Raw genomic sequence first — 55,706 nt, forward strand, 5'->3', positions numbered from 1 at the left:
TAGAGATGCTCTAGTCTTTTGCCCTACTGAATTTTGAACATTAATTGGGCTCTTCATTTTCTGTCTTGTAATACAATCATTAATTTTGGCAAATTAGTCCCATGATCAGTTCCTGATCTTCGTTTAAAATGCTCTTTTTTTCCTTAATATTGTCCTCTCTTTAAATTAGGAATGTGTTTCTCCTGGGTTTTGGCAATGGTTGCCTTTAAACACCACTGACAGCAGCCAGTTGTGTTGTGCAGGTGTGGTGAAAATGCTTTTGCCACTACTATTCCAGAAGTTCTAGGCTATTAGTTTATCTAGAATTTTAATTTAACATGCTTAAATTCTCAAGAGAGACAGTTTCTTCAGCAATCTAGTATCCAGACTACTTAGACTTCTTGGGTAAAAGTCAGCCTTTGGAATTATACCCAAGGGATATGGCTGATGGAAAATGACTGCTGTAATAGAGAAACAGAATTCTGAGAAACAGAATGAAGTAAGTGATTGTTATTTGCAACCAGAAAATGTTGTTCAGGAGAATTTCCATGCTAATTCAGACCTGAAAACATAATGAGCTATCATTTCTGTATAGGTCCAGTGGCAAAAGTCTTCCCTCTTAACAATGCCACTTGGAAATGTAGATATAACCAAGGACTTATGCAATCTCAAAACTACATATTCTTGGAGAAAAGTTAGAAACTTAATAGCTCAAGAACTGGTAAAGGACAAAGTTCTACAAATGATTTCCACCATCTTTCTTGTCACTGTATAATTTGTCATTTTATTCAAACAGGTCTTTAGCCTATTTTTCTCTTTTTCAGTTTTTATTCCTGAGTAGGTACAAATTCCATTACCTATTTAAAGGAAAAAACACCTTTTTAAAATACATTACAGAAAATCTCCATACAGTTCTCTTGGGACTGCTCAAGGTACAGCACCTTTAGAGTGAACTCTAGCTATTGTTTGCAAATTAACAACTGAAAACTTACAGACAATATTGCTTAGAGAGACTACAGAAACAGGATTTTGAAACAACCTGGTAGAACCTGAACTGTGATAGAAAGTTTAATGCTATCACCTCAGGCAACATAGAGTCACATGCACTGAAGAATGAGTGGATGAGGAACACATATCAAGTCTAGAAAAGCTGCAGCAAAGCAAGGAATTCCTATAGCATGTGATAGAAGAATCTCTCTCTTATCTCATTTGCAATTTTAGGGAATTAAATATGATATTATTAATTTAAATTAATTAAATGGTTTTTTCTTGTCTCTTTTTTTATTTTATTTTTATTGAGTTTATACTCTACTGAATGAAATGCTGTTTCAACAACAAAGTGAAAGTTTTATTTAAAAACTTGGGGGTTTTTTAGGATAACTGATGCTTATTCCAAGTTGTGATCTAGATCCCCAAATCTAATTTTGAGGTCTTAGCAGCTTGTCACCCCAATTCCCACTTCCTACTCTAGTAAATTTCTTGTCTGCTATGAGCCTTTATTCCATGGAAGAAGTCAAACGTGTCAAACCCACAGGAAGCCTGTCTGCTGATGGGTACACAGAGAATTACAATAGGAAAACCTCATGATCTGTGTCTTGCTAGAAAGACGCTAACTTTTGGTAGGTTACACATGCTGCTCCTTCCCCACTCTAGGCAAAACTGAGTCTGGTCTCTGGAGGAAAATTACTTTCCTTGATAAGCAGAATGAAATAAATTATTACTTTCACTATCAAATTGGAATGAGTAGTGTCCAAACAGGTAACAGCTGTACCTCCACAGGAAAAAAAATCCTTTCTTAATCTGTGGCAAACTAGTTTAATAAGTGTATCCTTTGCTGTAGCTGTAGGTGAGATGTCCCTGCCATTTCAGCGTTACCAATGTTACAGAGTTACTTCAGCAATGTAAGGCCTTCAAACAGATAATGACGACCGGTCTCAAGTAATTTCCAGACATGGTTGATGTCAGCCTTTTTTCTTCTGGCAACCACTCCCTAAGCTACCCGGTCCTCCCTGCTGTGTTTAGCAGCATGTCTTGGACTATACAGTATTTCCCTACTTTCAGCATAAATCAGACCTCTCTGTAAGGAGACTTGCAGTCAACACTGCTCTCCTTGAATGGTTCATGCCTGATTTCAAGTGAAGTTGGATTAGTACACGTGTAGTAAAAAAGCTCAGCAGCTGATGGACTCTACAAGCTGGAATGAAACACCAAGTCTAAGGGGTTTAATTGTCATCACTGAGATCTGCTTAGAGAGCTTAGGACACTGTAACATGTTCACAAACCCATTATCTGTGTAATAAGGTGGTGCTAGCTGCAGGGATCAAGCAGCTGTGTGCTGATGTGGTGCATTTCTGGGCCACACAGTTCAAAACTCTGGGGTATGGAGTGTTCCACAGCAAAAAGGGCTTCAAATGTCTTAAAGCTTTAACTGGCCTTCTGGTAAAGAAGATGATTAACTGAGTGTTCAATAACTAAGATCTTGCAGTATTTAGTTTTGGAAACATTGATGAGTCAAATCAGGCAATGTTTATAAGGGTTATAAAATGAGTAATTCTGAATGTTTCATGAAGCAGTGACTTCAGAAAAGTGATTCCTTTTGCTTGTCTCTGACAGAGAAAGGTCACAGACCTTTGTGAAACTTTCTGGTTTGTGTTCTTACAGAAACTGCACACTAATAAGCACTTTGATATTTTCTGTTCCAGTTTGAGTAAAACTGCTTGGAAAAATCAAGGACTAGGTGGGGAGGGCAATGTTGGGGTTTTTTCAATAAGTTATTCTATTTTGGTAAATGTTATACATTCAGTACTTTTCCTCTTGCTGAATTCCTTGGTGAAAGTAATTTGTAAATATCATGATGTACTGAATAGTTCTTCCAAATAAACAAACGTAACATTTAGCTAATTACCATGGACAGAAAACTGTAAAAATTGAAGTTTTGCAATACCTTTGTTTTTTATTGCTTTAGCACTAGTTGTGTATACACTGTTGGTGAGAGAAAGACTGTTTTATTACCCTAATACAGTACCTCTTACACTAAAAGACTAATAAACTTTTAGTCATCAAAATTAATACTATTTCCTATCATACTTCCATATATTTTCAGTTTAAATCTAAAAAAATACATTTATTGGTGTCCATTTTTGGAACTAAATCAGCTTCTAATGCAAGAACATTCATATTCTTGATCTTTCTCAAATACTAAGCTATAGAATAAGTTGGTTTGTATAATTGTCTATCTCACCACCTGTCCCTTTCCAAAATGTCTTTTATTTCAATGCCCTACATAGTTTCTTACTTTGTGGAGGTTTTGCAGTACAGAGTTCCATTTGAACTTTTCATGCAGCTGCAATTCTTTTGTTTTACATCTTCCAGGAAAAAAAAAAAGTTTAAGTAGTGTGCATACACTGACAATAATTCTCACAAGAAAGAAAACTAGCACTAAGTAAAGATTAATTGTTTCATTCTCTCTCCCTGTGGGTGCTGTGCATGTGTATGACTGTCACATTCTAGAACAGAAGAAAGAAATTAATCGGTGTTTAAATTGCAGATATTCCCTGTGTAATAACCTGATTTACTCAATCTAAAAAAGCAAGAATTTTTCAAATACGTCCAACCAATTTGATGATTTAAACAAACCTCATAAATCCAGATAGGTTGGTTTTCTGTGTCATCTTGCTTTGTGTTCTGCCATGTGTTAAAAAAAAAAAAAAAAAAAAAAGATTATTTTTGTTGCATATTTCTGTAATTGGAATGTAATTATATCATAAATTAATTAATTTATTAGAAAAATTAGGCCAGGAAGAAGGGGGGGGTTGCCTGTTCTAAATATATGTTCGCTGATGACATTATTTCCATCCTCAGTAAGCACTGACGATTCAAGTAGGTAAGAAGTGCTTTTAAGGATTCCTTCACAGGAAATAGTGAAAAATGATATTTAATTAATCCAGTTAAAATGCCATAAAAATGCAATGGTCATGTATTGCTTTCTATTGAACTGGGCAAATTTGTACAGTGAAATTGTTTTCTTGCTATTTTGGCAGGAAAAAGCGAAGCAGTTATTGTAATTTTGAAGAATCTGTAATCACAGAATAGTTATTTTCTTCTTGAACAAAATGTCACTTTACAGAAAGGCATATCTTGGTAACTGTTTTACTGACTGTGTCATTGTCTCACTTAGCCTCACTTGACTAACTAGCATGTTTAAGGATGAAAATAACTAGATGCAGGCATCAAGATCTCATTTTCTTTGGATTGGCATTAGATTTGTTTGTAGGCATAGGGAGGAACCAATTATTTAAATCTTTTCAGGCCATCATTTTTATTTTGTAATTTTTACTTAACTGCTCCATTTTGTATAGCAAAAAAAAAAAGGCAGATTTTATTGTAACCAAACAGGACATGTAACATGAACTACTTTGCATTCCAACCAGTGAATCTAAATTCCTTTCCTATAACCCTCCTAAAGATGCCAGGTATTGCCCAGATGAGCAAACTCCCTGCTGCACCAAAAGCAGTTACGAAGCTCATAAAAAGGAATGGGAAGACCTAAATGTTGGAAAAGGGGAATTGACAGCAGAAGTAACAGTGGGAGAAAGATGGTGGAAAAACACCAGGATGCATCTTACAGTGACAAGGGGGAGCTAATGGAGGAAGGTGCCAACAAGAACAAGACCCAAATGTCTACTACAGCCCATTGAATATCAAGAGTCTGAATCATAACCAGAAGTTCTTAGACCCCACCTTAATCAAGACCAGAAGCTGCAGCCCTAAGAATCTGGACACATGGAAGCATAGCAAGAAAAGGAGAGATTTTGGACATGCCGAACCCATTTCGGTAGCTTTGCTTCTGGCCCATGTTTACTTTGGCTTTTAAATCTAATATACACAAGATCAGAGAGAGGTACCCAGGCATCAGGACAAGGCACGACACAATTTTAGGTGTTTCTTCTGTAGTGGTCTTTACCTCGTGTGATAGGAAAGAAGAGTGAGACCTGGCAAAAAAATATTCCCTTTGTAGTGACACTATTTGGAAGTGACCTGAATCCATCTTAGTTGATGAGTTGCTACCTGCAAGTTATTGATTTATTTTAATTTTTCTGTGTCTGTCAGCCAAATGTCACTCAGGATGTTAATTCAAAATATTCCCCATAGGACTGAACTGGGAGCCCTGAAAAAATCATCCACCATGCTCTGCTTACTGCTCCCTGCCTTCCTTCAGAGATACAGTCTGTGACCCATCCTTAAAACCAGGAGATCTGCCATGGGGAAATGAATATTGGATTTTTTCCCCCCTGAGCATATAACTTTCTCAGCTTATAGTTTCAATGCCCCATATGAATTTAAAAAGTGTCTTGGGATTTGAGCAATTTTAACACTGCTTCAGTATTTCTTTCTAAAGCTAATATATTTATTTGAGGATTAGCCCTCTAAATATTTCTACGTATGGATAACTAAGAATATGTTTGCCTGGTGTTGTCAGCTTCAGTAGTTCATTACAGCATGAATCTATATCAAATCCAGACATTTGGTCCAATATCTGTCACGAAGTGCATGTCATTAAAATGTTATTTTGCAAGAGAAAATATAACTAGAATCTGTTTATGTATGACATGTTGTTCAGGGAGAAAGGGAAAGAGAATTAATATTTACCTCACTTTGAACAGTTATAGTATCAAGATTCTTATCCAGGTGAAGAGTACTGTAGGAGAAACAAGACTTTATAAAAGCAGTGTTGGTTGAAAAAGTGCAAGTAAAAAGGAGGCAGGAGATCAGTGTGCCATGTGGTGCTGGGGAGTGTGGAGGGTGCTGTCCTGGACACTGTGAACTGGGAAGGCACCATCTGGCAGGAACAGTACACGGGGCTTGCAAGAACGACTGCAAGTAACGTGGAAAAACACCCGTGATCTGCGTGACTTGGCCTGTGATGGGAGGGTCACACTGCAAGCAAAACAAGCAACAAAAGGAGTAGAAAAGCATATGCTGAGGGACTCTGAACTGATCCAGGATCCAGACGCAACAGTCAGGTAATGGAGCTGAGGGGTGGGATGGATCAGGTAACTGCTGGGAGAGTGGTTACTTGATCCCAAGAGGGAAGGAGAGCCTGTCCTGCTCTGCCACCCATGCAAAGCTAATAAAGCTGTGGATAGAAGTAACAACCTTAGTCACGGTAATTTTCTTCACGAGGTGGATCCCAGTTGCCCCAGGTTTTAAGATTCAGGTATTGCCTCAGACGGGTATTTGGACTGCGCGAGTTTGCTTCCCGATTCCCAGTTAACTCCTGAAGTTAGGTGCCGACTGTGCAATAAGCTGGGCGCTGCACCCGTGCCTGGCACCGCTCTTTCGTCGCACGGGGACAAAGCCTGTGGGCTCAGCGCTGTGGCTCCCGCTGCTGCGGGAGAGCAAACCCTCCGCTCCGGGACGGCGGAGCGGCTGCAGGACTGGCCGCGGGAGCGCCGGGCTTTTCCGTGCGACCGGGAGCTGGCACGTGCGCGGGAGCGCAGGGCGCGGGGCAGGAGCTGCCGCTGCCCGTGCGCTGCAGCCCCCGCCCGGCCGGCGGCCCCGCAGGGACCGGCCCGGGGCTCCGCACGCTCCCCCCGCCCGTCTGCAGCGCCTCCCGAGAGGAGCAATTCCTCCGCTACCGCTCTTTTCTGCAGCTCCCAAGGCAACTCGAGGGCTGCTCACATGCTCCCGCACCTCCCCTCCAGCGGCGCCGGTGCCCCCGCGGCTCCGCACGCAGTGCCGCCAGCGGGTCCCTCCCCGCCGCTGGCAGCGCCTCAGCCGCTCGCCCAAGCACACTCGCAGCGCCCGGGCGCGCGGGGAAGCTCCATGCCCACTGCCCAAGTCCCTCCGGGATCCGCACCGAGGGGACGGAGCGGCCGCTCTCCCGCCGGGACAGCCCCGGTCTGGCCTCAGCCCCCCCGGGAGGGGGCGCCGCCAACCCACCCGCGGCCGCGCGGGTCGCGCCCCGCTCCCGCCGCCTGTTGTTGTCGGGGCTGCCCGCGGCCGCCGGGGGGCGGGGCCGGGGCGCGGCGACCAATCAGGTGGCGCCGCCGCCGCCGCGTCGGTGGCATTCGCGGCCGGAGCGGGCCGGGAGGGCGCACGCAGCGCGAGCGCCGCGCCGGTCCCTGGGCGGGCGGAGCGGGCGCGCGTCGCGAGGCGGTTCCCGGCTCCGGGGAGTCGCGGCCGGGACATGGCGGCGGCCGCTCGGCGGCCGCGGCGGCGTCCCTGGGCCCTGCTGTGCCTGGCTGTGGCCGCGCTGCTCTGCCCTGCGGCGGGCGGTGAGTGCGCGCGGGGCCGGGGTGGGGCGGGAGCAGAGGGAGGCGGCGGGCGCGGCGGTAGCGCCCGGGGTGGGGGTGTGGGGGTGGCTGAGGAGAGCGGCGGGGGGTGGCGGGTCCCCGCCGGTTCCTTTCAACAACATGGCGGAGGGGCCGGCTGGGGCGGAGTCACCTCCCCCCCCCCATCCCCGGTGTCCGAGCCCGGCGGGGACCGCTCGGCCCTTTGTTGGCCGAGCGCGGCGGCAGCTCCGCGGGAGGGGCGGTGGGGAGGGCTCCCTTTGGCCCCCGCCGCTACTTCCTCGCCCCCGCCAAGCAGCGCTTCGGGCGGTGTCTGCCCGGGGTAACTTTGTGTCCCGATGTCTTCCCGGGCGGGTGCGTGTCGCCGTGGCTCGCGAAGGCAACTTAGTTACCGCTACCGGAGCTCCCCAGTCTATCCGTCCGCCCCTCCCTGCGGAGCCCCTGAGAGCCCCCCGGCTCCCGGGCGGGGTGCGCCGGCAGCGGGAGGAGCGGCAGCCCCCGGGCCGCGGCAGGGCGCTCGCAGCGGTGCCGCCGGGAGGAGCGGCCGGTACAGAGACGTGTTGAATGTCCCACGTCGCGGAGGTGACATGGGGCTGGCCCCGCTCCGCTGCACGTCACAGCACCGTGTGCTGCTGTCGCGGTGGTGGGGGGACAGGTGAACTTTGGGTCCTACACCCCCTCGCCTCTGTGCTGGATGGGGACCGAGCCGCGTGGAAATGAAATCTTTGGGTGCATATTTATACAGTGAAACGGTTTTGTTCCTCCAGCCTTCTGTACCTGTGCTTTTTTGCCAGAGAGGTTTGGTATTAGAGCTGTACTGTTGCAGAGCTAGTGCATGAAACAAGAGTGCTTAACAGCATTCATAAATGCAAGATCTGGATAGTTTTCTTTTTTCCTTTTTGGGTTTGGTGTTTTTTTTGGTTTTTTTTAATGCGCATGTTGTTCTGTGGTTAGCAGTTTGGGACATATGGCCTAATGCGGTATACAGGTGTTGCCCTACCCGAATTGATGTGGGCTTCAGTTTCATCTGTACTAAGTTAGATGTTGAAATCTGCATTTTATAATCAGTTCACTTCTTAAATTCTTCTGTAGCTGGATTGCATATTGCTTTGGATTTTAAAGAGGAAGTGGAGAAGCACAACTTCTTCAGTTACAGCTTTGAGACATCCCTCAGTCTGGATCTATACCATGCTGTTCATAATTCAATCTCAAATGGTACTCATGCTGAAAAAGAAAAGTTACTTAAAGCATTTTAAAATATTTAAGTTTAAAAAATTAAAGTTACTTAAAGCATAACTTGCTATACTAAAATGTGGTGTTAATCACCCATTCTCTTATTGAAGATGATAGAAGTTCTCTGATGTGGAAACAGTGAAATAAGCTTAAGTTACCCATGGGTTGTTCTTGTGTTCTTGAAAAGGTGCAGCAGACTTTAATAATTTAAAGCTTTCTTATGTAACACAATCAATTTAGATGTTAAAGGAAGTTTTAGCTCAATTTGAACTTTTTCCCTTTTAATGCCTCTCATCAATCAACAGTTTCCCTGTTTTCATGACTTAATCTGAGGCATGAAATTAAGGTCTAAAAGCTTTGTGTAAAAACAAGGCAACAGACTTCCATACAAAACCTTATGGATGGAAGTGGTGGTGTGCTACCTTTTGATTTTAAAAAAAGAGAAATCCTCTCTGTTCAACGGAATGAGAAATCCAGGGTTCCAGATCCATAACTCTTCCAGAGGCCCTGGTATGGGTAAGGCAGTTAATTTGCCTGAACTTTGTGGTCTAAGTTGATGAAGTAGTTTGAGGTGTGATTTGGCTACTGGTACTTAGTGTTCTTGTTGGGGGTTGACAGAAGTTGGGCATTTTCTGATTGCCTCTGCTGGGGCTGTTCTGCAATGTGCTGATGTTACTGTGTGGATGAGTCGTCTTGTGATATGGTTTATATGGAGATCAGGCATGTAATGAATCCCAGCAGCTAGCTGAACAGTCGAACAGCCCTAATTTGTAAGACAGAGTCTGAAAATAAGCTTTCTGTTTTTCACTGTGTAGGCCATAGTCTTTAGTGTTCCGAAGTTCTGGGGAGTCACCACTTGGAAACTCTTGTATTCAGACGGTTGCTTCTTACTGGAAATAAAGATAGCAATCTGATTAATATGGTGGAATTAATTTAAAAGTACAAGTAAAGATCTTCCTGTTTTCATAATGCTAGTAAAATTATTATCTGGGCTTTTAATTTTAGCTTTCTTCTGTTAGTTTCGGTTTTTTAAAGCATACACTTCTACGAAAGATAGCAGAAACAAATTGTTACTGTAACAGCTCTAAGAGGCATGAACGTATCTCTGGGTAGTGTTTTGGATAGAGCGCAAGAAAACGGAAAGTTCCATTTGGCACCTACACTGCAGAGAATATAACATCACTTTTTTGAAGCTGGGATTTTACACAAGGTTTTATCATTACTTGCAAGTTGAGGGTAGGGCCTTAATAAAGTAGTTTGCCTCTTTTCTTGAGTGCATTACTTTGGTTGACAAGACCTGCTGTTTGCACTGGAAGTTTTGCTTAAGATGGATGAAATGTACGTGAAAGTTTTCCTGAAAACTTGATACCCAGTGCTGTTTCTTTACAACAGTGAAGCTTAATTAGAGCCTTTGTGAGAAGAATGTGTTAGTGAAGGTCATGAACTATTGTGGTTTTAAAAACTGTACCTATGTCCCAGATATTTTAAGACCTAAACCTTTTTGTATCTTGAGCTAAAAGAGTTCAGAGATGAGTCAAGTGTATTGTTTGAAGGGATTGTCTGAATTACAGACTCAGAAGCTGACATTTGCTCTGTTATGTATTATGCTTTTTTTCCTTTGGCAAATTTTATTGGACAAGGAAAAAAACTACCAGTGAACATTACAGGCCTCTCGCTCATCTCCCCAAAAATCTGTTATTGTCTCTTGCACATCACAGCCTTCCTCCTTTATCCCTTGAACCTTTGCATCTTGTGGAACCAAGAGTTGTGCTTGTTCTTCTGATGAAGTTCTACTTTCTGGTGAAATTTTTGTTTCAAAAATTGTATTTTCCATGGAGGAAGGGTTATAATATCACAAGAAAAATATCTTTTTCAGCAAAGTGTTGCTTTTTGGAGGCTGAGACTATTTGTCTTTTTAAAATTTGTAAAGCAAAGACATATCATTAAATAAAGTATTAATAATACGAAATTGTTAATTGTTTGTAGTAAGATGTGAGTTTGAGGTTTTTTAGAGCATGTCAAAAGTTTTAACTTCTGTACTGCTCCTTGGAAGACAATGTCTCACCTTACAATTTCCAACTAAAAATTCTTTGGCCGAAGGTGGTGTTCTGCACTAAACTGTCTGGTTGAAGTAATGATGCAAGATGTTAACAAATGTTACATAGTGATTCATAGCATTTTATGTAACTAAAAAACAGTCTTTCTGCAATTTTCTTTCTTCAGAAAGACAGCAGATGCAAAAAAAAATTGTTTCAGTAGGTAACAGTCTGGTTTTGATACAGACTTGTAAAAATTAAGTGGCTAGAGTGTACTTAATTCTCTGTTCATATTTTGTATATAGTATTAATATCTGGGCTCCTGGGAACCAGCTAATTTTAAGTCTTGTCAAGCTGCATAGTTTCAGGGCCTCATTTATGCTTCCAGATTGCTTTACCCTCACTGGGGGCTTTCCAGACTGCAGCACTCATGCAAGAGAGACTTGGTAAAGGGAAAGCAAAACTGTCAAACTCAAGAGTCTGAGCAATTACACTAGTAATGATATTCAACACAGAAGGTAATCTTGTGATATGAGATATGAGAAATATGCTGTTGATAACTTGTATGACATGATAATGGCATCGTGCACACACCCCCACTTTCACAACAGCATTGTCTCACTGTTTCTGTTAGGGTAGTCAGTCTCAAAAAGCAGGAATGACTATGTAGAATGGTAACGGCGCAGTGACAAAATGCAATACACAAGGAACTAGATTGCTATGTTGACCTAATTTCTGCTCTTGGCTATGTCCCTGGTTGTCTGTATGACTTCCAGTGCATTTGTTTAGCTGTTTGTACTGTTGTTTCCCCAGCCTTGTATCACTTAAGCGTGAACTTTCATAGTCGGTAGTGGAGCTTCATGCTAGTGGTTCCATCCAAAAACTGTTGTAATAATTTAAAAAACAAGCAAATGAAAAACAAACAAAAAAAAACAGTTCTCTGCCATGGACAGACTTGATTGAAAAACTTCTTTTCTCTTGAATAGTTTCGAAAGTACTTTTTGTGGTAGTAGATTTAAATGGTGTTTACCAAATGCATTGAGATGTATTTTACCTGAAAGATTACTGGCTCTGGAAGATCAGCTTACACCAGAGTTGTTAATTTCTCATCCCTTTCTGTTATCAACCCATTCTAGAAATGTATGTATTCATTAAAGTGAACTTGGAGATCTGGTTTCTGTCTGAGTTTTTTTAAATTACTGTAACACTTCTTTGAGAAGAACAGAGACTAGTTGGACAAAAAGCAAAAATTTCTGTCTCCAAGAGGACAACAGTATGGGGTTGCTGAATTAGTTTACCTGTTAATAAAACATGGAAATTCTACTGTTACCTGCTCAAGTTGGAAGGCATGAAGAACTGTTAAGTGGCCAGAGTAGGAAGGGGGGCTAAAGCATTTTTAACGAGTTGGTTTTTTTATTTTGAGTGCGTCCCCACTAGAGAGCAGCAAAAACCTGCATTCCTAGAAGCTTTGCTATTCAGCTGATTACGCATTGTTTTCCCGTCTTATCAGAGGGGGAGAGTAGCTTCAGAAGGAAGTAGTGATTTATTTGTGCCGAGGAAATCATTCTGTTGTGTGTGACAGTAAACTGTGCCTTGGAAGGAGACGAGAAGATAGTGCAATTTGATAAAATTTACACTTTTGTTCTGGTTTGATGCCGCTAAGTGGAAATTCTGTAGCAAAAGAGAGGTGGGAGCAATGTGAATGAGGAAGATGGGGCACAAAATGCTTTATTTAGTCATGGTTGGAACAGTGTGTTTCTACAGCTTCACAAGACCAGGAAGATGAATAAGTGTAACAAGGTCAACCCAAACGTAATTTTTCACTTCAAATAACTTGGCCTCTGCACAGTACCTCAATGTAAATATATCTCACTGAATATCTGTCTCTTGCTGTAGGCATTCAGATTCATGTGCAGTTGTGATGAGCCACAATTACTGTTTAAATAGAAAAAAAAAGTCATGGATGAAACAAGGGAAATAAAGGTGTACTCATTTAAAAAGTTGAAAGAAAGTGTGTGTAAATATTTTAGGAATTTTAAAAATGGTTTTAATAGATTAAGAAATAATTTGTTCAGGTGTAAATTACCAAAGGCACAGCAACAGGAAAATAAATGTTAAATGTTCTTGTAGTTAAACACTGGATAATAAGACTTTCCTTACTTCACTGATGAGGCAGGGAGAGACGTGAGGGGGAAATTGCATCTTCAAAAGGTGCGGTGTTAGGATTTACATTCCTGAATGCCAGTTCTCATTTCATCTACCTTCTAATCGTTTTTTTCAATAATCTTCATAGTAAAAAAATAATTTTGTAATCCTATTAGTAGGGTTTTTTCCTCCCTTTTTCTGACTTCTCTGTGTGCTGGTGAATCTCTCTGAAACAGGGTTATCTTTCTATAATGGATCCTAAGAATTTTATCAAATCTTTTCAGTAACAGTAGAAGATTGGCAATGATTTGGTTTGATTCAAAATCTTGGGGGAAGGGGTGTTTTAAGAGAATGTTTCTCAGAAGTCAAACTTTGAGATGACATACGTATATGTATTGAGATCGGATTGCTGTTTATTTAAATCCATGATAGAGAGGGGTGTATAATCCAAGGCAATTCATGTGGTTATATTAAACTCGTGAATTTAAGTGAAATGTCAGATTTCAGATTTTGAGAACCTTTTGTTTGCCACCTGTTAATCCTCCTCCTTTTGGTGTGAGTTTTGTATGTAGCTTTGAAAGAGACTTTTTTATGGCTCAGGACATTTTTTGGTCTTTGATCATAAATGTTTAAGATTTTAAATTTGTCAAAGTTTCTGTGCTTTAATGTTTCTGTGTGCACATACACAAGTTCTAGGCCAGCTTTTGCTCTTCACAGTTGAACAAGTGGACTTAGGGTGTATTGATACTTTCATTGTTGCCACTGCACCATTTTCTGCATGTCTTTGGTGTTGTAAATGCAGGAAGGAGTGGAGAAAGAAATTAGAAGTAGTAGTCTTCCTTCTCCAAGAACTTCTGCAATGTAAAGAATGAAACCTGATCATCTTAGGGGTGATTAGCCTGTCATTCTTGTTTCCCTCCCCATGCCTTCTCCTTTACTACTGCAATTGATAGCTTTAGTAAATCACCACCTTGAGTAATGTAAGACAGTGTTTTCCTGTGGCTTCATAAGTAACAAGTCTAAACCACATTCTGCTTCTGCAAAAGGGTCATGCAGGGTTTGGTTTTTAGTGAAGATTAAGCTGTTATTTTCCCTTTTGGCACAAAATGGAAACCATCAAGTAATGCATAACATAATAATCTTGGGTAACCAACACCATCCTTGTTTGTCACTTACTAAAGCTATACCTGTGGTTATTGTCAAAAAAAAAAACGGCAGTATTTGTATTTGGTTTGAAAATAGCAGACTTGCATGCTCTAGGTGATACAATGTTGTTTTAAAAGTCTAGATCTTTCGTAGAAGGAGCTGTAGTGGTGGTGCTTTACCTGGAGGAACGCCTAGGATTTTAGCCTTTGACTTTTAATACATTATTGTGTAAGGAGAGATGACTTAAGCTCTAAATTTGACTTTCTTCTGCTCATCTCCCAATTTTTTTGTCCCACTAAAAAGCCTTGTAGTGTAGTTTTTTTAGTGTTGCAGTTCTGTGTTTGTATAACCAAAAAGGCCTCCTAGCATTCTGAATTTGTATTTCTTTAGTCATTCGAATTGTTTCAATTCAGAACATGTACCAATACTGACATTAATGTTTTTTTCTCAATATAGAATTGGAGTGTTACTGCCAGCTATGTACAAAAGACAACTTTACGTGTGTGACAGATGGAGTATGTTTTGCCTCAGTAACACGAACTGCAGACAAAATAATGCGCAATAGTATGTGTATAGCAGAAATTGATCTGATTCCTCGAGACAGGCCGTTTGTTTGTTCCCCCTCCACCAGAGATGGAGTCCATACTGTGTCTCATTGCTGTAACACACCTCTCTGCAATAAAGTAGAACTTCCAATTCCAACACCAGGTGAGGGGGGTTGGGATTTTTGCTTTTTTTGTTTGATTGATTGATTTTGTTGGTTTTTTGTTTTTTGGGGTTTTTTTATTTCAAACAAAATTCTGTAAGAGTGGAAGTTGTAGGTAAATTTGAAGGCCTAAAGTACACCTTAGATTCTGCAAAGACAATTTCATTATATTAGAACAAGAGTTGTAATCTTCTGGATAGGGATGTTAGGGACAGTTTTGAAGACTTAAATGAAAAGTGTAAGTAAGTACGTTGCTTTTGTCCTTTGTAGTAGTTACGTTGATTCTTGAAAAAGTTACTGTGCAAAAGTTTTAACAAATACATTGAAACAATTTGAATATCACTGTAGGATACTGGAAGTTTAATAGTGTAAAAGGAAATGAATGGGTTTACCATTTTCTTTTATTTTAACTCTCAGGCCCTACTCCAGGAAAACCAGCTTCTAACCTAGGACCTGTGGAACTGGCTGCTGTTATTGCTGGACCTGTCTGCTTTGTCTGCATTTCACTGATGTTGATTCTATATCTTTGTCATAATCGTACTGTAATTCATCATCGTGTGCCAAGTGAAGAAGACCCTTCATTGGATCGTCCCTTTATATCAGAAGGAACTACTTTAAAGGATTTAATTTATGATATGACAACTTCAGGCTCTGGGTCAGGTAATGTGATGCTTCTAGTAGTAATTACTCTCTGCTTAAGAGCCTTGTAAGACATTATTTTTTTTTAATATTGTCAAATCTACTTAAACTTATAATTAACTGGAGAAAATACTAGAAAAGCAACTTCCATGTACATTCAGCCAACATCAGTGAAGATTCAATGTATGGAAATAAGTGAAATAAAAGAAACACTGAATTATTGCTGCCATTCCTTATCCTTCTCAGAGTAGCCTGATATATATAAATTATATAATGCAGGGAATATCACAGTCATCTATTGTGAATGTTTTGTGTCCTATAAGGCTGTCATTTACCTTTTTGTTCTGTACAGCCTATCTAAACTACCATCTTCTGTGTTTTTTAGATAATTTTGTGAAGGGTATTTTTTAGCTTTAAATTGAAGCTTAATTTATAGATGTAGCTATTGGTGTATGAAAATATTCTGAGGTCTGAGTTAATATTTCAGCCAGTTCTTTCCTTACAGAAGATATTTTTCAGTTGCAAATAGCCATTTCTGTGTATAGAATGGACGCAGTATGCAGACCAGGTCTGATGAATGTCTATCCCTTGATTTCCTGCTTTTTTGTTTTAATTCTGACTTGAAGAGGTGTTGCTTTGGAAAGATGAGGCATTGGTCTGTTCACTGCATACAGTCACTGCTATTGTAACTCCCACCATTAACTGCTTGTAGGATTATGGTGGTCTGTGTCATAAAAATGTAGTTTAATAGGTGTTAGGGGATGATGTGCTAGGTAAATCATTACATAAATTAATTGATCTCTGGTCCATGTTAAGGAGAGAGACATCAAATTTTTACCAGCCTTCTACTATATAAAAAGTTTAAATAATTTAATGCTGAAAATTATTCCTACACCTTGCAAACATGTGTTGAAACATCCATGCCCTTTCAGAACACTTTCTGCAAAGAAATACTGGTGTTAGATTGTCAACTACTGAATCCTTTATTTTCCCAGAACTGGAAAAAATTAAAACAACAAAACCCAAGCATCTAGGTTGTGTTTCTTTCCCAAGGGCAGTAACTGGTAAAACTGTTTAGAGTCTGTTGCTTTGTCAAATAAAATTAATGTAACTTGCTGAACATGTTTAAAATCTAGATCAAAAATTCATATTTAATCATATCCTCCCTAAAGAAGGTGAGCTTGCACTAGGATGTGTAGGTTTCAGGTGAGAAAGCTTTTGTGTGTCCAAATAAGATTTGATCCTCATAAGGGTAAGTTCTGTGGTTAGAACTGGAGTTTTAGTAATTTGTGTTTATCTCAATTTTCTCATTTACTAACAGGAGTAACTAAGTCAAATAATGAAAGTGATTAATAGAACTTCCAATATATTGGGCTAGAGCTTGATAAATGCACATTCTGGACTTAGGCCTCCAGTTATGTTTGTTTTTAGGAGGGGTATGCAGAAGTCAGAGATATAGATAATATGGAGGAGTCAGAGATTTAAGTATCTTGGAATGTGTAAAGATTTGCTATATATGATTGTTACACTATTAGAAGTGTAAAACTCTCTACTTAATGTCTGCAGATCTAGACTTTTCCTAAGGAAGGCCGAAAAAATTCTAATTAAAATTCAAACTTAGTTTTCAAATGGTCTTTTCATTCATTATCAGGAATATTCTTTCATTTTTCTTCTGGCCTTCTACATGTGGTGCTTCTGAACCTCTCTTTTTGTCTGAAAACTCTGGAAGTACTCCTTCAAAATAAGCTCTTGAAAAGCAGAGAATCCAAGTTAGAAGAAACTTATGATTCTTCCCCTGGAACAAATGGCTAGAAACTACTGACTCTTCCCTTGACTGTTTGCAAATTACTCTTTAAGTAAGAGGAGCATGCTAGGGAATTGCTAAACTTTCACAACTGAATTTGGAGCACTTAGGCTTGTCTACACTCCCAGAGCACCTGACCTACAATACCTATGGTATTTGAACACTGGCGACTGGTGAGTGCATCCAAGGAGCAAAACCAACAGATATGGTTGAATTTGGCTTATCCATAAGAAAGCCTCTTCACTAATTTCCTTTTATGCTTGAAAGGCTGTAAAACAAGCCTGAATGTTTCCTTAAAAGGAATCTTTTAGCTTCAGCTGCAGTGAGTTCCATGTTGTTGAGCTGTTTGTAAGACAAGTATTAGCCTTATTTAGTGTTCTCTACTTCACTTGGATTATGAGAGTGAAATAGGAGATGCTTCAGGTACTTACTTTCTGTACTGTTGGCAGTGTATTTGCAATGACTTGTGTCACTTTGTCTCAAAATTAGTCAATGACTATACAAATTTACAGTGCCCTAGTACTTGAATTGATAATTTTTGTGTGTTCTGAAGTATGCCTGCAGCATTTGAATCTCATTGAAGTGTGTATTTTAATCCAGACTTTGGGTATGGCACATTTAAAGTTGAGAAGACTGTACCTTTCTGAAATAAGCTGGGGGTACAGAAAAGGGTCTCCAAAGGGAGAAAAGTCAAGAGCTGTGAGTTAAAACAGTGCTTAACCCTGTCAGAAACTGAACTGTGTTAAAGGGATGGTGTTGGGACAAGAGGTTGCAAAAAGACGATGGAAATGTACAGCACAGGCAAGATAATCCAGACCCAAGAGGCACAGCTAAGGAATTGTTTAGTTTGGTGACCCAAAGGCCATGTTCTGCTCTTAAACTCATGCTGAGGGACCAGAAGAGCTCATAGTAAAATAGAAAGGATTCTACCAATTTTGTTAATTCAGTATTCTCTGGTGACAACTGTATAAAACAGAGAAGTAATCAAAACTCTAAAAATGAGCTTCCTATTCAGACCAAAAGGGAGTAGGATTCATTTGCTGCAATGGTGAGTAGTAAGCTGCTATTAATTACTCGGTCTTGACTTACGTTAGTGTTGCTATGTTGTTCCATGACGAACAAGACCTGAAACAAGGAGATACTCCATGAAAGGAATTAATGAAACATCTAAAATAGATCCTTCTGGTGAAGCTACAGCTTCTAAGAGAAGGATTTCAAAGTCTCTTGGAGCTGAGAATGATTTTTAGATACTGATGCAAATCTCTAAATATCAACTACATATTGTATAGACAGATGGGGACGCCCATCTGTTACTGTCTTAACTCACAAATGACGAAGTCACTTAGTTACAAGGGTGTAGGAAGAATTGCCTACAACGGGGGAGAAGCTTTGGATTGTATTGGTAGGCGACTTCCAGCAGGAACTTAAGATATTTAGAAATCCAAAGGGTCACAGAAATCAATGCAAAGTTGAATCAATTGAAGTGAATGTAAAGCTCCTTAAAAACTATTTTGCAATTCATACAAGCTTGAAGGGAATGAGATTTTTCATTGCAATTCATGGATTTTTTTTTTTTTTTTTTTTTTTTTTTTTTTTTTTTATTACTCATCAGCGGAAGTAGTTTGGGCAGAGACTTGTGAACAAGAACAAAATTTTAGCAGCTGCTTTTGTTGCTCTAGAACTTAATTCCTGAATTATCCGTTTTAGTTACAAACTCCTTATGCGTTGGAAAGTCACTAAACTAATCAGAGTATGCTTAAGATATGGAAGAAAAAATGAACTTTCTTCTTATGTTAGACTTTAAGAAGGCTTGAGGATACTTTATGATATATGAAAACAATGATGAAGGTTTCAGGAATAAATCGGATGACCATGGCTAAATACAAGGTGTTAAACACTGAGCTGCTGCTGAATTTAATATGGGCTCAAATTTTCTTATTCTCCTGATAGGCAAAATGGCTATCATCTTTCTTCATGCACAGTTAAAAGAAGGTGTATCCAAGAGCTTGGAGGACAGCTGTGCCCAATGTGTTTGTGAAAGGCTGAGGCTGTAGCTGTCTCCTGTGAGATGCTTTTCAGGCAGTTTGGTTTACAGTACAGCAGTTGCTCAAGTTCCCGGTGACACAGGGCTGTGTTTCTTCTATAGCAAAATGAGGAAATTGCTCAGTTGCAACAGAAAGTAATGAATTGCTATGAATGCAAGATAAATATGGATTCCAATCTTCTGGGTGCAGCAGTAGTAAGAGAAAGGTCGGTTTCAGACAAAGAGAAGCAAGTTGAATCTTGTAAATACTGTAAATATAAATATTGGAGTAAGTGGATAGATTACAGTAGGGTTTTTATCCTACAGTGGCATCTTAATGTGATGAATGGGAGTTTGTAATATGAAATTGAAATGCTTTCTGTCTAGAAGGTTTAGAGCTTAGTATATGTGTAGCAGTTAGTTGATATCCTTGGACATATATTTTAAACAAGGAGAGAGATCTATAGAAAGTGCATCAAGTTGAGAGCAGTGGATCTGAAAGTGAGAATGTACAAACAGTATTCTGATACAACTGTATGGCCTATCACCCATTTCAGGTACACAAAATACACACAAAATGTATTTGACATTTGCCTATAGATTTTACAGTAGTGCATAAATTCTAAGGAAGAAACTCTCTCACCAATGAAGTCAAATTTTACCTTTTCAGGGTTGAGTTTGGTCCTGTGGTTGTTCTAATCTGGCCTCTTCTGCATTTCAGAAGTCTGTCCATAAAGAATGCAGGTTAGGCTTCATGGCAGAGCCTCTATAGTTTGGGCATGCAGCACAATTCCCCTGAGGACTATTACAGCAAAAGTTTTAACTTTCTCAGTAGAAATTATTACAGCACCTGACAATGATTAAATTGCTGGTATGGTGTACATTTTTTTTTTCCTTCTTGTCTTCATGTAGGTATGTTGTCAGCATAGACCATGCAGAAAATTCCTGTAAGGCTAGCATTTTTGAGGAGCTCTTCTGAACACTGCAGTGTTTTAATTTCCTCTTCTCAGACTGAGACATGAGCATGGCAACGCTGCCAACCAGATCAGATGTCCTTCTAGTGCTGTTGTTAGCGAAGAATGTCCAGAGGTGGACAAGAATTAGTTATTTGAGCTATTAGTTGGGATTTATTTTCTATAACATAAGGAAATGCAGGTGTTCTATCAGCTATTGGAACAATGGTTATAGAGTAATAGATTACTTTGTAAAATGTTTGGTTTAAGTGAAATAATCCTATACCAAAAGAGCTTATTGTAAGCAGATGACCTGGCTGATGCTCTCATCCTGCAGTGTAGTATCAGTGTGGAATCCAATGACAAGCCCTGCAGTTACAACAGGAAAGATTGAAAATAAACAAAAACCCAGCCTGGCTGAGGGATGCCAGTGCTGCTTGTATAAAATTACTGAAGCATATTAGGAGGTGCTCTGTGTTGAAAGCATGTAAGTGTTTCAAAGCTGTAAAACCTTCATGAATGTAAACATTTTTCTCAATTATAATTACAGTGAGGTGAACAAGAATGGCCTGTAAAATGGGAAGCTTGCATTACAAGGATGTTTTCCTATTTTACAGTGACTCGGGGTTACTAAGAAGCTATCAGCACACTTGGGCATGAGTGTGGATTTTCAGCAGTCAGTGTTGCTGATAAGTGTGGTTTAACTTTAACGTAGAAATGGACTATCTAGTGATTAATCTAGTAAATTAATCAGTAGCAAAAGTGCTCTTAAACTGCTTTGCTAAGGGCAGATCTTTTTTTCCAAAAATAAAGAAAAAAACCCAACAACCAAACCCCAAACAAACAAGCAACCAAAAACCCCCCTAAACCTGGTCCTGACTGCCTCATCATTGCTTCTTTTTTTCATTTAAATAGGATTTTATGGATCAGCAAGTGATAACATTGTTAACTGAAAGGAAGTGTGTGTTGTGCTTTTAACTACTGTAGAGTTAGTTTGTGGCATATCCTTGAGTACTTGTTATGCTGGCTTTTTAAGGGTGAAGGCAGAATCTTGCCTATGTGCTTGCCAGCAGTTCTCAACAAGAAGTTAAAATCTTAGAGGGTAGGTGCATTCTAAGATGAATACCCAAGCAGAAATAGAATCTCATATTCAGTATTTGGGGGGATAAGTGCTAATTCTCTAGAGTGATATTTAAGGTTAATGTAAAATCTTCTTTTTAGGTTTACCTTTACTTGTGCAAAGAACAATTGCAAGAACTATAGTACTTCAAGAAAGCATTGGTAAGGGTCGCTTTGGAGAAGTCTGGCGAGGGAAGTGGAGAGGAGAAGAAGTTGCTGTGAAGATCTTCTCTTCAAGAGAGGAACGCTCATGGTTTCGAGAAGCAGAAATTTATCAGACAGTTATGCTACGCCATGAAAACATTCTTGGATTTATAGCTGCAGACAACAAAGGTTGGTGACACTATGAAGTAATTTTGCTGATTCTGCACCTGGTCAGAACAGACAGTACATGAAGGGGAAAAACAGTTGTGAGGACTTAAGAGTAGCAAAAAATTGTTTTAACTGGAGTGGTTCAGGGTTTGGCACACTTTTCATGGGTTTAATGAAGGAAAAAGTACATTGTCTTTTTTTTCCTGAAGAACATGCTTTGTTTAAATTTGTTTAAAATGCTTTGGTATCAAAATGGAGTTGCCTTATCCTGTGAGCCCACACATCTGCTGAATACTGGTACCTGTCATTACCTCATAGCCCAATAATATAGATGTGTGGGACTGAAAGAGATCATGTCTAATCCTCTTGTCCAGATACAAAGTAGGAGGTAGAAGATTTATTCTTAAGGCTGAGGTATGAAAAGTTATTCTTTTAGCAGTCCAGTTAGAAAATAAATTGGAAAAATGAAATTAATTATATGTTCCTAGTAGTAAAAAACTATACCTGCTTCCTGAAGCTCTCCTGATAAGCCTTTAATTATCCACTAAGAGGAACCATTTTTTCAACTTGATTTGTTGTGATTTCAGTCAGATTAAAGTTTCTTGGATTTTCCTGCCGTTCAATTAAAGATGCGAGCATCTGACAAAACCAAAACAAGTTTTGGATTCCTTTCATTAAGGGGAGCTAAGATGTTAAGATGCTGGTTTTTTTGAGTTATTGTCATCTGAAATTGCATGTTTCACCACTAATGGCCTTTGACATCTTTGTGAAGAAAGCATTTACAGAAAATTCTGTCACATTAGGGAGGAGTCAATGATTCACACACGCGCTGTATTTTTAAAGGGCTCTCAGTTTTGTGGGAAATTCCTGAATGGTTTTAGTGAGGTTCAAGTACATGTGTAAATAAAGTTCTTTTTAATTACCATTAGATTAATTTCAAGCTTCTGTATCTATATAAATCTGTAAAATTGGAACTGAATCCAAGAGATTGTGCAGAACACTTCTCTAGGAAAGGGTTGTCTACAGTTAACTTGCTCCTAACAGATGTTTGTGCAACTTGTTGTTCTCCAAGACCTTGCAGATCAACACCATACCAGGCAGCTTTTTCCTGCAGCTTATTATGCTTACCATTAGAAACTGTCTTATTTCCATGCCTAGAACTGTATTTGATATTACTAGCACCTGCAAGAGCTTGAGTTTTCTGTGGCTGGCCTAAGGGAATATCTGGAGCCTGGGTTTAAAATTAGATCAGCTGCATTAAAGCCATAAATGAAGAGCCATCTCTGCAGAAGCTTTAGCTTCTATTTCTTGCTTAAAAGCATAAAGGATATATTGCAATAGCTTAGTTGTAACTTTTAACAAAATTCATCTCTGGTTAAGTACACCAGTGTCTCATTTTGCCTGAAACCTCCTGGTAGTTTGTCCCAAAAATACACTTGACTACTGTGCAGAGGAGGTATGAGGAATTGGGTGGGTTTTTAAAATAATTTCTTAATTGCTGGTTTGTGTTGCAGATGCTATAGCATTTGACTTGGTCATCTATAGTTTCCTTGTAACAAAATATAATGTGATATGAATTTTTTTCTGGTTTTTCTGTTAATATGCTTTACATACAAAGAAGAAATCCTTAACTGATAGGTCATGGCATTATTTGAGGTTTTAGGCTTTCAGGGCAAGGCTCTTCTACTTTATTGAGAACTAATTGGTGTCTGGTTTTTGAAAAATAGATAAAAATGTGTTTTGAAAATGCCACTATTCTTGACTATGTTCTCTAACATAGTATTGCTGTCTGAGCAGAGGTAGAAATCTGTATTGTTATTTTTAACCCATCAATACAGAATTGATTCATAGTATAACCTTCTGCATTCTCTCAGTGAGAAAATCTGTACACACCATTTGCTCTCTGGGCTAAGAATTCAGTCCTGAATATTGAAGGAGGTTAATACTTCAATTCTTATTTAGAATACTTCAGGCCACCTGTATCCCATTAAACAGGAGAACAAAAGGGACCATTATGGGGGTAGTTCTCCCAGTTTAGCAGGTACACTATCATGGTACTCTGAAAGGAGCAGGTGTTTCACCGCAGGCTTTAGAGACCAATGGCTTAAGAACACCTATGAATAGTCTTTTATTGTAGATGCTGGTGCTAACTGATAAATGTTTGTGTGGTGCCAGGTGCAAGATTATGTATTCATTCACAGCAATAATATCTGTGGAGGATTTGTATCCATTTCTCCATAGGGCTGACTTTTGAATGCATTCAGGAGTTACTACAGCCTAGCTGGAATGCACAGTGTCATTAGACTGCAAGAATCTGTGTGTCTGAGGTATTGCAAAGATGACTGCAGAGATATAGGAGTACTAGTAATTTTAAAACTGGAAAAGGACTAGTACAAGAGCTGTAGAACCAAGGCGTGCTGCAGTTCTTGCTGCTGAATTAGGTCTTTGCTCTTACTGCAACTGCAGTTTTTCACAACTGCTGAGGAGCATCTGGCTGGCCATTTAGTGTAAAATTGGTGGAAGGGGTTCCTTTGGGTAGGAGGGTGTGTGTTTAGATTAGGGTTTGTGACTGAACTGCTGTCTTCACTCCTTTTTCTACTATGCTGTTTAGTTCATGTGCCTTAATGGCACGTTCTTCTCCTCTTCTACTTCCCCAGAACTGTATCATGTTCAGAAAGCTACAGGAGCTGATCCAATCTATCTGCTTTCCACCCTGTAATCTACTAGGAAAGAGGCGCTGCAGTTATGGCACCTGGAGGGCTGAGAAGTGATGAATGATTTTAACTGCAGTTGTGATCTGGCTGACAAGCACTTTTGTGTTCTGGGTAGCTCTTTGCATAGTGACAAAGTATGTGCTAACTTCCAAATACTGCTAGGTCAGGGAAGTTTCTTTCAGGGCCATGTGTCTTGTTTTGAACCATCTAAACACAGTTTGTTTTGTTCTTTCTAACCCAGATACTTGAAGGTAAAGTGTATCAGGGACTACTTATCTCTACTATTCTAGTAGCAAAAGAGTAGTGTCAGCAACCTTGGTTTACAGTACTAAAGGTTTCTCTGCATTAGCTGGCTATAATCATAACTGCCTGTAGGCAAATTCAAATAAGGTGAAGTCTTGCATTGCACACTTCCAGATAACTTTATGCACTAAAATACCATGACTTCTGCATTCCTTCCCCTTAACTGAAAGGTGCGCTTCCATAGATGATTGGTTCCGTCAGAATACCTTTCATGGTAAGTAGATCCCCAAGAGTGACGTTAAACAATATGCTGCAAGGAAATGAGCAGAATTCCTGCCTCTTAAGAAGTAATATTTCAGCCATTTATTCTTTTTGAAGCTCTGGCTTTAGCCTGAGAAGAAGGAATCTGCACAGCTCAAGTGCTTTTCATCATTTAATCAGATGACTGTGTCAATGTGATAGAGTCGAGCTGTTTTGCTAACGAGACACCAGTCATGCTCCAGTCAGTGACAAAACTGCCATCTCCCTAAATATCTAATTTCTAAGAGATTTCTAGTTGTAGATCCCATCTGAATCTGATCTTTTCACTGCTTCTTCCTGCTGTTTTTTTTATAATGTTGTGTTATCTGCATGCCAAAAAAGGCTTAATCTCTGCTTTGAAACATTTACTACATGACACCACAGAAACCATTTTTGTTTTTCTAGTGCTGATGTGAAAAAAAACCCAACATTTTTCACAAGTAATTTCACTCAATTGATTTTTATTTGAAACTTGATTATGTATTTGATATAGCAATTGTATAAATTCCTTTTTCAAGAATCAGCTCTACCAAGACAGATCTTGCTTGAATGTCACTAATGTTTTCCCAAACTGTGATCAGTCTCCTGACAACAAATCTGAAAGCTTCTTTACTCAGAATTTCAATATTTTTTTTTAAGTTAAAAAAGGAAAACCTTTTACTTCTGAGTGATTTTGATAGTATAAAATACTTTCAGGTCTCTTGAAATAGGTGAAATAAACATAATTAATCTCTTAAATATATTTCCAATAAAGCATGTAAATTTTTTGTAATTTTTTTTTAACATTCTGAAATTGTTTGAGGTTCTTGATCATTGTGTGTATGAAAACTAAATTAGATTACCTTATCATGGAAAGCTGGGCTGCTGTATGTAATTACTATTGAGTGTAATTACTTTTTCCTACAGGATAATGCAAATCCTGTGATTGAAAGCTTCATGGCAGATGCTGTTTACTGTGCAGCCAAAAATACTCAGGGTCAGGTTAATTATTACTTGGTAATAATTAACTACTGTCAACAGAATAAGAAGACTTAAGTTTATCGTAACACGTTCTGCTTAGAGTGCTAAACAAATGTATAGCTTGTCAAATACAGCAAGGCAAGGAAAACATAGTAGGTCCATTCTGATAGCTGGACACTGGACCTATTGCTGCGTTTCAGCTTGTCTGTAATTACTATTATTCATGTAGGTTTGGATGTAGCACTCTCCCTTCTTAAAATCTGGTGGAAGGGCCACAAATACAGCATATAGTACAAAAGAATCATTGTTCTTCTCAGAGTGGATGGTAAGCCCAGTTTATATTTCTTCTTTGGAAGGAAGGTAAAGCTTGAATATTAAAACTTGCTGGTAATAAATACGATAAAACTGAATAGAAGGGTCTGTAATCAGCAGCATATTCCCCTCTTGGGAGGGAACGTAGCATTAAGAGTGGAGGATCTTTATGCAAAGGCACCATAGTCTTGAATCAAACCTGTGAAAGCTTGAATCAAATCAATTCTTCAGAAGCTGACATCTTTTACAGAGCTGTTTAAACACAATAGGTCTGGTAGACTAATTAGTTTAATTTCCCTCCTTACAGCTAGGTGTCTAGTATAGACACCTGCTGAGGTATCCCACTCCTAAGAAACAGGAGAAGAAATCAAGTACAGGACCAAGCAATGAGTGTGTATGGTGTTAGTGCCCAGGAGAGGATTATTTCAAGCAATGTAGGGTCATAACTGATGAAGCAGTAGAGTAAAAATGAGTGAAGAAAATATTCTAAAGTGATATGATTAGTTTACTTAGAACTTTTGCAGCTCTTTGGAGCTCTTTGACTATGTGTATTTAAGAGTGTCTTTTCTGTGCCTATGAACTCGTACCTGTTTCTAATGGTTCTGCAAGACTGGTTTAGTGAAGCCAATACTGTTGGATTGACTCTTCAGAGATCATAATTCACTTTGGAAAAAGTCACATGTAATACTATGCTGAGTTCTGTGAGTTTGTGCTTGGATATTGCAAAGTAGCAAGAGATGCAGCAGTTCTAATTAGAAAACTGAAGATATTTTAGAAAAAAATGTTTAATTTCATTATTCCTTTTTAAAAAAAACAAAACTTAGGTGTCCCTTCTGTGGACATAAAAGACTCTTCCTGCAGCAGTAGTAGCTTTTTACAGGTCTTTTACAGGTTGGAGTATGTGACTGAGTTGTTTTTTGGTTTTTTGCTTGTTTTTGTTTTGGTTTGGGTTTTTTGTTTTTGTTTGGTTTTATGGTGCATTTTTATGGCGCATTTTTTTGTTAGGTTGGTTTGTTTGGGGGATTGATTGTTTTTGTTTGTTTTGGTTTTTTGTTGTTTTGGTTTTTTTCTTTGGTTGGTTTGGGACTTTTTGCCTGTTTGATCAACTTAGTTGAGACTGTTCTGTAAATGTAGCAAGCCAGAGTTCTCTTTCCATTATGGAATTGTTTGAATGTAGATTAGTCTTCCTACTCTGAAGTATTTGGAAGCTTTTTAATTTGGGGGTTTATTTTATTTTTAGATTATTTTTTAATGGCATCACTGACTTCCTTAGAAACGTCCAAATAGAAGGGAGGCGTGCAAGTTTTCCCTCCCCCCCCACCAAAGTGTTTAGTTAAAGATAAGCACAAGTGTTTCTATAAAGGTAGTTTCTGTCAATCTGTAGAGCAGGTGTTTTGTGCTTCTGGCTCTTCTGGACAAGTCTGTTCTTTGGAAAGTAAAAAATTTTTAGTATGTTTATGATAGGAGTAAGTTCTGAACTTTCTTCCCTTTTTCATGTTCTTCATATTTAATTCTTGAGCAATCTTTAGAGACTATCACATAATGAGACATCTTTTTAACTTGTGCTGTGTTCTCACTTGTTCTGAGAGAGTAGGGGCTATATAATTCAGGGTAGGAGTCCAACTGATATCTTTTATGGGATAACTACTCTTCTAAAGAGATGAAAGTGTCTTCTTTAAAAGTAGCTGGCTATAAAAATACTTTCCAAGTCTGCCACAGGAGAATTGCTTTTATAACACAAAATTAGAAAACCTATTTGGTGGCCGGATTGTTCTTTCCTGGGTATATTTCTACTTCGAAGGTAAAAAATACTTTTGCTTCCCTCTTGATTTGAATTCCTTTGATAGTCTTCTTTGTGTGGCTTAAACTTAAAGGTATTTTGTGTCCACTGCTTTAACAATGTGAACAATTAAGCTCTTACATGTCATTTGTATGCCTTGGAATATCTACAGATGTATTGTGGCCTGTCTTGTTTGTCATAGCTCAGTCAAAAGTCATACAGCAAACTGATTTCCTCAGTGTTTTTTCCTTTCTTTACCCTTGTGCCTCCTGGAAACCTCAATTTTGGCCAGCAATTTAGAGGTCATAAGAGGTGGGATTTAACTTTGTGTCTGATTGCTGCTTGTAAGCTTCTACTCCAGGAGGAAAAATCCACTGTGGAAATTGTCTCCCAGGCTGAGTGCAGATAGGTTATGGAAAGACTGAAGGAGTCAGGAAGCAAAGTTTGAAACACATTTTTTTTTCTTATGGTTAGCCTGGACAGTATTGTGGTAGAGTGCTAGTGACAGGATAAATTTTGTACCATTCATTCAACACTGTTCCCTGTGCCCCCTCTCCAGCAGGAAACTTAGGGAAAGGCAAGGCCTGGCTAATACCCTGAATACTGCACCCTGAATATTCACCTCAGAATTATAGTGACATCAGTTTTCTATGGTTTGTGTTTTAGTTTAAATAAAAGATTACTCACTAAGCTTTTCAGAAAGTCTCCCATGGTATTACCAGCCCTTGCAGAGGCATTTAAATGTTACAGGGATAGAAGTAAAGATGTAAGAGTCTAATTTACAGAGGTTACTTGCAGAACATAATTTGTACTTCATAAGTATTGTATAAAAGTGGAATATATTGTTTATTTATGCTTTGTGTGTGTATGTGTGGTATTCATGCCAGTTTTATTTTGCAGACAATGGTACATGGACTCAGCTGTGGTTAGTGTCAGACTATCATGAGCATGGATCACTCTTTGATTACCTGAACAGGTATACAGTAACGGTGGAAGGAATGATAAAATTAGCTTTGTCCACTGCCAGTGGTCTTGCTCATCTGCACATGGAAATTGTTGGCACACAAGGTAATCTTACAGTTATTCCACTTGTCATGTGGATAATACTAGTTGGATTTTTAGGTTTTTTTTAATGACACATAAGTAGCTTGTTCTACCACGTGATGATTTCTGAATTAATAGAACTTCTTAATTTGACAGGCTTTTTGCCTTCATTTCTCTGGTATCGTGATGTAACAATCCTTCCTACAAAACACCTGTTAAAAGGCACAAAGTAAGGGTGCAGGTAGCATCTTCTTAACTTTGAGTTGAGACAAGGTTTGAGTAGGATGTTTGCGCAATAAATACTGGCGGGAAGAGGGAAAGGAGCAATAGAGTGGTGTAATGTAGTAAACATGAAATGCACTTTCCTAAACAGCCAGACAATCTACAATGAATGATTTCAGAAGGTACCCTGCTGCATATAAATTGTCAGAACTGGAAGGAATTCTGTAACTTCAAACAAAATTTTGCACCAGGCTTAGAACAAAAGCAAGTTGGTTTGGAGTTGTTTTTTTTTTTCAGATATGTTACTTTTATTTTTTTCCCTTACAGGCAAACCAGCAATTGCTCACAGAGATTTAAAATCAAAAAATATATTGGTGAAAAAGAATGGAACATGCTGCATTGCAGACCTGGGATTGGCAGTTAGGCATGATTCAGCTACAGACACAATTGACATTGCTCCAAACCACAGAGTGGGAACAAAAAGGTAAAATCATTTATGTGACATGCCAGGCAACTTTTATAATAAAATGCTTTGGTTTTTCTGGTCCCATATAAATTTGTGTTGATAGAAATAGAAGCAGCAGGAAAATGTAATGGCAGATAGAGTTCTTAGGCACTTCCTTGCCAGCTGGTATTTCAGTTAGATGGCAGGCGCTTAAAAAGCACATTGAATGTTGGCATGTGTAAAATGCTGAAAACTTGCTAAGTACTGTAGGGCACAAGTATGTGTTAGAACAATTAAGAGACTTCATGCCTGATGATTATTTAGAGACTTCAGTGCTCTTTCTTTCTTCTTTTTGCCGTGTGTTGCATGGAAATGTTACTTGCAGCCCAGTCAGGAGAGTAAGACAGGATATTGATAGTGACAGTAAAATGCTGTGTTTTTCAATGTGAAGCCTGTGTGGTAGAACATACAAGGTGCAGAGTTGTGGACACGAGCTTTCTTGGAATCACATTTTTGAGAGAAATGCAAGAACTTAAAACAGTCATCTTCGTCATCTAATGCATAAAAAGAATCTTAAGTGGATGAGTCAATATAGTCTCTCTTAAAAGCTTTTTCTGAATTTGGAAATACAGGTTTTTCTTGCCCTCAGAAGAATTCAGAGCTGTTTAACTCAGCAAAAGTGCAATAAAACTTACTGTCAGTAATTTATCATTGGTGAGCCTTCAGGCAATAATGACTGGAAGTTATAAATAAATTTCCCTTAGTAATCCATGCAGCTATACAGCATACAAAGATAGCAGCACTAACAGTGAACCCACATTTTGAATGTGGGCAACTTTTCATTCTTCTGATGCCTGTAGGTTCAGTGCTGTGTCAAACTGGAGTTTGGACACTGCTCATGGAGAAGCATGTGAGAGCCAAGCCTATATGGCTTAGCAGTGTTGGAGAAAATTGTGTTGATGTTGTCCAGTCTCCAGTTTATATATCAAGAAAAAATTTTTTAGATATTCCTTTAGTAAGCGATACTGTGGGGTGGGGGTAGATCGCGGTTTTACAGTGAATTAGGATTCCCCTTGAGCTGTGTCTTTTTTGGAAAGAAAAAAAACCCTAAACATTATGTTAAGGCTCAGTTAACCAAAGCTTTTAGAACATGTACTGAAAATTTGTTTACTGACACTTATCGCTGAAGTTACTTTGTTCTAAAGCTGTGCTGTACTAGCCCTTTGCCAATTTTAAAAATACTACACAAATGGTCAGATAAGTTTTATTTTCTGAACTACTCCTAGACTATAAGGTACTGGGTATTATTCCTTCTCAAAGTCTCCAGTAAACAGCAGGCTTTCTTGGGAATTTGTCGTTGCAAATTTAGCTGGGTGCAGGGCACATGCCACGTGTGATTTTTGAATTTTACTACACCTACGTGCAAAGAAAAACAATGTACAAACCAGTTACTTTCTTTAGTCTAGTCATTGGAGAAAGCATCCTTTCAGCTGTGTTTGCAGATCCCACTTACCAGATCTTTTCTTGCACAGGCATTATTAAATTCCTTATTCATCTGCCTTATGCTTCTTCACAAGGGTAAAGCTGTAGCAACTCTTGCTTGCTGCAGTGGGCAGCAGGAGTGCTAAATCTGTTTCCCCTTTTAAAGACATTAGTCATTTCTACCCCTCTGAAAATTGCACCTTCTTGTAAAAGGCTTAGACCCTTCTTCTCCCTCTTGTGCATTCTTAGGTAAGTAACTCTGCACCTCTGATTAATTTTTCATAGTACAGTTCAAGTCTTACCTCTTCAATGACAGTTTTAACTCCCATTGATTGCCACTGCAGGTACCTCTTCTGCACATGGAAAATCTGTGTACAAGTTCAGGGAGATTTGAAAAAGTCTATATTTTTCTAATGATGGTTGTAAAAATGTATGTCTAGGGAGCAAGCAAACTTACTCTTGTGTGAGTGATCAAGGTGTTGAGTCAAACTGATGATCCCTCTTTCTGACTGAATTTTCTGACTTTATTTCTTTTCTGTTCAGAGGCTTAGCTTTACCAGAGGGTGTGAACTGTGTGCTTTCACAGCTCAGCCTGCAACATAAAGCAGGGAACATGAGCTTTAAACTGAGAAGGAAATAGAATCCCTCTCTCACTCCCTGAGGCAAGTAAAAAAACCCTCATTCTCTTTCTATTTATTTTTAGAAGTGTGGCCCAGCTGTTACTTTTGATAGTTCAAATAGGTTGTGTTTTAAAAGAAGTTTGGCAGCAAATTCTTGCCATAGGTGCTTCTCTGAAGTTTACCTAAACAAAATATGGGCAAAACTCTACCTGGTAGAGTATAGGCTTGATGAAGGGAGATGCCACACAACATGTTGTGTATGGGTCTGTTTGATGACACCAAGCTCCGTATATGTTGTACAAGAAATTTAGACTACTAATACTGAACTTTTGGACTAAAAGAGATGGGAGAAAGAGGTCAGCAGGCACCCAAAGTTTGGCAAAACCATGCTCAACATACTTTGTACACTTCTTTGTAGACTTATCCTTTTGTTCTTGGATGATATTGAGCTGCAGACCTTGCTCAGAAGGTCAGAGTTTGTGTAATAGAGTTGCTCTCTCCAGAACCTAAGATACTGTTTCTGCCAAGCAATGCATTTCCAACACATAAGCTGACAAGGAGATGCCTGCTTCTCTCCCTTTTGTTTAACAGCCATGAAGTGGCTGATCTGCTGACCTCACTACACGACCTCCTTGCCTTTTGCCTCTCTTGTTCCAGCAATAATCTCTCAGGCCTTCTGAGCAGTCATTCTGTATCATGGAAGCCGAAGCCAATCTAAATGCATTGATGGAGGATCATGGTAAGAGGTCAATTTGCCAATGGAAGTCACACTGTGGGGGGGGAATTTTTGCCACATTCAGGCCTCTTATGGTCTTTCCTGTTAAAAGTGAATCATTCTTTGGATGATTCACAGAAGCCGAGACAATCTCCTTTACTGCTTGTTTACATGTTTCTGGCTGACATCTTGCACCATGGTTGGTGTTTTTGGTTTGTTGTTTTTTGAGGTCCATCACTCTTTTCATCCCTGTGTCATCTTAAGATAGATCAACTATTTTCTCTGCTAGGCTCCAAGATAATCACTTACTGTGTCAAGCTCATGAAGTAGCATGAGTGTCCAGTAATGCAAAATCCTTGGAGAGCATTAAAACATTCACCACAATCTTGCATTCTTGATTAAAACATTTTTTATATGGATGGACCAGAACGATTTGAGCCTTGTCCATGTCAAAGATTGCAACAATACTTAATACTCCACTTCCATTCAATAAATACTGTCAAAGTAAAGCTTACACTCAACTTCAGACAGTTGTCCTCTGTTTGTGCTGTGTTTATTACGTGTGAGTAATTTGTATGCCTTAGGAGAACTCTCATCTCAGCAAACCTTGTTGAAGTTCTGAGTAGTTCAGAACAAATGCAGCTATTGGTTGCATTTTTTTACTTATCTTGATAGTACTTATCTTGCTTCCTTATATCTGTGTAATTTCTGTAAGACACAGTAGTACTGAGGGAGCTCTGAAAGGTGTGATAGTCCTGAAATTTCTTTTAAGTAATGTGTCTTGTATTCTGCCTACTATCCCTGGTACTGGAAAAGAAAGTCCTACTGTGATATTGATTAAATGAAATCGTGCCTAGGCTTCTGTGGCTGTTCCAGAGGTAGAGCTATTGCCTGGCACTGTATTCATCTCCAGTAATCTGCACGTTGCATTTTTACCAGTCAACACTGCCACTGTTGGCCTGCTTCATTGATATGTCAGCTTGAGGCTGCTGGGGCAGTGATGCGGAGAAACACACTGAACTCTGCTAAACATCATATACTGGATTTAGCTGCCAGAACCCTACCAGAATGAGAGAGCAGTGTTACAACTGATGTTGACTTGATGCAGCAAATACCATTCATTCTTTCCAACAGCCAGTGGGGGTGCTGCTGTCAATAACTCTTGCAGTAAGGTCCACACTTCTATTTTGCTTGATGTTCCCACATCAGACTTATTAACTAAACAAGGTAACAACCACTTGGATGCCATGATCAGTTTTCAGGCCTTGTTTCTTAGGGGAAAGTTTGTTAACAGATTTTTCTTCTTGCAGGAAATAGGGGTTAACTAAATCGGTGAGCACAGTTGTTAATTTGCAATCCAAATAGGATTTACTACTAAAAATAATGACTGGCATGGTTTAGGGTGAGACTTGCAGACTGTGTGATGAAGAATCAGGTACTACAATGGTAGTGAGACTTTGTTCTCAAGAAATTTTTAACATTGCTGGTTTCTTAACCAGCACTTCACATCTATTCCTGCTCTAGTCGAGTTAGGTGATGTTTTAAGTGGCTGCTATAATTTGTCAGATTACAGGAGCTGGGGCTTCCTCTTGTCTGACCTCTGGAGCCCAGCTGGTACGTCCCAAAGGGCTGGGGTTTTGCCCTTCTGAAGCCCATGGATGTGGCTGCTGCTTTCTTCCTTGGGATCCAACCAGTCATACACAGACACACACCGTACTGACGGCTGATTATATAGATTGCTATGTGCCATGTGCTGTCTTCAACACCCGCATAAAACACTGTCAGAACTTGCATAAAACATAAGTATAGACAGCCAAGTCTCCTTCCTTCTCTTCAGCTATCAGGCTTGAACTTCATTAGTGAAAGTATGTACTCCCTTCTGCAGCCTCACAACTCCATGCATGTTTGAGTCCCTCAACCATCCATCCAAGGTTTGCTGTGTCTAATGCTCTGTCCTGTGTTCCATGAATCTCATACTCCCCAGCTGTTTGCACATCAGCAAACAGCAGATGTATGCATGCCTCTGTGCATGGTTCCCTCAAATACCAGCATGGGCTCTTGCCCTGGCAAGTATCCCTGCCTGGGCTGCCTGGGTGCTGGCTAGACCAGCTTGAAGGTTGCTAGTGAATTACAGCCCTGCACACCAGCTGTGCAGGGTTGGGGAAATGCAAACCTTCTGGCCCAGCCCAGCAACTGGCACCCAGCCACACAGACCTTACAGCCTGTGACTCTCACTCCAGTTGCTGGTGCTGAGAGACCCTTACTCTGTTTTTCTCATCCCCTTTCTCCCCTGTAGCTGGTAAGCTGTGTACCATGTAGGTACACACTTGTATATGTAAAGCTGTGACCATGAAGCCTGTGATACGTGGTCTTATTTCAGTAGCTGAAGTAGACCTACTCATTTGCTCCAGTTGCTGGCACCTTCACCTTCTGTCAGACTACAGTTGCTGGCCCAGAATTCATGCACACTGGTCCCCCCCACAGTAGCTCCAGATATGTGCTCTTTTCACCTACAGATGTGCTCCTAGGATCTGTAGTTGCCCTTCCAGCTAATGATGTTGAGCCCCTCCTTCTCTCTAGTTTCAGCTTCATCCCTTTGCTGCTCCAGTTGCTAGACCTGAATGGACTCATGCCTGCCTCCAGTTGCTGACATACAGTTCCTAGAGAATGCGTGCGCGTGGGCTTGAGAGTGAGATGCACAGAGTAGTTAGAATTTAATAAAATAGGATACATTGGTGAGCATGTGCAGACTGACAACCTCTTATGCAACTGGCCCTTTTGCTACCCTCTTCTGTTGCTGCACGTCTGTTCCCTTTCTCCTAAATGTTCCTTGATAAGCATTGCATAGCTGCACAGGCCTTCCTTGAATATCCTCAATCTTTGTGTTCCTCTTGTTTCCCACTTATTAGAAGTCACAACATCCAGACTGCACCTCTACGAAGCTATGCCTGGAGTTTCTTAATAGCCTATCAGTTAGGAACTGGAGACTTTCGGTCTTTGTCGCTGTCTCAGTCGTCCCTTGTCTATCAGGTTTATGGCTCTACTTGTTTATTGTTTCACATTTTACTTATTCCCCCTACTTCTTTGCTTGTTCCTCTCAGTTTACTTATCCCTTTACATTGAATGGTCTCTGATTGGATAACCTTAATGAAGCAGTTTTTCCTTTATCTCCTTTTCCACAAAAACACATTATTTTGGATTTGAGCTGATCGCTAGTGCTGAACTTTTTCTACTCTTAAGTGTTTATGAAATTAAATCTGTTTTTTTCTTTTTTTAATTGCAAACAGGTACATGGCTCCTGAAGTTCTAGATGATTCGATAAATATGAAACATTTCGAGTCATTCAAACGAGCAGACATCTATGCAATGGGATTAGTGTTTTGGGAAATAGCTCGGCGGTGTTCAATTGGTGGTACGTGGCAACCTTTACAAAGTGGGTCATATTAAGGAATTAGAAGTAACTTAAACTTTTTCAGGTTCTGAAAACAGTTTGCTCAAAAAACAGTGCAAAGTAATAGCCAGTATATCTCGGACTTTCTAATTGTTAATCCTGTAAATGATAACTGGTCTATTCAACCTCTTTCTAGACTGACGAACCATACTTGTTGAAGAAAATAGGAAATATTCTTGTCTGTGTTAATATTTTCTCTAAACATTTACATAGAGGGGAAAAAGGGGTAAAGTTCAATATTCTTGTGAGCGAGGGGCAAATGCCACTAGACCTAGCTATAATGTGTTCAGATAACATCTGTACCTTATTTAAAATGAAGCATACTGTTATAAACCATGTGCTCTGAAGAAGCGTGCTTTTAGTATAGCATATGAAAGACTTGATGTAGCTTATCTCTCTTCCAATTTTTATAAATTTTGGATCCTTAAAGGGTAATGTAAACACTCCTAAGGTATGGTTAAGGATTTTTGTTTATTTATTTGTCAGTCATTGTGATGTAATTTTTAAAAATGAAAACAAAAAACTGGTAGAGTACTGATAATGAACACAGTAAAAAATGAAGAATATGTCATCTGGTGTTAGCTAAAATAAAGCTATTTTCAACCTATTACAGGAATCCATGAAGATTACCAGTTGCCGTACTATGACCTCGTTCCTTCAGACCCTTCTGTTGAAGAAATGAGGAAAGTTGTCTGCGAACAGAAGTTAAGGCCCAATATTCCAAACAGATGGCAGAGCTGTGAGGTATTAACTAACCTTGCTAAAGCTGCTTTAATGGACACTAGAGCTTTTAGTGATTTCAGTGGCTTAAAATGCTTATTGTTGAAGGGAGAAGAGCTGCTTCTAGGAGAACTTAATTAATTTCATTCTAATCATTATGGCTTTATTAAAAGCATTGTTCCTTGGTTATACATTAGTATATTATGTATATTAAATGTAATTTCATAGAAGTCAATAGCTAACTCTGCATGGAGGATTCTAGGATCCTTTCCTGTGAAGCATAGGGGATGCTAATATAAATTAGATCTAGTCTGAACTACATTATGCAGGAAGCATCATTGCAAATAAATTATACAGTGTCTGTCTGGCATTGAGTCAATGTCCTTCATAGTAGGCTGCACGATGCTGTGTTTTGGTTTTGTGACCAAAATAGTCTGATAGCACACTGATGGTTTAGCTGTTGCTGAACGGTGCTTGCACAGCTTCAAGCATTTTCTGTTTCTCACCTAGGCTGGGAGTGGACAAGAGCATGAGGGAGCAGAGGCGGGACAGCTGACCCGAACTGGTCAGAGAGAATATTGTATAGCATTGCTCTGGGAGCCCAGCGAGGGCTACCTGCAGTGCGTTCTGACTCACAGCTTGGGGGAACAGCTGCAATGGGCTACAGGAGCAGGGAGGCACTGATAGGAATGAGGTGCTTTGGACAGAGGAGGGAACCTGGGCTGTGGCATGTGTGGAATGAATGCACAGCTGAGATAAGAGTTGGGCAAGGGTGCACAGGAAGGGAGAGAAAGGTGATGAATGCACCAACAAACTGTGAGACGGGAAGTTATTGGGATTTAAATGGCTAATGTAATACAGCTTTCACAGTATTTTAGAATGTAGAGCTGTTACTTTATTTCATCTGCCATATTTGTTATTTGCTTTGTTACAAATAACACATAGAGGCATTCAGATTTCAAAGAATGGATGCTTGAAGGATAAAAAGACTCCATAACTTTTTAGAATCCTTACAGAGCTTCAATTTGAGGAAGACAGCTCATAAACTTAATTGCTGTGCATTGAAATAACTCCTTAGCTGCAGGTACAATAAAAAGTAGTGTATTTTTGTCTGATGTGAAAATTCAGAAAACAGGTACAGACAAGCTACTAATATTTCATTAAAATATTTTTTTTCATGGGCCAAAAGTCTAGTGAAAAGTATCAGGTTTGCTCTACAGTGTTTAGAGAGTTTTACTTTTCTGTAAATAAAGTAAGAATTTTTTTTTTTTTAAACAGCATACTGTCCCATGCAGCTGTAGTACTAGTAGTGGACTTCAGAAATGCCTGAAGAGGCTAAGACAGAGCAGCAGTTACATGGGCTACACTGGAACAGCAGTGCATATAATGACTTGTGTTTCCTTCCCAGGCATTACGAGTGATGGCAAAAATTATGCGGGAATGCTGGTATGCCAACGGAGCCGCTCGGCTGACAGCTTTGCGCATTAAGAAAACATTATCACAGCTTAGTCAACAGGAGGGGATAAAGATGTAATCCTGGATTTGCTACCGAAGAACACTGTAAAAATCCCTATCTGCACCAGAGTGACGTTTTAAGAAGGTTAATTGTTCTACCTCACTGGGGGAACAGAAGGATATTGCTGCCTTTTAGTACTTCATAGGAACGTCGCTTATTAGGATTTTTGTGGATGTGCTAAACAGTTGTGTTGGGTCTTTCTGTGCACTATGAACCTCTTTTCCAGGTTACTTACAAAACATCATGTACTCTAGTTTCATTAATCTATAGTTTTTTATTTGGGAAGTTAATAGCTGGTCTTTGCTAGTGAACTGTGCTAAAAGTAGGAGGTCACTTCTAAAATGAAACTGGTTCAGTATATTGTTCTACAGTGCATTGATGGCTCTTAAAGCAACTTTATTCCTGTCCGGTACATTGACTATTCTGAACCACTGTCTCGATTCCTTGATTCAGATTGTGAATGTACTATTGGAGTATGTACCTTGCTAGCTATTAAGGTAGTGTATCTTTTGGACTCTTACCTTGACTTACAAATTGACCTCATTCAGTTGTGGGAACATAACTTATGCAACTATACTTTATACATAATTCCTGGGCTTTTTCCACTTTTTCAGAACATTACATTGCCTTCAAAATAGATTGTATTACACCAGTAAGTGCCACTTTTGAGTCTTTTAATGCAAAATAGTAGGGACGTACAAAGCCTATGGTACTTTTGGTTTCAAGTTGAAAATTGTTCCTTTGCCTAGCTAAGATCTAACTCTCACTCATTGCAACAGTGAGTACATAATTCATGGAATATCTTCAATTTTACCAAAATCTGACTATTGAAACCACTGTAGGAGTTTTAAATAGTGTAAGCTAGTAAATTCACTGTCATATTTTGTAATTGCCAAGTTATGAGTCATAATTACATAGAAGATTTTTTTATCAAGTGGTACTTCTAAAATGCTTGAAGTACCTATCTACTTCAGAAAAGTAGAAAGAGTAAAATGTTAAGGGAGATTTTGCTTCATTAATTAAGTATGAAAAGCATATTTTCTGTGCAGTTCTCCTGGGTCTTAAGGCTCAAAGAACAATATTTGCAATTACACAAGGATTAAGCGCACCCGTAATTATAGAAAGGTTATTTGGGCTTTTGTACTAGAAAGGTCAAAGCTGCTTATAAATTTTATGTGCATGTATGTTGTGTGTGCCTCATACACAAAGTGGTGAGCTAGAGAAGGTGGTGAGCTGCAGGTCTTTGGATACAAATGCCAGGGGATTCTAGCAATCCTCTTCATAGTTAGAAGAACAAAGCTTATGGTGGCTTGTGTTGTCATAAGAACACGGAAGAATATGCATGGCTTTAGTCAAGATTTCCCTGAGTTTTTAAGGGTATCATAAGATTTTCACAAACTTGTTTAGAAGTCGAATTACTTCCTGCCCAAATGTACAACAAAGACCTGCTGTTACCAGGATATTTTTTTAATTGCAATTTTAGGGAGAGTCTGGTTGATCTTTGGTTTCTTTAACGTCCAAAACAGTAGTATTTCAGTTTGTAAATATGCCTGGTAATTAATATGCCTAACCTGCCGCTCTCCAGAACACATCAATACCCATCCCATTACGCAACACACATGCCAACCTTTAGCTTAGCTTCCTTTTCATCCCTCAGCATAGAACCCACTGAGAGTTTCTCACCAAGATGGTGGCAGTGGCAGGGTGGTTGCTGGCAGCAGCACAATTGAGGTTCTGTTCCGTGGCCTGTGATGTGTGGCAGCTAAAGCAGGAGGAGGAATGGGGCCCAGGAAGAAGAGGCTACATAGGTGATGCAAGCCTTACCCAAGAAAAGCCTTAACACTTAATTTTTGTTCCATATTCTTACTGCTTGCTTGGAGATAGGTTTAAATTATGTCAGAATTACAGATCCTTGGAGGTTGAACTGCAAATAATGAAATGCTTTTTTCAACAACAAAATGGATGAGTTTATTCATACTGGAAGACAGTATCCAGGAGAAAAGGGAAAAATAAGAGAAGCTCTTAGAAACCGATTAGGCTTAAACATAGGTACAGCTGTCATGCTTATGTTTGTTTGGCATTATCTGACAAGTCAGGCTTACGTGCTTCAGGCCTCTGTCGATGAAAGCTGGATTAAAAAATACTTCATGTAGGTATTTTAAGTAAGCTATGCCTTTATGCACTTGGACAGTTGTGCACCACAGAGTTTTTCAATTATGATTGTTCAAAAAAAAATGTTTGAATATAATGTAACTCCCAAGCCTACCTACTTGGCAGCCTCTCTAGCAAGTTCTGTGTATCTGTAGAGATACTTGAAGAAAATGGGTCATCATGAAAATAGGTCAGGATTTCCAAGCTAATTTCAAAGGCTTCCTAGTTAGCAATTTAATTTTTTATTTTGTAACTTTGTTGCATTTCAAATTTTCATAGGTATCCTGGGGTCCTACCATAGATACAAATGGTACAGCTCCTACTTCAGAACTATCAGGCTACTGGAGCGCCTCAGCTGTCCATAGTAATTTTGATAGTAACAGGAGAGCTTGCAGTATAATTCATCAAATAATTTTTAGTGGCTTTTTTAGCACCCACAAAACCTTATCAGCATAACATTTAATTTCCTAAAATATAAGGAACAGTTCTGTTGCATTTTAAAGAGGATGTACAGCGGATGAATAGCATCATGGCACACAGATGATTCTGTCAACAATATAAATGTGTGTTATATTGTCTCAACCACCTGCAAATCTTCATTCTCCTGAATTGCTAGCAACTGTTCTTACTGTGTTCAAAACTTAGCTCTGTAATAGAAGCTTGCAAAAACAGAACACAGAAGGATGCTTGACACAGTGTATGACATAAGGAATAGTGTTTTAGAACAACCTTATCATTCTTATTGGGCTGCAGAACAGGAAAATTCTGAATAGAGCTATATGTATCCTCAGTTCTGACACCACAACTTCAAGCTTTGTTCTTCTTTTCCATTATATGAACTGAACACCTTTTACAAAGGCTGTGTCTGTATATATTATGTAACTTTAAATGTTACCTGTGTAAGATCATATCTTATCTATATGGACACAGGTACACATAAGTATTTTTTAAATTAAGATTGTAATATCACCAGATCTGCTCTTGGAAATCCAGGGGGACCAAAATATTTTAGCATTCAAAATATTAATTTTGTATCATTTCAAGTATATACCAAAACAGTTTCTGATTAATACTGATGCAAATGTTTATTGTAAATATTACATACATTATACATTCACTTAATTTTTGTGGATTTAATCAACTTTACATTTTAGTAGCATTGAAGCCTCAGTTTGGTTTACAGACTTGTGACCAGATGGATATGGACACGGAGAACAAGGAGCACTGGAAATGGTCTGATGCTGAAAAGCCTGAAATGTCATTTTTGAAATGCTGGAATTCTTCAGGGACCTTCCAACCTTAAAAGCTGGAATTCTGGGATGTTTCTCAAGCAGACTTTCCAAGTATGACACACTGTCACCCTCCAATGGTTCTGCTTGTCGTCCTAAGAAAGACTTTGTATATAGGTAAAGATGTTGGGATTGTCTATATGGGGACATGAAGGTGTCAAATGAAGTAAGAGGCTATTTTATTTTTTCAGTAATGGCTCTGAGTGTGACTGCCATGAAATTCACCTTTTAGTTAGTTCCTTGTTTATATTGTGCCATTGAAATGATTGCAAGGTGTTAATCATTTTGTTTAAAAAACAAACAAACAAAAAAACCCCTTCACCATATCGGTTGCTTTAAACTCAAATTACCTCTTAAAAGACCAAGGTACATTTACCTCATGTGTATATAATGTTTAATATTTTTCAGAATGTTCTCCAGGTTTGCAGTTTCGTGTTTCTAGAAATATGGGTATTACTAAATTTACAACTTCAGTGGTACTAAGTGTAATATCTGGTGCCCCAAAACACTTTAATTTTCAGTATTTTATTGTATTAGCAAGTTTGCTGCTTTGTCACTGTAGCACCTGCCCTTACATAGCTGTGTGGATACTGCCTTGTAAATTTTACTTTTTGGATGATTTGAGGATCCTGTACAGATGAGTGTCACTTTTTTAAACCTTACCAAAATGTGCATTTCCCTTACATTTCTGAAAATATGTATTGTATTTGTAGAGTATACATTTCAATGGATTGTAAATAGGACAGTAGAAGAGTGGATGCTTATGTTAAGTGCTAACACTACAGTAGAGAGATTAAAGCAGTGAAAATAAATAACTTTTTTCAAAATGCGTGAGTTGTCTTTCAGAACTAGAAGTTGCAGGAAGATATGGATTTGTGTGTGATGTTCCTACCTGCTAAAATGTGGGTTTACTGTGAATTCATTTCTCAGAAGGAATTTCTTCTAGTATAAAAATGCTAAAGAGATTTGCTACTGCCGAGGCAATCCACCTCATCTGTGCACATAATGACAAAGTGCCTGCTCTTCCTTGCCTCCTATAGTAATGTTGGTATAAGAACCTTGCTGGTGTCTCTCATCTCCTGGACAAAACCAGTAATGACAAATTGTGTCCTCTCTACTTTTATATTTGCATAGAAATAACAGAGCTGCTGAGGATTTTAGACTACTTTAGCAGCTCAGCACCTCAGTGCATCCCAGAACAGCAAGTAAAATGAGCTGGTGTTGGAGTGGATTGTTTCTGTGCAAAACTCAGTTTCAGGCTGGTGCTACATTTCTGAAGGAAAGTGGAGATTTAGACACAACAAAAATAGGACATCTTGCCCTCACGTAAGTTTTGGCTCAGACAGAATTGCCAAAATTACTTTTTCCAGCAAACTTTCTCCTCAATCAGAAGCCATAAGGTGTCCAGAGAAAGCCTATGGCTATGTCAAAACACTGCCTTCCTTTCAAATGCTTTTACAGGAGCTGTGATTATTTGGCTGAGAACACATCCCTCTCCCATGAGTGGCTAAAGGAAGGCCTTTGCTACCATGGTAAGCAAACAAAACTCAGTACAGTCCTGAATCCCTCTACTGTATTTACTAGTAGAGGAAATGCGTGGCCTGGAACTAGCATAGTGATGTTGCTGTCTCCCAAAATTCATTTTCATTAAGTAGTTTTCTCTGTTTCGTGCTTTGAGGGCCTGAGTCTAACAAATGAAAATTCATAAACAACAAACAATTACCACAAGTAACTTAAATGGGAGGGTGTTTTAGGATCATTTTAGAGGAGACACTGAATTCAGGAGATCTGCATGCTGATTTGGATTGCAAGTCAGCATAAAAAGTGGCAGAATTTCAGCTGGCTCTTTTGCCTGGTATAATTTTTTTTTTAATTTTTAAAGCATGGGACTGTTGAAAGGGGTTCTTTTTAACACCCACTGCAGCCAAGCAATGAATATTTTCTGTAGGTGCAGCATAACTAAAGAGTATATGAACAAACCACTTCTATGCAGTACCAAGTAAGTACTGCAACTTTCCTTTTATCAATTTTTGTGGCATTGGTAACTGATGTACAGGGATGTACCCAGTAATTGTAGTATAGCGTAAGGGTGGTCCTGGCAGAAAATAGATTCCTTTTAAATAGGAAATCAGAAATTCCAAATTTCTCGCTCAGTGCTCTTACTAGCTTTCTTTATCTATCCAGCCAAGCCATAACGTTTCAGCTGGAACTTAGCAGTGTTCATTGTTTTGCTGATGAAGAATTACTAGAATCTCACACTGCAAACTCCCTTACTGACATGAGGGGCTGCTGTTTTGAGTCTCATAGATCTATCTTGGAGTGGCTAGAATTGTTCCCAAGCCTTCCAGGCTGGAAAAAATGATATGTTGGCACAGCATTTCCTTTGTCAACTTAACTGGGCTGCAAATAAAATCCAGTAGTGCTCAAGAAACCCACACCCTTAAGTCTTCCTCAGAGTTTCTTGAAAATAAGATTTAAATCCCCAGTCTCTGAGATGAAATGGTACCTGAAATCATTACTTCTATTTATTGTGGTATTATATTAAATATCTAAAAGCCTAGAAAGCAGAGGCAATAAGTAACAGTCTTAAGATGTTGTAAAACAAGAGTTGGTGATAAATTCCAAGTTGGCTGAGTTTCAATAGCTTATCTATTGCTCTGGACATCCCCAGATGCTAATTTGCATTCATGCATTTTTCCCATTCCCTTATGCTGTGGGCGTGGGAAACGTGTGTAGTTCCAGTGTTCGAACTCTTAATTAGTATAGTAATGGGGTAAAAATGGCAAGAATTCTGTGATACCATGGTTGCTGTCTGATTCTTACGTGTTTCCAAAGAGTGGAATCAGGCTGTGCTTTTTTTCGTTATTGCCCTCCTGTGGCTTGGACTCTCTGACCTACATCTCCTTCCATGAAGAGAGTTTTCTGTCGCTGTTACCTGAAGGGTCAGTGAGATTCAGTTCCTGAACCTCTTTGGACAATTCTCCATGAAAGTGAGCTACCTTTTTCTTACCTTTGTTCAGGAAACTGCTTTGCTATGGTTTTTTTTTTTTTTTTGCAAAGGTAACTCTTTCCCACACTAGATGTTAGAAGGCTTTAAATTTTTATATCGGGAGACATTAGACCTTACAAAGATCCTAATTTCCATCTATCAAGGTCTGAAAGGCCCATGGACTGTTGGTCTCTTCACTCCAATAATATTGTCAAATTGCTAATTTCCATCTCTTGCAAAGCCTCCTTGTGCTGAGGCTCACATGATCACAGGTGTGCAGCCTCCTGAGCCTGGTGTCATTGCTGGTACAGCAGGTAAGCACAGCCCTTTCTCTGAACACTCTGAACAGCACTGAACTTCTCCCTCACTGAAGACACCGAAAACCTACCTGGACACCTTCCTGTGTAACCTGCTCTAGGAGACCCTGCCTTGGCAGGGGGGTTGGGCTAAGAGATCTTCAGGGGTCCCTTTAAACCCCAACAATTCTGTGATTCTGTGTACTTCAAGAAGGAGAAGGGAATAGTGCAAAGAAAAATATATTACAGCATTCCTTTTTTAACTTCTCCAGGCTGTGTTGTCAGTAGGTACAGTAAGCTCACAGCTTCTCTCCTAAAGCCCAACTCTTCTGGTTCCTCAGTGAAGAGGATGCTTGAGAAGGAGAGGTGGATGTTTTGCTGCCTTTACTATTGCTGCAGTTGCAGGAGGCTTGAAGTACAATACTGAGGAAACTCATGTGGTAAAATTTACCTGAAAGCTTGCATACAGATAATCTCAGTGTAACTCTACAAATGGTTAAGACATTTTAAAGAAAAGTTCCAGGAAAGAAACCTGTCTCTGTCCATTGTTCTGCTAGTCTTTGAGTTCTAGCACAAAAGCAATATTACATGGTTTAGGCTCTTCATGATTTCTTCCTTCGTAATGATGTGTTGCTGCAGCCATTTTTGCAGTTTTATGTGGCCAGATGTGTGTTTTGTTGTTTCCTCTTCCAAAGATGTTGCATTCAGCAGCTGAAAATAATTTTCAATTGTTTTAAAAAGAAATAATTTATGCTACAGGCAGTATATGTGATACCCTTTGAATTAAAGACAGATGTTTTCTTCAGACCATTTGAAACCTGGCTGAAGTTAAAGGAACTTATTTAATATGTGGTTCAACTGATAAATGTTTAGGTGTCACTGTTTTTCACATCATGCCACTCATTTTTAGAAGTTGAATGACAGCTTGGGAGCTTTTCCATCCAGTGGATCTTCTCTGTTGGGAATAATTATCTTGGTATTTCTTTGTCACATTTTGTGTGTATTTAGTGTTGTAGTATAGAGAAAGACAATTCCAGCACTCATCTTGCTCACTTGCTTACTTCACCCCTCTGTTTTAGCTAATGCAAAATTCTGCCTGCTGTCGTGTGTGCTGAGTCACTGGCACTCAGTTCTCCCTGTCTCCCCACAGTTCCACTTCCTACTCTATGTCAGAAAGCTACTTGGAAAGCTGGAGGCAGTTGTTTTGGTTTAGTTCATTTGAAAAGGTTCCTTTTCTCTCTGATTTCTTGAGCTTTTCTTACCTTTTGTACAGCCTGGCTCTTGAAGACTTTACTGAGAAATTTTACCCAGCAGTGGGTCTCGCCCACGTTGAAGTCCTACCATTTTTGTGGATGAGGGGAGAAGAATTCTCACCAACCATTCTTGACACGAGCTCCCTTGTTTGTGCACCCCTTCACACAGAATACCTCACACGTGGTTGTTTTGCTTTTGCTTTGGCCCCTTATTGCTCCAGATTTACAGGGTGAAACATCTCTGTTGTGTGCTTGAAGTTTTCAGAGTAAAACATCTTTATTGATATGGACTGTGACTCCAGCATCCTTAATGTTCAAAACCTCTTCTCAATTTTTACACATAAAGCAGTTCTAAAGTGTACAGTAAAATACAGCAAACTGTAATGCTCTGTTTCTTCTATATAACTTTCTGTTTGAAATAAGTTGTGATTGCAAGATTTCATGGAGTGACTTAGAGAAGTAGACCTCTGTATTGGTTTATGATACCATCCTGGAAAATATCTGAACTCAAGCTAGATAGAATTCCTTTAATGAAATTGCTTAGGTGGAAAAGGAAGAAGGATAACTAGACTAGAGATCATTCAGTGTTATCTGGGGTGAAAGGATCATTACCATGTCATCCCTGTTTTAACTGTGAAAAGATAGAAAGCTGTTCTGGTTGGAATTCTTAAAATCTATGTTTTAAAGAATACTTTGTTTACAACAGCCCATAGGAAAGCCAAAAAGATAGAGGTAAAAGTAGAATCAAATCAAAAGACCAGTGATGTCACTTTGAAGCTCCTTAGCTTCAATATATACCAACACGTGCTTCCTTCAGTGTCCATCTGTTAGGCGTGATCACTAAGGCAGCTACACCCTGGTATAAATTATGAGAAATTATAGTATTTATAGATCTGGATTTGTTTGAATTTCTCATTTAGAGGTTAATACAGTCCTGGGTTATGACAAGACTTACACATGGTGACTGAGCTCTTGCAGATTCATATTTGATCAGGAAGAGAAGAGATTTACAAGAAATTTGAAGATTTTCTTTTTCTGCACTCCTGAGGGTTTTAGTTGCAGCCACATGCCTTATCTAAGTGGCATTGGAAAAATTAGCTGGTCCGCCCAAGGCAAAGGCAGGCTTCTGAAGCAGCAGTGGTGTTTAAGGAGCTTTCAAGACTCGTCTGTGACTTTTTCCTGAGGCAGAACTGCTCTGGCAGGGGTCCGGTCCCTGGGAGGACTGTGTGTTTTCATGTGGTTGTTTTTCCTTATAGTTTTGAGCACAATTGGACGTGATGTATATAGGCCAAAGTACAGGAAGGTGTCATCTCTCCAGTGACCTGTTTACTGAGCCTAAGCTGGAGTACAGGAACTTTATAAATTATTACAGATGTTTTACTTATGAGTGACTGATTAGGTTATGAATCAATCCCTCAAATAGGGACCTGTGTGCTTTTTCTGGCTCCCTGTTAGCGTCTTTCAAACTGTCTCCCTAGATGAATCCTGACATTTGGGAAGCTGGAGCTACAAGTCCTTGCAGAGTATGTGATTGTGGGCCTGAAAAAGGTGGCCAGGCTGAAGGGACATTGCTCATCTCAGTTTTCTCAAACTTTGCAGAATTGATGGAAGAAACCAAAGCTGATTCTTAAGCAAAGATTTTCATGTCAGGCCCTTCTCAAAGAAGCGCATTGGAAAAGTTCCTTAAAAGCAAGGAGGGTTTATCTGAAGTCAAAGGTGATCACAGAGAAGATAGGAGGTGAGACAGTTTTCCATTGCTTGGTGTTGCTTAGGCACAATTTAGTGTGGATTGATGGCTTTTTACCTGGTCAAGTACCTCCACTCAAGTAGACAAATATCCATCTATTAACAGGTGAGACAGTGAAACACACACCCTGAGAAAAGAACTCATCTCTCTTCCCTAAGGAAGGCTTGGGAGTCATCTGACAAGCTAAAAATAATTATAGGGAGAAAATCGTCATAGTAAGGAAGGTATTTTTAAAGGTCTAATAAAGGTCTAATAAAGAAATGGCTGTGCAAACACATGAACGTACAATAAAAATTCAAAAGACATGGATATGACAAATCAAGGATGAAAATTCAAGACTAAGAAAGTGAGAAAGAAAGAAACAAAGCTGTATCACTACAGTTCTCATGCCATCTGTGCATACAACGAGGTGCTAGACAGAATTTTGCTGACACATCCTATTTTGAAGGCGATGTTGAAGATAGCACAAGCAGTGCATTGTCTATACCGTAATTTTTGGTCTTCCATACAGAAAATCAATCCAGATTCAAGATTTTTTCATATGGACTTTGAACTACAGCAACAAAGCCATGCGAAAACATGGCTTGTTGTAATCTAGGCAGCTGGAACACCGAGATACAGAGAAAGCACAGCTCCCCAGTACAGAAAAAAGGAGTGAAATGAAAGCCACTGAAGGGGAACATGCTCTATATCTAGGAGGAAAGCCATGACTCTTTTTATATATCAGACATCTACAGTGAAAGGACAGAGAATAAGCTGGAAGAGACTGATGTAGTAGATTATGTTTCTGCTGTGAATGTGGGGGAAAAGTTATCCCAGATTATTCCAGTCTGTGAAGGACATCTTGCTGATGGCTTATGGGAGCCAGAAAAAGCAGTGAGCTTTGGCATCCTAGTCTGTGATGAGGCTTCTTCCTTTGCTTTCACAGCAAACCACAGATAACTTTATCTTGTAGCAAGTAATGCTGGACAGCTTTAACCTTTCTGTGGGCAGACACAGCCCATGTTTTAGTCTCCCACTGCATGCTCTGATTAGCCCTGCAGCTACTCAGGAAAGGACCACATTAATTCATGTGAGACAAATACACAGTGAAAACGTAGCCAAGTAGTGTATCAGGGAATGTGAGGACCCTCTCTGTAGATAGGACAAAGATTTGCTGCAGTCAGGAAAATTATATCATTGCTAATGATTCCAGACTCCCCACCGTAACATTTGTGTTTTCCCGGCTGGAAAATGTAAGGTTTCCATTCAGGTACGTTTTTGTGCATGCACAGTCGTATCACAGCTGCAATTAGCAAAGCCACGCTTGGATCCCTTGGGAAGGGGATGCTTGTTCAGCCAGGAGGTCTCCTGCTACTGGTGTTTTCCCTGGGTTTACAGCACAGTCCTCTCCTGTCTTGTTCCAGGAGTCCAGTGGAGAAGTGACATGCAGGACTGCACTCTCCATAAGTCAGGTTGTTGCATTTTGGTTTAGCCACATCCATAATTGGAAGATTGAAAAGCCCATAGTTTCAAGGTACAGGTGTTTTAATTTCTATTATTCTGTTTAATATAATTAATACACAGACTAATAAATACAAAACTACTTTTCACATGTTTGTTGTGTAATTACAAATCTGTCTGGATACAGCAAGCATTTTGGCATGGTTGCCATATGATTTATTGTATTCATGCTGCTGAGGTTTTTTGGTATTTCAGTTCTGGTTTTATTACAACTGACTGTGCTATTTAGAGCTAAATGTGATATTTCCTTGCCAAAAAATCTCCTTATCTACAAAGACACAGTACCATTCTGTGCAGGTGATAACAAGCATTCATTTCTTGTAAATATTTTTATTAGTCTCAGTCTAGTTCTTTATTGCACTATACAAGCTTGAAGTTTGGCATCTCCTACACTCGGTTTTGTATGTGTCTTATTTACTGATAAATTTAAAAGTTTATAGAGAAAAAGGACTTGCTGAACAGATAAAAATATCAGGTTGTGGCTACATTGTTTATTTTTCTTTTCTTTTCTTTTTTTTTTTTTTTAATGCCTTTATTCTGGCTGCAATAGCTGGAATTTTCTGTCAATGTACATAGTAAAAAATTGGCACAGTTTATATTTTCTTTGACTGCCATGTTCAGGCAATGCTTATTTGTTGCCTCTGTCTTCATTTTTTCTGTTTCCTTAGTTTCAAACTCAAGAGCTTGACAGTCATGTAGGTAGATTCTTCCAGGTACCTGGAAGAAACAAGACTGACTGCTATGTAATGATGTCTGTCTCTGGTTTATGTGGCTGCTTTATGGTAAGCTGCAACCAGAGGCAATTAAGTTCTTTGCAATAAATCCTCAAGCTTCTACAAACTTCAGTACCTCTATGGACTTGGAGGAAATTTAAGTTAGGTGAAGTAAAAGCAGGTATGGAAATGGACCAGACGCTTTGTTTTCTTTCTGTGTGTGATACAATACAATCCACTACTGATACTTTTCTTATTTGTCATAAGCCCTATTGTAGCACTGCTAATTCTGTCATGTTTGGCTGTCAAAGCCTGTCACAAAATGGATCAATCTCAAATGCCTCAATTATATGTGCCTATTGATGCTGAACATCTAAAATAAGGTATTTCTTTTCCAGATATTGCATTTAAAACTCATTGCAAAATCGAGTTGGTTTTTGGACAATAAGATTTTCTTAATACTGAGAGGGGAGGAAAGGGCAATTCTAAGAGCTGCCAGTCAAGAACTCCAAAACTCTTCTTAAAATCTGCTCCTTATTTCAGTGATAACTTTGTTTTAACTGAGGGAAAAAATCTCCCCCCATGTTTAGGCATTGTTGGATTGTTCTTGCACCTCACAAAGGGGCTCAGCACTGCTATTTTTACTGCAAAATGCTAGGAGATGTAGGTAGGTTGAGAGTTAATCATGTCTTACAGCAAAAATGTAAAAACATCAAATCAAAACACTTTGTCAAAACTTACATTATACTTGTGAAGCATTCACACCTGAATTTATAAATTTTACAAATCTTGTTACGAGAGATTACTCTGCCTATAAATAATTTGATACACTTTTACTCTGCTGAAAGGAAGATTGAATTTGATAGTTACTGAGCTATTTTTAGTGATCTGCCTATGTATGGTACCAAAACAACCATGGTAGCTCACACTTAAATGCAATTGTAGCTAGAGTCATTGAATGGTTTGGGTTGGAAGGAACCTTAAGGATCACCATGTTCCAAGCCCTGCCATGGGCAGGGATGCCTTGCACTAGACCAGGTTGTTAAGAGCCCCATCCAACCCAGCCTTGAACACTTCCAGGAAGAGAGCATCCTGGACAAGCTCCTCTGGACAACCTGTGCCAGTGCCTCACCACCCTCACAGGAAGTATTTTCTTCCCCATACCTGAACTCAACCTGTTCTCTTTCACTTTAAAGCCATCTCCCCCTTGTCCTGTCACTCCATGCCCTTATATAAAGTCCCTCTCAAGGGAGGGACTCTCTTGCAGGCTCCCTTCAGGTACTGGAAGGTGTTGTAAGGTCTCCTGTCTTCCAGGCTCCATGCATCTATACCACAGGTGATGTACAATTGCAATTCAGTATTAGAAGCTAAAAAAACTGTAGAGAATAGTAATCAAAGTCCTTAACACACATCTACTTAAAATGTCCCCAGGCCTGAAAAGAAATACATGTCATTATTAAACTTTTTTTCTTTTTTTTTTTTTCTTTTTTAAGAAGAGACCACAATGCAGAAGCTGGAAAGCTCAGTGGCAAGTGAAGAAAGTTGCTGTGAGATTCTTTTCTACAAGGGATTCAAAAATTCATAGTTTAAAGAAGCTGATATTTTTAGTGCCATACTACTTCAACATGAGTGTATCCTGGTATCATTAGTTCCAAGTTAAAAGGGTTGATTTTTCAGATATTTATCTCTTAATGAGAAAATCTTAGTCATATCCTTTTAAAGTTCTTTCTAGGGGGGAAAGGGAGTTATGTTGTACTTCATTTTTGTTCAGGTCTATAATTCACTTGAAATTTTTGATAGAGAAAAGAACTTTTGAAGTATCTGAATTATGCAGCTTTGAAACATTTTTTTCTTATAAGCCTGTAACTTTTTAGATAGTTATCTCTGGTTTTGCTTGCTGTTGCTTAAGTAGATTTTAGAAAAGAACATGTGATGTGATACAGAGGCTTTTCATTTCCCTGATTGAAATTAAACAACAAATATTCAGGCTCCCTTACATGTTGTGAGAATGGAGAAGAGTGGCCATTACGAATCTGTCAAAATTATTTACAGTTTATTCATTTACTTAAATCCTAATCAAACCCGATTTTACTTAATAAGTTGTTGTGCTGGTTTTTGCTGGGGTAGAGTTCATTTTCTTCACAGTGGCTGGTATGGGGCTGTTTTGGATTTCTGCTGAGCACAAGGTTGATAATTAAGAGATGTTTTTGTTATTGCTGAGCAGGACTTGCACAGAGCCAAGGCCTTTTCTGCTTTCCATACTGCCACACTGGCAAGGAATGTGGGGGTGCTTGGGAGGTTGGGAGGAGACACAGCCAGGACAGGTGACCCCAGCTGACCAGAGGGATATTCCAGACCACAGGGCATCATGCTCAGGGTATAAAGTGTGGGGAAGAAGGAGGAAGGGGGGAACATTTGGAGTGATGGTGTTCATGTTCCCAACTTGTTACACGTGATGGGGCCCTACTCTCCTGGGGATGGCTGAACACCTACCTGCCCATGGGAAGAAGTGAATTAATTCATTGTTTTGCTTTGCTTGTGTGCATGGCTTTTGCTTTTCCTATTAAACTGTCTTCATCTCAACCCATGGGGTTTCCACCTTTTACCCTTCCAAGTCTCTCCCCAGTGCTGCTGATGTGGGAGTGAGCAAGTGGCTGCGTGGGGCGTGGCTGCTCCCTGGGGCTAAACCAAGAGAGTTGGTGAAACAGAAAAGTGCTCTTTACAATAAGACCCAGAAGGAGCTGATTTCATAGAATACAACTGTTACTGATCAGTGAGTTCATAGTCATTGGCACAAAAAGGATCATTTGACAAGGAACAAGGAACGTGTTTTGATTTTTTTTTCTTAAAACAAACACTGAAGTTAATTAGTAGCTCTGCTGATAGGTTTACCAAACCACTACTGCCATATCAAATTATTTTCAAATGCAAGCATAGTAACACAAGTTAATGAGAAGAATTTCCTTTTTCTTTTAGAGTTCATTGCATCAGATGTGACATCAAGAAATTGCAGTAGAAATTCAGCCTTGCTACCACAAAAATGAGTGACTGTTTAACTACACACTGTTGATAATTTATAGCTGTTTAAATTTTTTACTTTTTGTTGCAAATGGTTTCGTATATCCACATATTAAAATATTTGGATTAGAAGGTAAACCAGCAACAGCACATGGGCATTAAAAAATAAAAATATCTGCATTAATTGTGCCACTGCATTGCTAACCTCAGTAAGGAATGTTCTTTGTTGGAAAAATAATCCCTTTCATGACAAAGTCCAAATTAAAAGTAACCTATTATTCTTGAAGCTAATAAATCTGCTGTGAGGAATATGTAGGATTTATTGGACAACTCATGTTGCATACAAAACACTATATGGTATTTCGTTTCAGGAATAACACCGTAATCTCATCAGAAGTCCTACTACATTAACTCACAACTGATAGGATGTGGCTCATGATTCATTCACTTGTACATAGAAAAGGCTAAACATGATAAAAAGACTGTGATGAAATCCTTAATGTCTGTTGTGTTGCACTGTACTTCCCAAAAGAATGTAGGTCTTTTAATTACAAGTGCTGATGCCTGAGGTGATTATAAAGACCGTGATACAGGAACAAGGCAGAAACCTAGCAAGGATAACTTCTCAATAAATAATAAATATTACTAGAAAAGATTCTTAATCTTAACTGCCTTTATTCATAATGCTTTTTCAAAACCTTCCTGATTTTTTTCTCTTGAGAATTAAGATTAAATAATAAAATCATTGAACAGTCATTTTAAGAATAATTTAAATTATTACAAAAGTATTTTAATAATTTAAACAATTTAATAGTTGTTTAAAATCATTAACACGAGTTGTAAATGGAATATTATTTAATTTTGTAAATATCATGGGTTAGCATAGCTAAGAAGTGATTCTCCTGCAAAGAGGTGCTTACAGCTTCCTCTATGACCTAACAGAACCTATCAACTGGCTAGTGTGGATATTGGCAACTTTTAAGCCACTTAAAGAGCTTGACACGCCTCCGTGATCCACATTTAAGAATGAACAAACCCCCAGAAAGCTCTCTTGCTTCCGGCCTTTGGACAGGTAACTGGGGGCTGGGACTCAGACATCCTGGAGCCGTGCGGCTCCGTTCCACCCGCGGCGCCCCCAGCCCTGCTCCGTGCAGGCGGCCCCTGGTGCGGCCGGGGCTTGTCTGAGACCGCTGCCCCGATGCCTGGCAAAGATCATGTGACCAACAGTGATAAGCGAACTCCAGCTGTGGGGCCTGGGTGAGATTAACCCTCTTTTAGTGCTGTAAATTTCCTCCAGAACAGATGAAGCCTGCAGACATCAATCCTCTCCCAAGTCTGAAGAAGGGGGAAGGTGAAGAAAACACCATGGAGACACCAAAGTCAGTGAAGAAGGAAGAGCTGAAACCCTGAGGGAGGAGAAAGAGGAGATGCTTAGAAGCTGAAATTCTGTTGTAAAGCTATGGTGGTGATGGACTGTGATATATCAGAGTATCCATTGTAATTCCATGAAAGCATGGGGTGGGGGGGGAGTGGAGCATTCAAACTGTGCTTGTGAGCAAAAGTACCTGTGCTGAAATAAGCAAATGCTGAAGCAGCTGTAATTTGATGAGAAGTTTGAACAGGGAGAGATGGAAGTGATGAGGACTCTTGCTCCAAATTGGAAGGAGAAGACCTCTGTTCCTGGAGATGAAATGCTCCCAGAGATAGGTGAAGAGAACCTTTGTTTCTGAACAGCTAATCCGTAAAATGGTACCCCAGTAGCTCAAGATTGGACCCTCAAAAGCAGTTGTGGGGAAAGCTGTAAGTCGAGGGAAGGGACTCTCACATGCGAGCAGAGAACCAGCCCAGGCAGCTGTCTCGCTGTGACATTGAAGCCATGAGAGAACTTCTTGTGGAGATGTCTCCATAGCATGAGCAAGAGAGACTCCTCTCCCTAAGTGAACTGGAAAAGGTTATTATAGAAGTGGTAAACTGACTGAAAATCTCAAGGGCTGTCTTTTTACATTATCAGTGGGAGAAGGGAGAAAGGTGGGGGGAGGAGAAGTGTTCTGAAGGTTTGGTCTGAATTTTTTCCCTTTATTTTAGGACTGTTAATAAACTTCTTCATATTCTTTTAAGTTTTGTGCCTGCTTTGCTTTCTCCTAGTTCTTATCTCACAGAAGGTAAATAAGTAAGTAATGAATATTTTGAACCAGAACCACTACACTAATTTGGTGTTTCTGCCTGGTTACAAACTGAACCCACTACACCTACATTAAAACACATAAACTACTGCATAAGTGTGTAAAGCTAATTATATTATGTTTTTTGGAATTGAGGTAATTTTATTTAGCTATGTATTTTCTGCACTGTGCTTCCTCAGACTTCTGTTATATGTTCTTCTGAAGAAAATAGTTCTATAATTATACTTTACTCAAAGCACAGATTTTGCCAAGATTTACTGCCGTCAGTCATGCGCTCAAGCATCTGCAGTAGCAACAGAGAAAGGAAGGGATATATAAATAATTTTCTTGGAATTATTTCTACACTGTTATTTCTCACTTCTTTCATAGTATCTCTAATTCCTCTGGGTCTGATTACTGGAACAGACTGCTTTCGTTAGCTTTTCTTGAAAAAACCCTTAAGGAGCAGAGAGTGGTGGTGTCAGGAGGTTGCTGCAGTGGTCGTGGATACAGCAGTGCAGCATATGAAGAGCCTGCCCAAGGCAAGAGCAAACAGAATTTCTCCTGCAAATACACGGCAAGTGAAGTAAAAAAATCCTCATTTTATGTCTCATTAGAAGCATTTGAGGCCATAATGCCTATGATATGTAATCCCAGTTTGTTTCTACTATACC

At 39.3% G+C, this 55,706-nt stretch overlaps 1 protein-coding gene across 1 annotated transcript; it reads left to right on the top strand.

The window, feature by feature from the left end:
- The first annotated feature begins 7,119 nt into the window (after window positions 1–7,119).
- On the top strand, window positions 7,120–42,071 carry TGFBR1 (transforming growth factor beta receptor 1). The gene is made up of 9 exons (XM_082295473.1): window positions 7,120–7,256; window positions 14,288–14,539; window positions 14,955–15,197; window positions 21,178–21,408; window positions 28,597–28,764; window positions 29,290–29,446; window positions 35,512–35,636; window positions 36,289–36,419; window positions 37,804–42,071. The coding sequence occupies exons 1-9, from the start codon at window positions 7,169–7,171 to the stop codon at window positions 37,927–37,929; spliced, it is 1,521 nt and encodes a 506-aa protein (XP_082151599.1). The 5' UTR covers window positions 7,120–7,168; the 3' UTR covers window positions 37,930–42,071.
- The last annotated feature ends 13,635 nt before the right edge of the window (window positions 42,072–55,706 follow it).

This window comes from Coloeus monedula, assembly GCF_965178545.1.
Source record: "Coloeus monedula genome assembly, chromosome: 1".
NCBI lineage: Eukaryota > Metazoa > Chordata > Aves > Passeriformes > Corvidae > Coloeus > Coloeus monedula.

Bases quoted from the DNA above. Each gene is read 5' to 3' on its own strand.
- TGFBR1 (XM_082295473.1), top strand. From the start codon at position 7,169: ATGGCGGCGGCCGCTCGGCGGCCGCGGCGGCGTCCCTGGGCCCTGCTG. The intron at 14,540-14,954 runs GTGAGGGGGGTT...TTTAACTCTCAG, and splicing joins ACTTCCAATTCCAACACCAG to GCCCTACTCCAGGAAAACCA. The intron at 36,420-37,803 runs GTATTAACTAAC...TTTCCTTCCCAG, and splicing joins ACAGATGGCAGAGCTGTGAG to GCATTACGAGTGATGGCAAA.